The 72,089-nt window shown below is 45.6% G+C and overlaps 1 protein-coding gene, 1 long non-coding RNA gene and 1 other non-coding gene across 3 annotated transcripts; 2 read left to right on the top strand and 1 right to left on the bottom strand.

Moving 5' to 3' along the window:
* The first annotated feature begins 20,298 nt into the window (after positions 1–20,298).
* On the top strand, positions 20,299–48,471 carry LOC129383079 (uncharacterized). The gene is made up of 3 exons (XM_055067331.2): positions 20,299–21,619; positions 27,098–27,232; positions 46,537–48,471. The coding sequence occupies exons 1-3, from the start codon at positions 21,419–21,421 to the stop codon at positions 46,642–46,644; spliced, it is 444 nt and encodes a 147-aa protein (XP_054923306.1). The 5' UTR covers positions 20,299–21,418; the 3' UTR covers positions 46,645–48,471.
* On the bottom strand, positions 42,290–44,177 carry LOC126524483 (uncharacterized). The gene is made up of 2 exons (XR_007597975.2): positions 43,597–44,177; positions 42,290–42,426 (listed from the first exon to the last, which is right to left on the bottom strand). It is a non-coding gene; the product is annotated as an uncharacterized lncRNA (long non-coding RNA).
* An 18,775-nt stretch (positions 48,472–67,246) lies between the features above and the next one.
* TRNAR-UCG (transfer RNA arginine (anticodon UCG)) lies at positions 67,247–67,318 on the top strand. Its single transcript has one exon. It is a non-coding gene; the product is annotated as a tRNA-Arg (tRNA).
* The last annotated feature ends 4,771 nt before the right edge of the window (positions 67,319–72,089 follow it).

Here is a 72,089-nt window from a genome sequence, read left to right as displayed (position 1 = left end):
AGATTTAAGTTGGAGGAGAAGCGAAAGATATCCGTCGTGTCCTTTGAAGCCGGCGTCAAGGAACCGCAAACGAACGACAAGGTGCCCTTCGTGAAACGAGAGGTGAGCCTTCGTAGCGCATTGTTGAGCATCTTAATATGCAACCGCCTACACGTCTTCGTAATAACCAGTGTCAATTTTAGCCTTTCCGCAGAATAATATTGCAGTTCGCAGAATGCCGACGTCTTCGTACAGCAGCCAGTGATAGCCAGCCTACGTCAGAGCTTCAGAAACGAAAACCTGCGGAGAGGTTCATGGAAGCAGCAGCCTTGGTAGCGCCTTGGTTGTGAAAGCTTCTTTAACTGCAGTGCATTAGAAATGTTCTTGCCCCGCTTCACTGAACTCGCAGATGTGGGAGGGGGGGAGGGGGGGGGGAAGACGGCAGACTTGTACGATCTTGCAAACTCACAGCCCAATCCACAGCTAAGTGCTTCACTTTCGAGCAGCTACATTAAGAACATTACTTACCTGTAAATATACGCGGCATTTTAAACCGTTGCCCGCATATATCGCATACCCATTTGAAACATTACCCGCATAACGCGCTTTCGCGCTCAGTGAATATTCAGCGAAGGCTCCACTTCACGCACGTATATTTAACTTGGCATGCACGCAACCATAATGTTAGCTCTATATTCATTAAATTTCATCTTGGTGGTTGTTATAGGTAATTATTAGGCGAGTAATTGTACACCTTTCTTAAAATTCACTTATAACGCTCTGGAGCACTTGCATAAGCAATTTAGGGCGAAAGCCTTAGTTAAGCAATACACATTTCACTTTGTCTACACACCACACATAAACTGCTCCTCATTTGCATGAAATCATTACAACAAAATGAGTCGTTTAGTTCACTGAGGATACCGCTGACGCCTCGCATAAACCATGAATGTAGAAAAGTAGTGGCGGGCTCAATAATTATGCGCAACAGTCGTAAGTTTAAACGCTAAAGTTTCTCCGAACATCACCCTTGGCATTGCTCCTTCTACCAAATATCAAGTCGGTGTCGTACAGTAGTTCTCTTTGGACATCATGAACTTGAATACAGCAGAGTGGGCTGAATTTAGCGCCGTTCGCGAAACACACTTACGATCTTCTGGAGCGCTAACATACGTATTTCACTGCAAAGATTGTAATTGCCCCTCACTGTATGAACTTTGCCTACGCATTACACATAACATGCCCGGTACTATCACCAAGCACAAACCAAGTTCTTGTTTAGTGCAACCAGGAGACTGCGGAAACTACGTGCTTCGTTTAAAGAATGAAGATATCTAGAAAATGAAAGCTGATTAATTTTTTGCGAGGCCTATAATTAAGCCACGAAGTATCGCCACACATTACACTTCATATTCCCCCCACTTTCACGACATATGAGCTCGATGGGACATATAGAATTATCTGAGGGTACTGAGAAGCATAGTTGATAATGGCAGTTGATAACAATCCTTGTTATGGAGTTTTCGCGTTAACTGATGCTCCTGAAATTTCGCCCACGCATTACTCATATGATGTCCCCTATCGCATCAATACGTCAATAAGTCATTTTGTAGCCTCTTGAGTTCTTTCACGACATGGAGCTGTGCGGCTCTTAAATTACACTTGTAAAGCTTCGTGACGCTTTTCCAAGCACGAGGTTGAATCATATGTAAATGAGACTCTTATTTTTTGTTCAGCTCGTTTTATAGGTTGGTTCGCGCAGTCTACTGAGGGTGTGCTAGGTACGTGAGTCAGCAGTGCCGTCAGCAGCCGCTTGATCGCGTCGCATTGCTTCAGTAATACGTCATCCGATGTCCATGAAAAGGAGGCACCCATCGTTTGCGCTACGGAATATTATGAAGTCTCTGGCTCGTCCGGCCGTAAAACCGATTGAAATAGTGCACAAATTGACGGCACTGCTCGGGGATCAAACCTTCTAAAGGCCGCGTGTGTTTCCCTGCCATCAGAAACTTGTGAAAGGTCGTGAAGAGGTTAAAAACGATAACCACGATCGTCCACCACGGGCGAGTAAGGCTCGGCTGCAAGCTGAAAAGCTGCGTCCAACTTTTTTTTTTTTTTTTACGACAGCATTTTGCAGATAGATTTCTTGCTCGATCGTAAGTTCTTGCATGATCTTGAAGCCAGCCTCGTCAGTGAGGTTGACTTGCATATCACCGTAAACGGCACGACCAACCAATGCGTAAAGTGATTCTTCTCCATGACCCCGCCCGACCGCACACTGTAACACGTGCAGAATTATGGGAAATAGCTCGGACATCGCGACAACACACTTTTATTGCCCTGAATTACTGTCCAACGACTTTCACCCAGCTCTGGGAGACCAACGACTCGACGATGATGATGACGCAGGGGATTTATATGTGCGCAACTGGCTGATGACACAACCCAATTGTTCTTGTGAGGACGGGATAAAAAAAAAAGACAATTCGCAGAGAGAAACGCGTTCATAAATTACTAGATTATGTAGAAAAATAATATACACGTACTTGGCTTGTTGCTTACTACAAATAAGAAAAGTATGAAATGATCATCTCCTTTATATTTGATCCACCCTGGTAATTTTCTGCAAAACTGCAATTACATGTCACCCATGCCATGACATTAATTTCTGGCAAATTTAAAGTTTTGACCATTTTTTTGTTTATTTCTTCAGCGATGCGGCGAATCCTTGTAACACTGCGTATAGGGCCTCAAATCATGCAATAAATAAATAAATAAATAAATAAATAAATAATAACGATGGATTAGCGATAAATCTTTAGCACGTCATCCCCAGAATACTCCTCCCTGCCCCCCTCCCACCTACTGCCTCAAATATTAACTTTGAGAATTATTTAGTTCTCTCAGGATACATTTAATATATATGCATATAATCGCTTTCGTTCGATTATAGTCCAAGTATAATAGCATCGCTGTAAAAAAAAAAAATCTACCATGCACTTTCGTGCTTTAAATGTTTAACTCTTCGCGTACGATCAACCCTTGATATTGACCATATGAACTTAAGGGCAGTGGGTGGATTCTAAGGATTAGTCATTGATTAGCGTTTTTTTTTTTTTACAGAACTATGCGCCAATTATTGTTGCTGCAGACGCATTTGCACGGAAAGGTTGAGCATAGTCATTGCAAATATAATCGAACGAATGACAGTGTTCAGTAAACAGTACCGAATACACAAATAGCCGGTATACTGTGTTCTTTTTTTCTTTTTTTTTTTTTTCTAATGCGATCAGGATTTATGCCGTGGCTGTGTACCTTGTCCCGATGGCGAGGTCGTTCGAGCTGTCCGCGATGTTTAACGCGTTCGATTGCGTCGCAGTCCACGGCCTTGGCGCACTTGGAAGAACTGGGCCCGAGACTCGCGCACGGGAGGAGGAGTTTGTCGACGATTCTCAAGACATCGGCCACACCGACACGCTTCGCCCGGCGGGCCTCCTCGGTCGACTTCGGTCCCGGAAAATACACTCTCATCAGGTGCGAACGCCTCACCAGGCGTCTTGCATCCTCGTGCTAAATCCTTGTTCATTTTGACCTGCACACAATTGCCCCGAATACTTTTCAAGATTGCCTCAGAAGCGACTACCTAAAATATTAATCCCGAATATAAGTTCGGTGGCTGGCGGGAATAGCGTGGGTGGTTTAAGCGTATTCCTGAGAAAAACTTAATGCGACGAGTTCAGCGCGAATTTGTTTATCGTTGCGGCCAACGAGGCATAGGTGCAGGGTTTCCTGTAAATGACTGTCACGTATAGCGACGTTAGTTTGTTTAGAAATCGACCGTTCGCGGCCCATTACGCACTTCGTCCTATATATTGAAATGTACCCCCATGCCTGCCAAACGTGTATACAACGTAGGATGTCCCAGCTATCGCACGCGGAGCTTTTCAATAACGCGTAATATTGCACCCGAACAACACCAAGCAAATGTTCCTTAGAGTCGTGTAGAGAAATCGCCAGCAATTTTTAATCCGCTACCTTCAATTAATTCATTTTATATAATTATCTTACTTTTTAATTTTTGTTTTAGTTGTCAAGATGCCAATTAGGCGGTTGTGGCGCATCGTAAGAATTGTCAAAATGAGGTGCTCCCGGAGCCCCGCGACCGGGCGTTTGTGCAGTATAGGGTGCCGTCGGTTACAATAAATGGTTTCCGTCAATCCAGGGCAATACTAAAGAGCTTCAGTTTAGGGAACGCAAGCCCCTTGCGTACCCTAAACTAATACTCTCTACTGTGTTCTTGCGTGCGTCGCTCGGTAGCCCCTTGTGGCCTGAGCTAGCAAGCAGCGGCGCTAGAGGCTGACGGCTGACGCAGCCCTGTGGCTCGCTAAGCTCGAAACCGCGGTGGTTGGTACTCCTGCGAGACCTCTAGGACCTACAAACACCATGAAAATACAGTGCAACAATGTAGACACAAGAAAAGGAACTAAATGTATGCGGCAAGCAATCAAGTATACAAAGTAGCAAAATTGTTACACTTTATACATAATATATCACCAGTAATGCGCGAGAACAATGAAATATTTAAACAAGCAAATTATAATGATCAGGGCTACAAAACGTTATATAGCAAATAGGAGAAACAAAAAAAAATGTCGCATTCGCATTAAACGCAGGTGGTATAATGCGTGATTGCGCTCGCAGCCCCTTGTACACGACGACTGGCAGCCGGGGGCCCAGCGGGCCGTCCAAGCTCTCCGTGGGAAGCATGTCGTCGTGCGGCGAGAGCAGCGGCTGGCACCGGGGCCGCCGACCCACCGCGCCGCGCCGAGCGATGGGCTCCCGGAGCCACTGGTTCGACGACACGCTGTACACGCGAAGCGGCGTCAGTGCCCGACAGTCCATGACCGGTCAGGCCGCCGTTCCTCCTCCGTTCAATATTCTTCATTCATTTTAAAGCAGCACTGACATTACGTTTAGGATTTCTCACTTTTTCCATTGCGTCAAGTTGAAACTATGTGCGCTAACAAGTCCCCACGTCATCGGGGGGACATCCGTAACGTCGTTGTTCTGGGCCAATCAGAGAGGCCGTCCCAGCCGTGTGACCCAATCGGAGCGGAAGCGATGAGGAATTTTGGCAATGAGGCGGTTTTTGACGTGTATCCTGATTTGTGCCCCAACTTTATAGCACGGACACGAAGATATCTCAGCATGCCTTCCCTCTCCCTTGCAGCAAGCCACATAGGGAGCCAGTTTATAACTGCAACCCAGAAGACCAGAAGGCGAGTACAGTGCATGCCCTGTGCAGGCGGCGCTGTTTTTTTTCCTTCTAACTTATAATGTGACTGAGACGTCGAACAGGTTGATTAGCAAACCTGCAGGCTAGAAAGTCAACTGCTAAATAAAGAGACATTAATGAGAAAATTAGGTTGAGATGATTCACAATACAGCTAATATTACGCTACTGCAATATATAAAAAAATTCCACTCCTGCCCTGAGAGGTGGAGGCGACAGGCAAGCCAGAAAAGACGCATACACGAAGGACAGGTGACGGCGCTGCCTTGAAGTTCCTGCACCGTGTTACCTAGATGTCGTGAAATTTAGCGTCATCTTCGTGGGCCTTGTTATGTTTTTAATCGTTAAAGACGGACTACATCACATCACAAGTTAGCCAAGTATTGGATTCTTAAGAGTGCTCCTGACAGCTTTCACAGCGCAGCAGCAGCCGAAATACGAGACATTGCTTTGAAATCCACGACGCCGAACAGGCGGAGTGGCTCATTTGAGGTTTAATTCCTCCTGGGGTTCAAGAAAATAAAAGTTTGAGATTCTTTTTTCTGGCAATCGAGCTCTATCTCCGCATCGCGTGCATCCGAGGACGTCCAACGCTGCTGTTCCCGTTGGTTACGCCGGCGCAGCGGACTGCATGTAGAGGCTCTGATCATCGCCCACGCAACGTTGTCGCGGCGACTGCGCACACTTGAGCGCGTTACCGTTGCGTCAGAGTATAACGCAGAATTAGACGTACAGTGCGCACCATTGTTAATAAGGACGGTTCAATGAGCGGTTGTCAGTTTGCTTGCGCTCGAGCTGCAAGTGCTGGCATGACGGCGGGCCAGTGCACGGAAAATGTGTGTAGAAAGTTGACAGGGCCACCCGCCACAAGTAATCTGCCCCGAAGCCAGGCTATTCCACGCTTGCCAAAGGGGAAATGCCACCACGTGATCCAAATGCTCAAGCGTTCAAATTAACAGTGGACATCGCTGTGGGCCGTACGGGGCGCCAAAGAAAATCTACTCGCGAATTTTGTCTCCTTGTTCGTAGTAGTGCTGAACCAAGGAACGTTTCATTCTGGGTCCGTCGCTGATGAGTGTGCTGGGAAACATCTGCAGCTTCCATGCGGGTGGCAACATGCAGGCGCTCAGAGGCGTCTCTCTCGCGTAAGTGCAAATGTCCCACTATGGCTGCATTCCCCATGGCCGTGCTAGAATGCTGTTCGGGTAGTGCTCAGCTAGGGGACGTATCCGTGTCGCCTACTTAACTCTTTGCCCACCCATCATTTCATGTTGTAGGCTGTTGTCCTCACTGGATCTTTGTTTGGAAGGAAATTCTTCGTAACACCAAGTGCTGATGACTCGAGGGTTCCTTTCTGCGAGTAATAGTTCAGGTGTCCACGTTTGGCGAGAGACTTGCGGTATTCGCCGCAGAAGGTACTGCTCGAGTTAACGAAATTGACCAAAGCAGTAATTTGGGGATAATTGGTCTGTCATACTGAGAAACAGCACCGATAAAAAAGGACATATTTTAGAACCACAATGTAAGAAGATAAGTTTCAACTTATTTATTTAAGTGCACATCCTTATATGGACTTCACTGCGCATGGCAACTACAGCATGACATCATGTTAAGATGGAGCGATGGTAATATGACAGAGCGCGTCTTTTGTCGAAGAAGCCTTTCCTACATGTCTGACATTTCAGACTTTAATGAACATTTTTATGGAAAAATTACATTGTTGCGTATGGTTATCGATTTCCAAGAGCCTATTAGCCTAGCCAGCAAGTACTTACAGTGAAAACCAATAGCCGATTCGTTTGTTGACAATCAACGGTCCAGTCAAATAAGAGATTGTGATTTTCAATTGGAGACCACTCGGCTTCCTCAAGACAATTTAGCACAACTGGCAGCTATTAGCCCAACGAATGTTTGAGAATCAATTCGAGAAGCTTGCGTATACGTACGCACGTAAACACGGTCAGTTCAAGTGCTCACCCACCATTTCACTGCCTGCAATCTCTCACATGTTACGTATAGACCGTTTTTTCGTAGGCGCCGCCATATTGTGAGCGCAGTGGCGCCGCCTATGAGCAGCGCCATACTGGCTTGGGTGAAAGCGGTCTTTTGCATGGCAGGTGTACGCTCGGCGGTAGGTTTTGGCGTTTATTTTCGCGGTCGTGCGGTCTGTTGAGTATGACGTGTGTCTTCTACGTGGTAAACGGTTCTGTGAGACGTGCTGGAGTGGTTTAAGGCGTCTTGGCCGGAATTTCTGCTGGCGTTGAGGTGGACGGAACACGCAGCGCTATGTGTGCCCGCATATTTGAGCTTACGATCAGCTTCGGAGATCAATTGAGTATTTCTGAATATTCCAATAACTAATGTTACCTTATTGCAGTATTATCCTGTATTTCTAAAATGCGGTTTAGGAGCCATGAAACATAGGCGACGATCGTTCTGTTACGATAGGAGCTGTGCTGTTATACTTTGACAAGCGTTGAAACTGTTCGCTGCAGGTCACATTGCGTGACTACTTGGTTAGATGGATGAGGTTTCCACCCATGAATAAAATAGTTTTGGCTAGTAATAGCAGCATACCTTACAGTCTAAATTAAGCTTGTCCAGCAAAGCAACCGTTTACGAACTGCGCGAGCGTCCTAAGCAGTAGTAGGTGCTGGATTACAGATATCTCTTCTATATAGCGCACGGTCCAAGCATACGGCATCAGCGGGTATATATTTATAAACCTTGTGCGGCGTTAGCCCGTTTTCTCTTGCTTTTTAGAGAAAGAGGATGATAACCGAATTCTTTTTTCGGTTGTGTTCGTTCATTTCTCTACCACGCACTGACACTTATTACGGAAATTTTGCGCTCCAAAATAGCCATCGCGTTCTTTTTATGCGAGCCCTCTCATATATTATGGCTGTATACAGGCCAAAAAGGCAATGCCGAAGCACACAGCTTATATATGTATCGTGCTGGCTAACCAACCGCAGTGATCGCTATGTTGAGCAGCGCCATGGGCCTCATGCAGCAAAGCTAGCGTAGACATAATTTCAAGCATACTAGACTTGAAATGCGTGAGAACGATGCCAGTGTATCACAAATATTTGATAGCGCCTGCCGCTCGGATGTTTCGTGGTTGCCTTAGGTGGGCCGTGCACGAGCATGCGCTCTTATGTTTTATGTTTTACACCCTACGCCAATCGATCAGACAGTGAGTGAGCTGATTTACCATTTAATGCTGGTAATACAGAGACGCCGGTTTTCTTTGATGAATTAAAATCAATATAAGCATAATAGTAAACAACCCATACACGCACCGCGACTGATAATGCGCGTACACCGCGGCTGATTATGCGCGTCACATTTTTACGCCCCCAAGACATATTTCGGCCCACAGTAGTTACCGATGCACCGAAAGGCTTCCCTGACGACCTTATATGAATGAACATGGCGTAAATTTCACAAAGTACGATCTAAAACATCTCGAAATCGTTCCGCAGCACGCGACAGCAATACTTTCAAGCAGCGCCGCGCCGGATCGCCCAAGCCAGAGAGGAGGAAAGGCTCTCCACGCGCCCTATCCTCCTCGCCCGATGAAACGGTCTATATTCAAGCACAATTTGGGTCACGAAGTGGTGCTGGGGGTTCTCGATAAATTGTTCAGTATTATGAGGAATATCCCACAGAAAACATTTAATGCTCCTTTCCACTGATCGTGCCAAAACACAAAGATGTATTTAGTACGTGAATTATTATTATTATTATTATTATTATTATTATTATTATTATTTACAACACACGAGTACTACTACTACCGCTACACTAATACTACTTTGCTAATGCACGGCATTACTCATGCAGTGGCTTCTTACTGTAATTAAGTGACATATCAAGCCCGATCAAAATAAGTCGGCCTTAGTTAAAATCGCGATACAAATTCCGACATAAATATGCACAATCTTCGTCTGCTACTATGGTTTACAAGATTAAAATTAAATCATTGTAATAATCCTAACTGGCGGTGCACATTATACGTATTTTATTTGGCAATTTTCAAGCACTATTGCATTCTATATGCACAAATAGAAATTACGTACAGAATTTTATTCACCCGGTGCGAAGGTCTAGTGGGCCGACAAGAAATCACTTAGTGACTGTACTAATGTAATGCGGTCTATAATACTCCTAGGAATATATATATATATATATATATATATATATATATATATATATATATATATATCGTATAGATAGTATGGAAAACTATTAAATATAATACGAATAATATGGAAACTTTCGCTAAGCCTGCGACCAATGAGTTGGGACTTCTGTGAAACAGCACGTGACCGACCAAGCGTTGCAGTGACGAAGCAACTCGCGTCGCAGGTCGCGCGTGGCACAGCGCTCCGTCTCCGGCGTCACGTGGGCGATCGTGACGCTGCCCGGGGTGCTGCTGGCGCTGGTCACCTGCAGCGCGGTCATCTGGTTGGTCTACGTCAGGCCACAGTGAGGCAGCCATTGCACGCGGCATTTCGTAAACGGGCCTCTCGCAGATTTCTGCAAGTGTATCGGCGAAGCTGTGAAAAGATCGAAGGGAAACAGATTTAACTTGGCTGAAACGCTGATGACTCAGCAGTAAACACTATTGCACCAATCTTGCCAATGTTGCAGGGCTGGTAATTGCCTAGCTTTTCTTCTTGTTACTACTATTATTATTAGCAGGCCTTTAGGAGTTCCCAAGCCGACTACGCGTGCCCCTAGTGGTTAGCGGCTATAGTGCAAGTCTCATGCCGCCTCTGAGATTCTTACGCGCCCCGCGGATGGCCGGAGGCGGTGGCTAATCTCGGAGGTCACGCCGAGGAGTCGCGCAGTCGGCGTTGCACGTAACTTCTGGCGAGCTTATGATGGCGGACATTTTTTTTTTTCCGGTTCCGCTGTCATGAACGCCGAGTTTTCCGAGCCTTTCGCGGCACATTCACTCGTTCTTCATTTGTGTAATTTTTCACCTAGACTGTTCTGAATCTACATTATCTGAACCTAGGCTTTCTTACACGACCCAAAATTTCGTCGCTGCTGGCTTCTTAAGCGGAGTCCCGCAACGATCCTCGAACTGCGGCGGCGCGTGGTGACGCGGTCGCCATCGAATGTCGACGTAGAACAGCCAGCAGCGCAGACTACGAGAACATACGTCGGATGTAGCTTACAGTAAAGTACTAAGCTCTGATATTGCGAAGCGCCCGCCTAAAGCATTAGGTTATAACGAAGGAAATTCTGCCGAATGATGTGAGACGTTTGCAATGTTTTGGGCAAGGCCAAGCTAGAATAGGAAAACTTCCAAAGGGTACGAGAGCTTCTTTATTCAGCTTCGCTCGCATTGATATGTCAATGGCTTGCACTTGCATATATCTGCGATTTCTTTCTTTTTGCATTGACCAACATTGCTGTGCATCGTACTGACACAGCTGCATCAGTTATGGATGTTAGTAACAGGAATTGTCCTGTGATTGCTCTTACAATTGGCAGTCATAACCCGATTCAATCTCAACTTATGAGCCACTATGGCTAAATTCTCCATGAATAAAGTAATTTTCATAGAAACGTAGCGTGAACTCAGTACAGCAGCATATGCAGTAATAAATTGCACAACCGCACAGGTAACTTAAAAGCGATTCGCAAAAAAATTCCGGCTAGGACTAGCGGTTGAAAATTTCTCACTCTCGAATTAGGATCGTTGTTAACCATACATCAATACGTAATTTTCATGGGATTATAGTGAGAACGTTGACGTAAAAAAATTAAGTTCATAAGCATAAATCATTTGACCGTGCGTAGAAGCTTAGTAGGATGAGTTTCCAAGATTTCTAGTTTTATTCAAAGAAATCACTCACTCACTGATCTGAACGTTTGCCAAACCATGAAACATGTGCATTACACATGTGCTTGAATAAAAAGAAACAAAGAAATCGGCGAAGCCTAACAGTTACACGAGAGTATCGGGAAACGGAAGCCACATAAGTACCTCGGAAAAGTTGACAGCGAAGTTCTGCGGGTTTTCTAGAGAGGTTTTTATAAAAGGTTAGAGGTAGTTAACGTGAATTTTATGGAATGTCCACAATTCTCGTAAGAGTCGGGCGCCAGCAATGTGTCGTCGTCTGCCGTGGCCCAGTGATCCGGAGCCGTACTCGTCGGAGAACCTGGCCGTCAAGAGAGCTGCTCGCGAGAAGCGCGCATACCGGCAGCGGCAGCAGAGGTGAGACCCAGATTACGTGGATTGATAACGCGACTGATATAACATGCCGCGACGTGATAAAACATGGTTCTCATAGATAACTTCCAGAATCTACCGCCGGTGCACAGCAGGCATATAGTACGCGGAAACTCCGTAGCAAAAGTTCGCAAAAAAGATGGAAAAAGAAAGTTCGCAATTATCTGTTTGCAGGTTTGTTTCTAGCCGCGGCAATTACTTCAACTGACCATTTCTCTTTACTGGCTATTTACAAAACAGGATATCGTCAGGTGCATGGAGGTAAAGTTATTACTCTACCACCTCATTTTGGCCGTGGTGCATTGTGCTGGTAAAAAGCAAATTATGGGGTTTTACGTGCCAAACCAATTTCTGGTTATGAGACACGGTGTGCACCTTCCAGTGCTGCAGTGTTGGATCCTTGCTTATTGTGCGACGGGAATACATCTTTTGTATTTATTTGTATAGAGTGAGCAAAGCAATATACACATATGGTATGCAGGGTGTGCCAGCTATCATGCTCCTAGATTTAAAGATATGCATATACCACGTATCTAGACACAACCAAGGTAATGTTGTTTGCCGTCGCTTGGAGATACTCAGATTATTTCTTGCATTCCGCCTAATTACGTAATTAGTCTTAAGCGGCCCGTCGCGTGGCTGGCCGCTCGAGGCAATTTGCGTGTAGTCGCGGGCTTCTTTCACGCTCGAGAAACATGCTTTTATGTAGCACGCATTGAGAAACAGAAAGCTGTATCGGGAGTTTTCCGCGTAGGTTTACGATTTTCTCATTGACACTTTTTATCTAGTGATAATATTTGAGAACAAATAATTCGGACTAATTATGTAATTAGGTTGAATGCAAAAACTAATCTCAGTATCTCCAATCGACGGTAGACAACGTTGCCTTGGTTCTGTCCAGCTACCCGGCATTTGCAAATATTTAAATCGTGGGGCATGATAGTTGAGACACCATGTATATTAATAAATATATAAGCAATAAACGGTCCCTGCCCGTTCGCTACGTTTAACTAAACTTGATAAATTTGCTTTCCAATGCCTGTTAGTAAGAAAGCGTTTACGTATATTAGGACCTTCAGATCATACGGGGGGTGGGGTTCGACTGATTTCAGTATTTACAGCCGTTAACCAGGGCAGTGGCGTTTTTCGCCCTCCAAGCGCGGCAGCCTTCATTATTATAACATAGCCCGCGCCATTATACAAAGTGCGGCATCAATAGCGCTACTCACCCTTGAGTTAGCGTGCCCAAAGGTGCACATTGCCAAACAATAGAATTTTAAACAGCGTGACACCGGACAGATAAAAGAAGCATGTAGGACCAAAGGCTTACAACCAAATAATAGAGGCATAGACTAACAAATAAATGCTTTATTTAGTGAAGTGGCGTATAAATGCTCGAGGAAGGTGACACGTCACCGAGGGACAGAAACCAGCAGGACATATCTTCTATTTCTTTTGTCACTATACGAAAACGGACAGAGAGTTGATCCACACCTCCCGCATGTCCGAAATGCTAAAGGTCTCCAAAATCTCGCATGCCCGTTATTCGCGCTATACTTTATAACTACCTCGCGCTTTTTAAAGATCCGGATGCAATCTCAGTTCTGACAGCGGGTAACAAGATGACTGTGCGGAGAGCCATTAGGCGAAGCCGCATGGTCACGTGGTTGGCCGCTGATACACCTTCGCGTTTGCCCTATATAACAGTGGATGCACGTAAGGGGAGATATCATATATAACCCGCGTACCGCACCCTTAACGACGATCATGCCTCTTAGAGCAGGGCTGTGCTTTGCTTTGTTCTTGAATAACTCTACGGCATAACCCACTAAATAATTTATTAGGAGTAGCAAGAACTACCCGAACTCGAGGTTTAACAGCGATTTTCATTGCGCCGTGGCACCTTATCATTTATTGAATTTATGGTTTATCAAACAAGCGGTTACGCACATTAGAAGCAGCACGCCACAGTCGTGAAATTTGTAAACGCCGGGTTAAGGGTACAGGAATTTCCATCCTTGTCAAACGTTGCCACATTAACGCTGGCGGAACTTTGCTAACGCCAGTGTTATTCTTCATTGCCTACAATTAAAGGAGTGAAGGCTCACATAATGACTGCACGTTACACTTTTTTCATGTTCGCAGAGGCGTGCAATTTGCCTGCGCTGCTTACGTGGCAGTATTTGTGGTGACGTACCTGCCTTCATATCTCCTCAACATCGACCACCGGTGAGCCACAAGGCGCGGGTTTATTCCAACGTAGCGTGAGCGCGTGCGCGCACTCACGCTACGTCACGGTGCGTACAACAGCGTCTATATTTCGACGCACTGGCACATCCAAAATATCCTGACGCGCCAACACGCTCCGACGTGCGCGACGTCGAGATGGCTCTAGTTTGATCCGCGAGCAGGGTTGCCAGATGGCCCCCCAGAATAAAAGCCAAGCGATCTCAAAATGTAGCCCAAAAATAGCCAAACACAAACTTTTCAAGAGTGAAGAGCAGCCAAAAACAGCCTAGACGTTTGATGATGTTCTACAGGTGTCTTATAGATGCTGTAAACGGCGTCGAAAACTCGCGGCGCCAAAATTATTTCTGCCGCATGCAACCAGCACAACACTGGCCTCAATGTCTACGTAAAGAATTCTCTTGTGCGCTGCCACTCAGACCTGCATTTGCACACCACTCATTGCTACAATGAACCCAATGATTTCTTTTCCGATTTGCTCATGACGTTATTTGTATTTACCACGATCTTAGTTAACTTTGGTTAACGCCTTGCTGCACCCGAGGTATTTTTCTAACGAGTCAAGCAAACTATTGCCAGTTCCAACATCGAGGATCAGTCGGGATGTTCCCGATCGCGTGCCCAAAAGGCAGCCCGAGGTCAAGGAATTAAAATACGGATCCGTTAACCAGCTTCTCAATTAAAATTCGTTAACCAGCTTGTCAATATAGTGGGTACTATAGCAAGCGACCGATTTCGCCTCGCTTAACCCGAGATATCACTAAGGCTTCGCATATGTTAATTTTGACGCGAAACTTTCGAAAACTGTCAATCAATAATCAAATTTCCTAATAGATGGGCGAGTTTGTGCATGTTCATGTCTAAGAAACCGAGCACGAATTGAAAACGAAGGCACGTGAGAAAAAACTAGAAAAAATGCTCTCCAGTATTATATTGACCCCGTTTTATGCCTCAGCATTCTTTGGCAAACACCCCAGGGCCCGTCACGCAAAAAGTTTAATGGCTTGCGTCTGCACAAAATGCTCAATTTGCGAAGTTAAGCCGTTCCATAGTTATAATAGTGTAAACGTAGATTATTGGTAGCTTTATAAGCGATCACAGACAATTGAAAGCAAAAAAAAAACAAGTTGATCTGAAAGAAGACCCATAGGTTTACATAGAGCTCCACAGAAAATACATAGGGATGCTTATGGTAGGGGTGAGCAAACTGTAGTTTCCGGGCCGGAAAACTTGAAATTTGGAGGCGGGCCAACTTGAAATTTGGAGGAGGGCCTTCTTAAATTTCAGATGGGTCAGCTTGAAATTTGGAGTGGGTTTACTGAAATTTTGGATGGGCCAACTTAAACTTGGAGGTGGGTCAACCTGAAATGTGGGGGTGGGTCAAAATAATATCTGGGGTGGACCAACTTCAAATGTGCGGGTGGACCAAAGTAAATTTGGGAGTGAGCCAACTTAAATTTCACGGGGAGCCAACTTAAATTTCAGGGTGAGCCAACTTACATTTCAGGGTGGGCCAACTTGAAATTTGAGGATGGGCATACTTAAAATTTGAGGGTGGGCCAAGTTAAATTTGGAGGTGGGCCAACTTAAGATTTTGGGATGTGCCAACTGAAATTTCGGGTTGGGCTAATTCAAATTTTAGTTTCGGCCACGGTGGTTTCGGCCAACTCTAAATTAAATGGTCGCCCAAATGGAATTTCGAGGTGGGTCAACCGATATTTGGGGGTTAGCTAGCTTGAAATTTGGTGGCGGCCAACCTAAAATTTGGAGGCCGGCCAACTGAAATTTGGAGGTAAGCTGACGCATACTTAGACAACTCGAGAGCAGTTTCCGGAATTTTTTTTTTCAATTTTATTTTGTATTAGCGATAGACAGTGCATGTGTTTTCAAGCACTCATTAGCTAAGAAGTTCACGTTAGGTGCAAAACTTCATTGCGCTGCTGAAGTATTTTTTTAAATATCATTATTTTAAAAGATAGCGGGAAATAATCTACCTAGATAGCTTGAGAACCTATGTAGGCTAAGCAAAGTGGTATCTCGGGGCCCTGCCGTCATGGTTGGCTCCAAGCGCAAGGGACGTCGGCATTCCTCGGGATCTAAACAGTTCAGTGTGGAAAGAAGCATATGGACACTCTAAGAGAATTTTACAGCGCAGCCGTAGAGAAAGGATTTAACAAGAGCGGACACTTCCATAGAGCCTAGCGGCCGAATTGACTACAGCGCACCAAGCCGCCGGCATTAATGCCTGAACCAACCTTCGATTTCGGTTCTGGGTGCACGCGTTTTGAACGCTAGCTGGAACGCGTTGAACCGGCTGCGCAGATAAGCGCTGCTTTGCTTTTTTTTTTGTTTGCTTCCAATGCTCACCCGCGCGCGGTCTTAGAGCGGAATAGCTGCACTGTTAAGTAAAAATGGTTGCGAACGATCTCTACAAACCTGCTTTGAATATGTGCCTCGTGCAATTTTATGAAGAAGACGCATAACGCCTCGTGAAATGAGGAAATGATTATTTTACCCTATATAAATGCTCGTTTCGGGCTTTCTTTTTTTTTTTCATTCATCCAACGTGGTAGAACCACGTAAGCAGCCGTAGTTCGCGTACGAAGCTTCACCGGACGACGTCAGCTGAAAAAAAAAATTAAATTACAAGCATATGCCATTTTGGTTTTACCACATTTTAGGAATAATGCGTATGGAGGCCAAACGTGCGAAAGTGCTGAATGGGCGGCATTCCAAACAAGAAAAAGTTGCCTTCACACAGATGGCGTAGAAAATATCTGACTCATTGCAAACAGTGCCGTGCATACCACGAAAACATCCAATTTGCAAGCATTCCCCCATTCTCGGGCCTTATTTTCTGCACTTTAAGAAAATTATCAAATGGGCGACTGCGCGTTTCAGAAAGAACATGGCTTCAACGGACGCGATAGCACGCTACGTATACCCAGAGATAGCCACAACACAGGCTTTCAAACAGACAATGCTGGACGCTCGCAGAATTCCTTCTACTCGCACTCAGGAGAAATTCTTGGGCAGAAAGCTTGTTTTCAGTCGCTCGGAAGACAGAATTTTTTAGTTATAAATTCCAGGTGTTTAAACTCTGTGGGGTTATCCTTTGCGCGTTCTGCCAGCGCAAGCCACACACTCCCGTGTTATCACTCTTGGCAATCGCTCATCGCGTTTTCGACAAGCGTGAGTACCGAAAGAAGGCATATTTTGTGGCGGGGCCATAAAAAAGCGTCACAAACTTGTCTCATTGAGACTCGGTACACGCCAAACTAATTTCATAACCACGGCCGAGCCTCTTATCGCTGCGTCACGACAGGCGCGGCGAGTGTGCCTCAAAATTATCCCGAAAGATAAAGAAATTAATTGCAATTATGTTGTGGGCCAGAGAAAGCGTCACGAACTTGTCCCAGTAAGATTCAGTACACGCGAAAAAACTGCGGCACGTGGTCGAGCTGCTTTTCTCTGAATCACCACACCAGGCGCAGTGACCGCACCCAAAAACTACCGAAATCAGTAACAACAATGTGGGATTCACAGAAAGCGTCGCAAACATCTCCCAGTACCGAGAAATTAACTCAAATCAACTGCGCCAGGACGGTTGAGCTGTTTTTCGCTAACTGCGTCACAAGTGCAGAAGGAACGCACGAATATGCCAGGAGCCCACGAAACCAGGCTAAATCCAGAAAAAAGAAAAACAGGCAGACGGGTCGCGAACGCACGCATGCGCAGCGGGCCTCGCTCGCTTCGACGGCGTGTCTGACGCATGACGCATGCATCTGGCGCGTCATTGGCCTGTCTCTATGTAACGCAAGAAAAGTAAGTCGTAAAGTATAACTTAATTTATACGCACATATATTTAGTTTTGCCGGGAAAGAATAGAAAACATGAAAGAATATCTGTTAAATTCACTTCAAATTATTTTTTCCCGACTCTCGCTGCAACAAACGGTTGTCATTAATACTAGCGTGACGTACTTCCTGTTGCCAGTTTTCGCCCCTCTTGTTGAAATCCATGCTCTATGCTGCAGCTTTTAGGCGCCCGTTCCTGCGTTCAGCGTCGGCGCAACCGAGTGAACGAGCATAGCGAAGGATGAAAAAGCAAACGCTGAGCGCAGCGGGGAATCAAAGACGGTGATAGCGAAAAGAGCGCGAGGAGGAAAGCGCAGGAGGAGGGTGCAGCGGAACCATGAGGTGGAATGCGTAGTGCCGCGCAAAGCGGGCTCTGCGACGACTACCGCTAGGAGATGGTGCCAGAGTAGCGTGCCGACGTCTGTTCACCAATGTCATGCGGCGAGCGCGTCCACCGATACCATATGTGGAAACAAAGCACTGCATGAGCGAAGGTCTGTCTGCGGCGGCTGCTGTGAATCGCGCCCACGCGTCACCCACGCGCTTCCTCTCGCGATTTCCTGCGATTAGCGAGGCAGTCGCGCTACACCTCGCCCCATTTGCATTGTGCCCCACGACAGGAATTCACGCATAGGGCTCCGCTCAAATTTCGCATTAAGGAGTATCGTAATCATCGGTGAGATTTTTATTACGGGATCGGCTTCTTTATTGGTATAATCAAATTGTCTATCGACCGAGGGAAACGCATTCTCTGCAACTGGTTCGTAACTGATTGCAATGTATTGGCGACAAGGATTTATAATGCAGGAAAGCCGAGAGCAGTTTCCTTGAGTAGGTGAACCCGTTACGCTCAGAAACGCTCGCGTGCAGTTCGCGTTTTCCCCATCACATACGACGCCACAGCGATGGAGCCATGCGACGGGGAGAGATATAGCACGCAAGTGTTCGCACGCGGAATTTCACGTCATCGGCAAAGCACATCCGCGCCACCTCGAGTCCATTTCACGCAATAATGTCCAGGAGGCAGCCGTTATGCAGCGCCGGGGCGTCCGCTTAATAGGCGGATGTTCGCGGGAACAGATGAAGCAGGGGAGAGTTGATGATGCTCAGAAAGGTGAAGCGTGAGCACGTGAGGGCGCCTCGTCGACGATTGCCCGAGTGTTGCGTCGAGTGAGTCAACTTGGAATCGATGTGGCGGGGGGTAAGACACTATACGAGACATTTGAAGGGCCGCGACCGCTTGGTATGAGACAGTGCATAGTTCATAGATGAACATGGGCAGCTCACGGTGTATGTTTAAAATGAAGCATCGAAAAGTCAGTTGCTTGGCGTAGCGCTTGACTCGCGGTTGCCATAAGCCTCTCGCGCTTCCACGTCTCCATAGTATTTGTGCTGTAATGCACTGACATTTTTCCCGCTCAGTAACCCCTACGTTAACACTAACTGTAAACACACACACACACACACACACACACACACACACACACACACACACACACACACACACACACACACACACACACACACACACACACACACACACACACACACACACACACACACACACACAAACACACACACGCGCGCGCGCGCGCGCACGCACACAGATGCACGCACACAGATGCACGCACACAGATGCACGCACATGCACGCACAGACAGACAGACAGACAGACGGAGATGCCACGCATTCGCCTTAAGAGGAAGCTTTAGCTCGGGCCCAACTCCGGCGCGGCCTATTCAAATACATGTAAAAACGCAAAAACGTTTTTCTGAGATAACCCCTGGACCGATTTTAATGAAATTTGTTGCATTTGAGAGAGAAAGTTAAATTCTAGTGACTGTTGGAAGCGGAATTTCGATTTAGGGCTTGAATTTTGTTAAAAGAATTTTCAAAAATTCAGACGATTAAAAAAAATAGAAGCACGAAGTTTACAAGCTAATAGCTCTGCATCAAGAACAGATATGGCGATTCTGTAAACGGCATCCATTAGACCATTCAAAGCGGACAAATTTGGTATGTCAGTTTACATATTACGTGAATTTGTTACGTTGTTTACAAAGGTTCTGCAAAAGTTGTAATTACACATTACTCCATTTTTTGAGGTTCATCTGTAACATATCAATTTTGTCCGCTTTAGATGTGCTATCAGGTACAATTCACAGAATTGCGATATCATTTTTTCTTGCTGAGTTACGGAGTTGTAAACTAGATAGTTTCGTTTTCTGAAAATTGCGATTTTTGCCAAATTTTTATAAAAACTTGACGACCTAAATCGAAAATTCGAAACCAAAAGTCACTAGATTTTAAGCTTTCTTTTAAATGCAGCAAACCCCGTCAAATTTGGTGCAGTGTCTGCCGAGAAAAACGAATTCTCCTTTTACATGTATTTAGATAGGAACACCCGATCTAAAGCTTCCTCTTAAGTATTTCTTGTTCATTAATGTGGTTTGTTGAACGCAACGTTTCCTGCGTGTATAGCTGGGTGCTGATCTCTTGAAACTGTATTGCTTATCGTTAACCGCTGGCATAGCGCTAGCAACACCCAGGGAGAAGTACTGCAAGCAATGCAGGATGCCAGAATCTCGGCCGTGCCCACCACTTGCACTCTTCATCCCGTAATTGCGCCACCGAGACGCAAGCCGCGGCGGCCACTACGCCGGTGTCGGCGACCTATGACGACGCATTCTTCGCTATCTGGTAGAAGCGCTGCCGTGTCGTCGCTTTGTGGTGCTTTCTGGTTATTCTGACGATTTTTCTCGCGATTTATAGCTCAAGCAGTCTCCCGGGGACAACTTCGACGCCCCGAAGATGTGAATTAAAGAGTATTCCTTGCAAGTAGATAAACGTGCTAATTGTTAAGGGACACTTGATTGCTGCATAGCGTTAGCACAATCAAGGACGTAAAGAACCGACGAAGTTTACGCAAGAATTTGTAAGTTCATACCAGTTAAGCTGCCGAGCCTCTCAACCGATCGCCTGTGCTTAGCTTTTAAAGGCCAAGATTTTTCTTTGCGAGCTTTTCCGGGTTTTTGTGACCGAGAGTACTGCGCCGTAGCTGTCCTCTAGCCGAATAGGCCAACCAATCACAGAGCAGGAAGCGCGCCGCTGCGTTCCACGACCAGATGGCGCTCGCCTCCGTGCAACCGCGCAAGCCAACGTCTATAACGTTGTCTAGTAATGTTGGCGCAGGCGGCGGCGCAGGCCGTGCGGAGCACCAAAAAAAAAAAAAAAAACAACCAGAAGGCTTGCCTTCGTACGTCCGCGGCAGCCTGAATAAAGCCTTCTGTGTCAATTGGTACGGACATTCGATAAACACAAACTCATGTTTCGGCTCTTTATGCACGCGCACTAAGCTGCGCTGTATATAGATGCCAACTCGTTGCATCTGCTGCATTTTTTAACAGCTTTCGAGTTGTAATGCCAACATTGTAAGCTGCGCGCTAACCTCGCCGTGGCACCGCGGTTGTATGGCGCTGCACCATTCTACACCTTGTCTAGGTGGGGAAGTTAACCTGCAGAACATCTCTTAAGTTTACTGTCGGCTTTAGTCCATCACTCACAGGCTCGTCCGCACTCATCAGTAATAACTGTAATACAATGTAATAATACATTGCACTTGTAGCAGGTAGTCCACTTCCGGCATGCTGCGCGAGGCCTGGAAGATACAAATAAGATGGCCTTTTATTTCCTTTTAGGGAGCATGCGAAAAAGAAGAAAGCCTTTGAACTAATGGTCAAGCTAATGGAGGCTCATTCTCATCTCTGATTGGCGGATGTGTAAGGAATATCAATGGCGACAGAACTATTGATGAAACCTCCTCAGGTCTACAATATCCCACACGAGGTCTTCAAGCTGCTGTCCACTTCCTTCTGGGAGGAGTGCACAGCGCTCGAGACGCAAGTCCTGCTGGCCATCGCCAGCTCGGTGATGGCCGAAACCGCGGGCCAGCAGGTGCTCGTCCAAGTCATGGCGCCAGTCGTGGTGAACATCGTGAGTGGAATGCAGCGATCACGAGACCGTCATCTACACGTCTGGGCACACCCGGCGACGAGCACGGGTTAAGGGGAATCTGTCTCAGGGGTCATGCGGCAGTGCACTATTTGTGAAATCAGGGCTGCATTATAGCTGCATGCATCTTTAAACTTGATATAGATTCATCTCGCCACAAGTTTCCCTACGCCACCGCTGCCGCAAGGGATGCCGGTATAGTAGCAGTCCAAGCGGACTGAAGGGCAACTATACGAGTATATGCTTCGACTGTAGAGTTTCTTATAAAAATTACTAGAGGTAACATTGGCGCTAGTGAGACCTTCAAGTATGGTTCAAGGTTCAGGCAGCACAAGAATGGAGGCTAGTTGATCGAGTCGTCTAGACTTGTTCTATCTGGCGTCAAAAGGCTTTCTGACTTTGCAAGATGATTATCTAAATTAAAGTTTGTCTAAAAAATGACATGATTTGCAGTGATCATGTCTGCGGTCTCAGATACTTTTTGCATTATTTGTGCGTTGAAAAAAATAGCATTGCTTCAAAATTTAGGCCAACCCAGAAAAATGAAGTGTAAAGTGAACAAAGCCACAAAAAAGTCTGAAGGCATAAGCACGAAAATCAAACAAATTTTCGTGTAGTAACTATCATTTCCACACAAGCTGAATGATCTCAGCGCTAAAGTTACCTCTAGTAATTTTAGTAATACACGCTATGAGTTAGACCACGTGGGTTAGTTATACCATGGTCTCCGAGATTTGCGGCACGCTTTGAGGAAAGCGTGCTCCTCGCAAAAAAAAAAAAAAACAAGAGGGAGGGGGCGAGAGAGAGAGAGAGACAGTGATAGCCCACCATGCCTCCCACTGCTCTTCGTGAAATAATTCAATTACGAAGAGACCATCGGTATGTGATAGCACTGCCCCAGGTGTATAGCATGATCGCGAGCCGTGCAGTCACCCACCACGCGCACCAATAAAGCCGCGATGTCGAGCAGTGCGGACGAAGGAGGCACCTCACGACATAGCTAGACGGACCGTTTGTCCTCGTCCTGTAGTCTCCTTTCGCATCCTTTGTATCCATGTCCTTGCCTTCGTCTTGCTCAGGCACAACCATATCTCGGAAATTCGCCAGCCATGTCGGTGGAGCTTTTGTTCCTCGAGTGGATGTGATACCAACCGTAAAAGGATCGAGCGAGTTGACGGAGGACGTGCGAACATGCCGTTCTCGACGGAATTAGCTCAGGTCGGCCACACATCTTTCTTGATCACACGCATTTTTTATATGTTTATGGAAAATAAAATAAGCAAACGATAAACATATTGACGGAATCATACTAGAGGCTCCGAAAGGCGACGCGACAGGCACGTACCCAGGATTTTTTTTCGGGGGGGGGCCCACCACCTCCATCATCATCATCATCATCATCATCATCATCATCATCATCAGCCTGTTTTATGTGCACTGCAGGACGAAGGCCTCTCCCTGCGATCTCCAATTACCCCTGTCCTGCGCCAACTGATTCCAACTAGCGCCCGCGAATTTCCTAATTTCATCGCTCCACCTAGTGTTTTGTCATCCTCGATTGCGTTTCCCTTCTCTTGGAACCCATTCTGTAACCCTAATTGTCCAACGGTTATCTAACCGGCGCATTACATGACCTGCCCAGCTGCATTTTTTCCTCTTGATGTCAATTAGAATTGTCTATACTATTAGATTCGTCGGACGGTCCTACCGCTGTCGACCAGAAGTAAGATTTGTCGGACGGTCCTACCGCTGTCGACCAGATGTAGGAGTCGTCGGACTATCTCGCCGCTGCCACCATTTGAAGGAGATGAAGGTCGTAGACAGGAACTCGGTGAACAGGATTTATTTACATATTAACAGTTTAAGCAGGATACATTGGCAGACTAGCGCGACTCCCATATGGAGCACGCAAGACTAACATACAGCAAACAGATTACGAGCACACAGCTCACTAGTTCATTTCTAGCATGACAGAGCACTCAGCTCCCGACAACGAGCACGACACGACCACTACACGAGCACACCCTAGCAGCCGGCAAACGCTGCTTATAAGCCCTTGCTCGACGTCATAGTTCGACGTCATTCAAGATGCCCCGCCTTTTTGGAGGATGGGGTGTGCCGACTTGGAGGATGAGGTGTGCCGAATTGGAGGATGAGGTGTGCCGACTTGGAGGATGAGGGCTCACCCACACAAAGGCACACACGTTCGAGCCCATACACACAAAGGCTCCGGAGTCGACGACCGAGGGCTTCGTAGAACTGTGCTCCGTCTCGGGTGGTGCGGCCAAGTACCAATTTCCTGAGTTGATCGCGCGCCACGTGGCTGCCTGCCGACCGCAGCTCTCGGAAGGACGCCCCGACTGGTGGGCTTGGAACACGTGCAGCGGGCTGAAAGCTGGCACGTTGCCGCCCCGTATGGCCATTCTTAACAATACCCGTTCGCTCTCTGATCCAAACCGCTCTCTTTCTCTCTTAACGTTATGCCTAGCAATCTTCGTTCGATCGCTCTTTGCGAGGTCCTTAACTTGCTCTCAAGTCTCTGCCCCATATGTCAGCACTGGCAAAATGCACTGATTGCACACCTTACTTTTCAATAATAATGGTAAGCTTCCAGTCAGGAGCTGGCAATGTCTGCCGTATGCGATCCAACCTATTTTTATTCTTCTGTGAATTTCTTTCTCATGATCAGGGTTCCCTGTGATTAATTGACCTAGGTAAACGTACTCCTTCACAGTCTCTAGTGGCCGAGTGGCGATCCTGATCTCTTGTTCCTTTGCCCGGCTATTTATCATTATCTTCATCTTCTGCATATTAATATTCAACCCCACTCTTAGACTCTCTCTGTTAAGGTCTCCAATCATTTGTTTTAACTCGTCTGCATTGTTGTTGAATAGAACAATGTCATCGGCAAACTGAAGGTTGCCGAGATATTTGCCGTCGATATTTACTCCTAAGCCTTCCCAGTTTAATAGCTTGAATTCTTCTAAGCACGCAGTGAATAGCTTTGGAGAAATTGTGTCTCCCTGTCTGACCCCCTTCTCTATAGGTATCTCCCTGCTTTTCTTGTGTAGAATTAAGGTAGCTGTAGAACCTCTGTAGATATTCTTACGCGAAGGACGAGTCAGTAAGACGAGAAACTATTTACAGATTATATTTACAACAACGGTTGCAGCGCTGACCGGTTAGATTCACAGCGCGAGCCCAGTTCGTTCTTCCTCCTCTTTTCTGGAGTGATGGCGCCTACGCGCCTCGTTCAAACAAACAAATACCACACGCATGTAGCAATATTTTCCAAGCTTTTTAGGTAAGCGTTCTATACTCCTTGATTACGTAGTGCCTCTACGATTGCTGGCATCTCTACTGAATCAAATGCCTTTTCGTAATCTATATAAGCTACATAGAGAGGCTTATTGTACTCTGCAGATTTCGCGATAACCTGATTGATGACATGGATGTGATCCACAGTAAGGTATCTCTTCATTAAGCCAGCCTGTTCCCTTGGTTGACAAAATCCAGTGTTGCCCTTATTCTATTGGATATTATTTTGGTAAATATTTTATATAATACTGGGAGCAAGCTAATGGTCCCATAATTTTTCAATTCTTTAACGTCTCCTTTTTTGTGGATTAGTATAATGTCTGCATTCTTCCAGTTTTCTGGGACCCTTGCAGTCGATAGACACTTCGTATAAAGAGCCGCCAGTTTTCCAAGCATTGTCTCCTCCATCGTTGATTAAATTGACTGTTATTCCACCTTCTCCTCCCGCTCTTCATCGTTTCATGTCTTGCAGGGCCCTTCTGACCTCATCGCTAGTTATAGGAGGGTTTCTGTATCCTGTTCATTACTGTTTCTAAGTGAGGTATCGTGACTCCTATGGGTACTGTATACAGGTCAGCTTAGAATTTTTCCGCTGCTTTTACTATATCTTCGAGAATGCTGATGATATTATCCTTCTTATCTTTTAGTGCATACATCATGGTTTATCCTATGCCAGGTTTCTTCTTTACTGATTTTAGGCTGCGTTCATTTTTTACGGCTTCTTCAGTTTTTCTCATGTTATAGTTTCGAATATCAGTTATTTTCGCCTTGTTGATCAGTTTTGACAGTTCCGCGAATTGCGTAACGCTGTGCGGCCGCCAGTCCCATACAACCGCGTAGAGCGCAGGACTCTGCGATTCTAGACGTACTGTGCTCACCGCGATAGGTTAGAAAAACACCCACATAAGCACAGCAGAGAAGTGGCTACGTGAGGCGGTTCGACCGATAACTGTGGAAGCGTCATTCAAAACAAGTAATTGTTTTCCACTTCTGGCGGCCTTTTCTCTACTTCCTTTTTAAATAAAAAGATGTTGATGCATAAATATTCTCATAAACAACGGTTAACTTTTTTTATTATTCGCTTTTGCTTGCAGTTTAGTTGTTGCCCTGGCTCTCTCCCTTAGTAGATCGCTTAATTTCTCAACTCCTTGCGATATTTTGTTTGCAGTTGCCAATTTTGCACGAAAAGTGCTATACAATTAGGGAAAAACAGACGACGTAACGGGCGACAGTCATCTTGCTTATGGGTTTAAGGGTTATTGCAGGGTTTCATGATGGATGCTCTTGCACATTATTTCATTTCCCACCTTATCTAACCCATATCACGTGTATATGTTTCCGGGCATCTGCCAGCGTAGCGGCGAGCCGTAACTCGAGGAAATAATGAAGTAAAGGGAAAAGTTAAACGCAATTGGCGTTTTCTCCGGCCGCAACTCGTTCCATGAGAGTACAGACCAGCTGAGTAACAGCCGCATCCCTCTCCTGGTCCCAAGATCAGCCTAAACAACGAAGGTTGAACTAACAAAAGCAACAGCTATGCGCGTGACGGTTGAATAGATGGTGACAACTGAACGCATCTCGAGTTAATCGCACGGGTGCGGAATCTATGAGAAAACTGTCCTTCACATTACAAGAGATGCCGATAACTACCACCATCTAAAAGGAGTGAAAAAGGCAGCATAATGCTGACCGATGAACAGCTGCCAAGTATCAACATTGATCTGGCGGCGCTTTAGGAATGTGTGAGGTGGGGTGGCGTAGGTGGGGAAGGGGGGGGGGGGGGTATGCCACTTGATTTCGGGGGGGGGCCCGGGCCCCCCCGGGCCCCCCCCTGGGTACGTGCCTGCGACGCGACAATGCATCAGTGCGAAAAAGAAAGAGACAGAAACAATAAAAGATGGTCAGAAACTCGGAGTAATAGCAAACGACGACGCATGACAGCGACAGTGGTTTGCCTGATGGCGTCCACTTTTTTTGTGCCGTTGGTTCATCGGCTGTTCACATGAACAAAAGCAAAAACAAAAACATGTATAGAGAGATAAAAAGAAAGGAAGTGGACGCATAATGCTTTCCGATCAAGAATGTGTGTACCTCTGTGTGATCCTGCCATTCACGCAGACTCTTTGCTCGGCCTCTCCGCAGGCAGAGGTACAGCACGTGCACCCCACGTATTACGCGATTCCGGTGATCGTGGGCGCCTCGTCTAACGTCATCATGCCGGCGTCGGCCCCGCTCGCCCTGCTGCACGAATTGGCGCGGGTGTCCTTCTGGAAGCTGGTACGTGTCCCACTTCCCACGCGGTTCACCGCAATTCACCTAAACGGGTACTGGGTGTTACCACAAAAAAAATGTGTTTTGTTTTGGTAGCTTCGTGGCATGGATAGCCGTGTATACCCGGTAAATTACACTATTGAGAGCGCAAGGAATAATTACGTTATCTTTCAAAGACCGATCTAACTGCGTGGAATATGCGCCGCGATCTCCCCAGTAAATGTGCGTGCTGGGGAGATCCTCATAGTAGGCGTGGTATTCTTTTGCAGTTGCTTATCTCTTAAATTACGCCTGTGTTGGTTTCAAAGGTACAGTATAATCTTCATTGGTAATGGTCACAGAGATCATCATCTCTACAACACTGTGCACTATATGACAATTCCCCAGTGGGCAATTCCTGCCCAAATTTCATTTTATTTACGAAACACAAGAATGGCAGTAAACATAAGTTTGCTGGGTAGATCGTCATTGTGTGCGTCGTATTCTTTGCAGTTGCATATCCCTTAAATTGCAGCAGCCTTAGTTTCAGGGACACAGTAAAGGCTTCATAATTCATTATTACAAAGAATGTTACGCACTGTCAGAATCCCGCATTGTAGAGTTCCCCCCCCCCCCCCCCCAATTTTCTTACAGGGAAGCTGTTAATGGCTACTTTCCCCACTGCTGGGTCCGCGTGTAGAAAAAAATAAAAACCAAGAGAGTGCAATACGGGGCTGACCCACAGCGGAGGTGCAGTTCGCCATTCAGGGGTCCACATACACTGTAAAAAAAATTTGCCTTACTTTACAGAAAATTTGCTGGTAATTTGTGACCGAACACTCTTCCGTAAATTAAGAACGGTCATTTCCGTAGAACGGACAACTGTAAAAGAGAGACCGTAATACAAGATACGAGTGCTTCTGTATCTAGAAAACGGAAGACTCTGTATTCTGAATCTGTACTATAACCGTTAAAGTACGGTGCTTCTCGTATTCAGAAAACGGAACACACTGTATGCTGAATTTGTACTATAACCGTTAAAATACAGGTGCTTGCCGTATTCAGAAAACGAAAGACTCCGTATGCTAAATCTGTACTATATCCGTTAAAGTACAGGTGCGTCCCGTATTTTATCTTGCAGAGCATATCCATTGTTCGAAGAATGTACCGTCGGGGACAAAATTGGCCAGGACGTGCGAGAGTCGACCGAATTTTATGGTGCACTATTTGCTGGGATCAGCCGTGCTACCATCTGCGTTCAGAATGTGCATACGTGACCCACTGTTTTCAGCGGTCTTGAACAGAAATGCAATTTGGTCAACGCTCGCACTTCCAGGGTACTTTTGTCCAAGATAGTACATCGCCTTTAATGCAAATGTCATGAAGGCAGCTCATAGACAAAGCAGCAGGTCACCATTGAGAAAATTGTCTTGCCAACACACTGACATGGCTGCAGAGATAAAACACTTTGCACTTTGTGATATGAATGCACTGCATAGCATATATACACAAAGGTGCAACATTTCAGTCCTCAAGTTCTTAGATCACAGAAGCAACTTTATTTTCTTCAATTACTCGTCTTGCACTTCTTCCTGGTGAAAGTTGTTCTTGACCCGAAATGCTTGCAAGGATAAACTTGCTGCTGTTAGGAGAAACAAATAGTATTCGTGAATATCCATCCTAAAGAAAGCGGCAAAAAAGTATAATCACAGAACACGACAAAGCAGTAACTTCTGTGTTAGAAAAACATGTAAGTAGACCAACATTGTTGGAACAAGGGATGTTGCTATAGCCAACATTTCGACATAGGTGCTTGTCATTAGGGTAGCAAATGTTTTCCTTGGCTGTGTTGTTTTGGATTGTGCATAGCTCACTGGCCTCTAGCCTCATTGGGGGAGAAGAAACTGGTGCATATAATAGGTCAAGAGAAGCGAAAGTGTTAAAATAAAGGAAGGAAGGGTGTGCTTAGCAGTGGTGATTGTGATGGAGCGGGTATGAGCACTACTGTCAGTTCTTGCAAAGAGTAGGGGTGACCAAAACAGAAAATGATGTACACATGTAAGCAGTCATTAATCGAGTAGACCTAATCTTCCGAGAAGACAAAATAGGTATCAAGATAAACAGTTTGCACTTTTGGAAAAGGAAAACGAAGAATTAAGAAAATAAATTTTGTATCAAGATGCATCTGGTTAAGATCACTGTAAATGGTAAATGAAGGCACATTACGAATATATATTTTGTTAAAAGCCGATGAAGAAAATATATATTAACGAAATATTAAAAAATAGGGACATTAAAATTAAACTGGGTATGACCATAAAACAGTAAAGAACAGCCTGTGGGAAAAAAATGGGATGGACAATATGATAACCAGGTGCAAGACAGCAAAACGTCGAGCGCTGTTTATATTCATGGTGCTGTTGACGGCTTCAAGTTTCTGTCTTTCTGTGGAACCTTTGTCTTACTTGAACAAGGAAATGGGTCATTTTTAAACAAGTCAGTTCATATGCAGTTCAAAGCTTCAGCATTATTATATGGAAAGAAAATATTATGGTCAGTTCTCCTGGGTGTGCTTTCATTCACCAGTTATTTCCACCGGTGTAAGCTCAAAATTTAATGGTCTAAATGGACCTTAGCTCCTCGCAAACCATTAGCTGGTCTTTTTTTCAACACAGATGCCTGCACATTATATGTGTTGGCAGGAGTGCTAGCGAACTACATTAAACTTGTTGCCACAACCAAAGTGAAACTTGGTAACAGTGATTGAAAAAAAAAAAAAACAGCATTCCACAATATTGATTCAAGTCGTCTGGAAAAGTTGCTTAAGTTAATGTAAACCCCCCCCCACCCCACCAGACACAATTATACACCACACTGACTCTCATGGTGTCAACCATGCTATTATAGCACTAGGCATCAAGTAGGAGAATTAGAAGATAAGAGGGCACAATGCTTTTTGTTAGAACATCAAATGTGCTTTACATAAATGCTACATTCCAACTAACAAAGGAGCAGCCGATAGTGACCAATGCATACGAAAGCTAATGACATTCTGTGCAACAGATTGTTGACGATGAGGTGTTATGCGCACAAGTGCACTCATTCACACAAAATGACATCCTGCAGACAAACCTTGTGCCAACATTACAGTTTGAAAAACACCACAGTGGAAAGCAAAGAGTGCCAAATTTGTTGAAAATTACTAAAAATTATTCGGTTATTCATTATCCTTACTGTTCGTTAAAGATTCACAGATTGTTCCCTACGGGTGCTGTAAACTGCTTTTATAATGGTAGCAACAATGATCTGTGGCACAGACAAGAATAAATGCTCATGAAGTTTATGCAAGAGTACACTCTACAAATTACACCCATTTCACATTCCAATGTGGTAGAAGAGGAAGACGAAAAAAACTACTTTCTCGTGGAGGATGCATACCCTAGAACAGAAGAAACAAGTGTACCCTAACCATTGCTGCTGCCGATGCCTGTGCACTAGCAGTTACATATAATATGGCAGTTACAATTGTTTTTCAACAAGCACTGCAAGCTGCTGCCAGTTTACCAGTACAGAGCTGTAATAAATTTAGGGCATGTTAAAGCTCTCTAATGGATTCATCTCATATGACACAATTGGATTGCAATATTCTGCAAATAAGTGAAGAGCGATGTGCCATCCCATACAATGAAACACCTTTGAAGAATCTGAATCACCACCTGCACTCCTAGGCAGTTACACCCTTTGGAGTGCCCCTTCTGCCACACAACAATAATCATTATCTGCCTTGATGTGTTTCCTTTCTTTAAAACGCCACGCCCGCTACTTTCCTTTCGGGAATGCTATCATGCTGATAACGCGCATGCCGTTCGTTACTGGAAAGTACAGTGCTCGCAGCGTTAAAGAAAGGAAACGCAACAAGGCAGATGACGATTATCGTTGTGTGGCAGAAGGGGCACTCCAAAGGGTGTAACTTTGCCTAAGAGTGTGGGCAGTGATGAGGTAAAAGAGTGTGTTCTGTGTAAAGTAGTGCACCTGTATAACCTAAAGCTGTGGAGAATGCATTTAGTATCAGCTGTGAAGGTTTCTAATTTTAATTGCACACAGTAAAAACCTCCATGCAGTTTTGCAAAACGCAAACCCCCTACCTTTTTGTTGTTCAAAGGCAATGACACGTAGGGCCATAACATGTACATTATGAGTTTTGCTTCCAAACAATCGAAGTGAATAGCACCACCTTAAGTAATATGTGCCTTCTGTCTCACATTTTCTGTCAAAAATTGTTAGTGTCAAATGCTGCGATCGGCAGAAAAACGGATTTCTGGAGCAATATAAGGTATTAAGTACCGTGATCTCAGTTCTTTCACTGCTGTTTAAGCATTATCGGGTCTTAAAGTAAAAAAACGAAGAATAAATACACGCATACTTTACGTCACAGCCCTCATGAGGCATTTAGTAGTCTGGATTATAAAGGATTCCAGATTTACAACGCGGGACAGATTTTATTCCACTGAAAGAATGGCATCATGCCAATGATTCTGCATTTGGTGCTATATTTATTTGTATTTAGTTCCGTTGGAATGTGTGTGTACTGTCAGTGATATTGCTTGACATGCTTGAGATTGACTGTTTTCTAAATTTAGGCAAATTCATATTCGCAAATAACCTTGTATGACACCAAGAACTTGCTTAGCAGGAGTATTTCTAACATTTGCAAGATATTGGGCTCTTGAATGCATATCTAAGCCTGGGGCGCACGCCGCCCCCTAATCTCATCAGCAAGTTTCTGGAACTCATATACAAGGTATGCTATGATGAATGTAAAGTTGCTTGAACGGGAGAAATAGGGAATTTAAACAGGTGAATTATGCAGCATAAGAATGATGTCAGCTAGAAGCAAGCATCAAGAAGCGCTGTCACTCAATGCGCATAGACTATCAAACGCAAGAATTATTTGGGATGATTTAAAATTCTGGCATTGGAACGACATGTCTTTTAATCTATATATAAACTGATTATTCACTCTACTACCACTACCTTTACCAGAAACATTCATAATCATTATCCTATCTATGCCACATCATCCTAGCTAATATTCAAGCCTTCATAAGCTGCTTTTTTTACTGCTAATTCTCTGTGGGAAAGAGGTGTCCGTATGAAGACCATATCATATACTTATTACCCGTTTTTTGATAAATAATAAGGGGAAAACTTCACACCAAAAATGCGTTGACCTTGACAAGTTCTACGTTTGAAGCTGTTGATTCTTTTTTCCCTTTGCCATCATTGACCCACCTGGTTAGCTAAGTAGACAGAAAAGCTGCAGGAGAAAGGTAGGGGTGCCAAATTAGACTTCTGCCCCAGGGGACCTTTTCACGGTCACTGGAGGAACTGCCTGTGGCCTCGGCATCTTCCTTGAGGGCCATGGCCATGTCAAAGAAACCTTGTCTCCACAGGTTGCAAAAGAAGGATAATTTTCTGAGCCAAGTCTTTTTCTTAAAAGAACCCATTTAAGGTGTATTCGTGGCTTTGCACCACAAAACTGACACATGACTGGCCACTCAAGACACTTTGTGTATTCGCAGGCTTATTCCTTGGAAAAACACTTTTATGTAGCACAAAATGAGTAACAGTAACAAAAAAGTGTATAAGGAGGCTTTCATATTGCTCTCCAACTTTTCATTGACACATTTTATTTAATTATTTGAGATATTTATTAACTAATTAAGAATTATGTAATTAGGCAGAATGCAAAATATAATCAGAGTATCTCCAAGCGACGGCAAACAACATTACCTTCATTTTGTCTAGTTACATCGCATTTACATATTTCTAAATCTTGGTGCACGATAGTTAAGACACCCTGTAGATCAAAAAGCAATATTACAATTTTCATAATCATCTCTTGCGTGTCATTGGTGGCTATGGCTGCTTGAGGTTATTCTTTCAGCACGGTACAAGCAGTTTTGAAGTGAAATTGTTTTGCATCGAGGGCGTGTAATCTAGAAAATCAAGCAAAAGGTCAAGTTGTGTTCACTACTCAGATGTTTAACTAAGAAGCTGCAGGAAAAGGAAACAGGACACAACACCTAATAAACAATGCGAAATTTGAAAATTTAAACTGAACAAGAAACCAGTTTTTGAAAACACAGAAAAAAGCCAGCAGCTTACGTCGAATACACCCTTGCTATGTACTCCAAGTGAAGTTGTTACCGCAATGCTTGGGCACCATAAGAACGTAACAATCAACAACTTTGAGCAGAATATTAACACCACTAAATGAACTGGCCTTTGAAGATTCTTGATCTGAAATCCTCAACAACTTGTTCTGGCGTTTAATCTGTCGAGCTCAATCTGTATTCTCAAAAGCTGGCTCTCGGCCATAATTTCTCTAAACGCAACATCAGCTTAAATCTCAAGATAGGGTTGACCTGTAAATAAAGTGGATAATGCATGACAAACATCATGAACACTCTTACATGTTAACCAGAGGGTTCACTCATGCAGCCATGAAATTATGATGCAGACACGATATATTGAAGCTGGTTTTGTGAAGTGTTTCATGCTTCCAAGGCTTCTTCTCCAGTTGTGAAAGCTGTCTCCACTAGCTAAATAGGCGATGAGAATAAAAAAGAACTTCAACATGCTCACAATACGTTGGCCATTTGCAAGTAAAAAGCAGCCTTTTTGGGCGCCCAGGTTGCCTGGTGCAAATCTACAATGCCACAGTACTTGCGTTACCCAGTACCAGCCACTTTAAAATGCAATGTGTTCAGAGCCCTTTCCCTCTGTTTTTTTGCTTTGGAAAGAGTTTACCAAGTGTTCAGTAGGTGTCGAGAAAGGGGACAGAAAACACTGTGCACCAGTGATTTCTAATGTTTTGCTGGATGCAGCACACCGCACCGGATGCAGGTGAAGCCAGTGGAAATGCGGTGTCATGCAGGCGCTTGTCCTGGAAGCAGGGCATATGGTGGACTAACTAGTGCGTGCGATCAGATAATATTGCTGCCAAAACACTTTGTGGTTTTTCACATTTTAGGAGGTCTCTACAAGTCTGGTAAGCGCTTTTATGACAATCTGAACCCGTATACGATAGTGTTCTCTTACATCAAGTTTTTTTTCTGATTTAGCAGTGTTTCCATTGCACGCCACTTATGTTAGCTACACTATAGACACTGCAATGGAAGAATTCTGGACACCTCGAAACACTGCTTGGGTAGTTTATGGCACATCAGGCAGGCATGTTAGGGGAAGAAATGCCACACGCCCGTGCAAACGAAGTGCTGCCGCGAAGTTGTGAAGCACCAACTTCCGGGACAAGGTTGGCTTCAGTCGAGGGTGCTCGATGTGCTGTCCATCCCCTGTAGTAGAGATAAGTGGTGTGGACCCTTTTATACTGGCTGTCTCTTCTGGTCGGAACCTTGGCAACAGCTTCCACTATACTTTTTTGAACCTGCAACATGTGCAGAGAAAGTCACATCACTGTGCGTTGATTGTATGGCTTTATTGTTCTACACATTCTATCAAATCATTAAAAAATACAGTTCGCACATTTTTACTACTGTATATAGACAGTCTAGTTGCTAGACACGCGAAACATTACCATCCCTCTGACAGAATGCAACAATAGAAGCGTACACTGTAAAGCTACACTAAAATTTAAATTGATGTGACACCGTATGAGCATACAGTATGATTACTGTATGCTCTAGCCCTGTGTCAAGTAAAAGTTAATCGTCAATCATTTATGGTGTATTTCTACTTATTCTGGGTCTTCAAACTGTACAATCAATGTTCCAAGTTTCAACATTATTGGCTTTTGATTGCTTATGTGATCCGTTTCCTACTTACACATGCAGTAATCTTACTGTAGTAAGGAAAAAGAGTTAAAAAAAGAAATGCCATGATAATCTTCCACATTGGCTGAGGGCAGGAACAATGGCCAATAGCATGTGGTTGAAGCTACATAAATACTCAGTTTTCACACAGCTTAATTGTTCAGCAAGTAATAAAGAGGTACGCTGTGCGCCTCTGCGTAACCAATAAAATCTGACTACTTGACACTGTACTAAGGCTGCTGCTTGATAGTGTTCGGTAGTTCGGCTTCGGTTTTCTGATATACAGAACTGTTTAGGTACCAGTAGTTTACTTTGTGATAAAATGGAACTTGGAGCACTGGTCATTTGCACATAAATAATGCGACAGCCAATATAACAAAAGGATAGGAATATGGGTCTCTTAGAAAACGTACATACACATTATGAATATAATGTGATGTGATGCCACAATGAAACAGAAAGCAACGCATAGAAGTGGACGGCACTTCCATGCCACCAAGGTTATTGGACAGACAGTACTTCAGAAGTGCCCGCAACACAGTCAAAGAAGGCAAAGCAGCATTTCTTTGCGTTCAACACAATGCATTGGCGGGCTAGTTGGTGCGAATCCATAAATACTTTGTTTAGCGCAAAACAATGGACACAAAAAAGACGACCAGCACAAGGCGCTACTCTCAACTGACATCACTTTATTGCGTCACTCCTTTATAGATAGTAGAATCTAGAAGAACATGTGCAGTGAGCACCATGTGCAGGGACCACCAACAACCGATCACAAGAGCGCACTCATGCGACGGGATCCAAGAAACCATATTGAGCACTGCACAAGGTTAAAGAAGGCACACTAATGCACTGTGACCCCAATGACTGTATGAAGAAAGCTTCCGATAACTCTCGGGCGGTGGTATCACAGCACTTTTTCAAAATCATAGCATCATGAAACATGGCTTTGCACTTCCATATTTTACAATGTTGAGCCAAATGGGAACCTGTGCCTGTTGGTATGGATCGCTTATGTTCGCAATGTTTCGTGATACTACGATTTTGAAAAAGAGCCGTGATACCACCACCAGAGAGTTATCGGAAGCTTTCTTCATACAGTCATTGGGGTCACAGTGCATTAGTGTGCTTTCTTTAACCTTGTACAGTGCTCAATATGGTTTTTTTGGATTCTGTCGTATGAGTGTGCTCTTGTGATCAGATGTTGGTGGTTCCTGCACATGGTGTTCACAGCGCATGTTCTTCTAGATTCTGCTGTCTACAAAGGAGGGACGCAATAAAGTTATGTCAGTTCAGAGTAGCGCCTTGTTCTGTCGTCTTTCTTGTGTCCATTGTTTTGCGCTAAAAAAGCAATTATGTATTCCTTGTGTGTGTTTGAAGACAGCTCCACACGCAGTAGCGATTCCAGTATTGCTGCCCAGTGGTTTAGCTCGCCGCAGCTTGAAGTGCCACAAAATATAAGGAGAGAAACCTGCATTATAGTTTTGTTGCAAACAAGAATATAACGTGAAGTGCATTCTGAGGCCAGAAACTATAGAAAAAAATTTCATGATGCACCACTGTGCAGGGTTTTATAGCAAAGTCAAATACATTTAGTGTAAATATCACACTATGATGGTACACAATGGTGGTAATCTGTAATAATATAAAAGGTGCCTTAATGTTACAACAAAAGTTGACATTACTTAATAATAGCCCTGTAAAATTTAGCATGCAGGGGCACCACTTGGTTAAACAATAGTGATGTAATGTCTATGTACACAAGTATTGCCCATGCATTTCTGCCATTGTCCAAATGGCATAAATGAATGGGTAATACTTGCATATTACATCTCTATTGTTTAACGGAGTGGGTAAACTATGTCTGCCGCATACAAGATTAGAATTAAACCATAAATTATATATAGTCACTCTAACAGTTAACACCTCATTTGAACTTCACGGTAAGTAGACGTCACCTATTCAAAGTTTGTATGTTGAATGTAACGAACCCTCATTACAGCAGCGCAGAGCATTCCTCACATTTGCTTACGTACTCAGAATTCAGTCATCACCGCAACACATATGCTACAACATCGTCACACAGTGCAACTCACGCTTACACTACACAAATAAACCAAACATGATTAGGCCACTTGTACTGCGGTGTGAGCAATAGTGTCGGGATTATGAAATTCCCCACGAAGTCCTCCAGGTTGCCAAGAAACCAGAACGGTTGGCCCGTGGTACGATTCACGCAGTTGTGCGACTGGACATTAACACATTTAAGGAAAAGAGACACTCCTCACGACCACATTATACAGGAAGTCCGTGCTCTTCAGGACCAATATCAAAATCACATGCAATTCTACACTGATGGGTCCAAAACAAAACAACACGTGGGTGTAGGGGCCGTAACAGAAAATTGGGAAAGAAGTATTCGTCTACCAAAACATGCCTCTGTTTTCACTGCTGAAGTTTACGCTGTATGGGTTGTAGTGAAAAAGATTATCACTGGCAAGCACAAAAACAGTCATTTACACTGATTCCTTAAGTACACTGAAGGCTCTAAACCTAAAATCTGAGTGTGAACCCCTGTTAGGGGACATACTAAACACGGTCGCACTTAACAAATATGGGAGATCAATCCACTTCTGCTGGGTATAAGTCATGTTGGGATACCGGGTAACGAAGCAGCCGATAGATATGCATCGATGGCAGCGAACAAAGAGATAACAAACACAACACTTCCATACAAAGATAGCATCCGCGCGATTAGAAAAGCCTTAACGGTGAAATGGCAACGCGAATGGGACCATTGTGCTGACAACAAACTACATCTCACGAAACCCATAGTTGGCGAGTGGAAGTCATGCTATTATCAGAAGCGGTTCATCGAAGTAGTTTTATGCCGGCTACGCATTGGGCACACACACCTCACACACAATTACTTACTTACGAAAGAAGACACAACAACATGCGAGAAATGTCAACAGCCACAAACAGTTATGCACATATTACTCACATGTACGCAGACTGAAACACACAGACGAACACTTTTGCACAAATTATATCAACTACGCATACCTTTACACCCTGCTCTAATTTTAGGTGATGATCCGCTAGTCCCATTATGTGACGTTCGTAAATTTCTAGACGACACTGGATTTTTACATAAAATATAGATTATTAACAAAGCCTTTTCCTTCATTAACTGGATTTTAAAACACCTCATGTTTGGCGCTGCATAGCCTTAGCCGCTTTTGCGCCATTAAACCCCATTTAACTAAGTAAGTAGACGCCTGTTGATGCCAGCCTCCCCCAATGCTAAACTGTGCTGCATGCTTTACAGAGAAATTATAGTGGTATCACTAAACTCTGAAGCTATTCAGGACTGCAGCATTGTAGAAGACATCTACAAATGTCCCATTTCATGTGTAACAGCCTGAATTGCTTGCACATCTTACCAAGTGCAAATTAAAATTACTTCTCCTTGTTTAGCATTTTTGCCTGCTAGACCACAATCCAATGTCATCAATATATTAACATATTACCTCAAAGAACCTAATTTGGCTTATAGATTAACACCTTCGCATACTGCCACAGCTACACTCTGTCATATGCGTTGCAATCATAAAGGAGTGCTTGTCCACCAGCACTCCAATGTCACTAACAGTGACCACCTACACAGCTTGATTCAGGTGGCAGGTGGCAGTCATGATTCAGGTGGCAAATAGCTAAGAGAAAAAAAAATCCACTCACTTTGAGAGCTACAATACTGCGATAACTTGAGAGAGATGGACCCATTGCAGGCAGCAGACCTCTTATCAGCTCCAGCACAACAGCAACTTGCCTTTCAGTAAAAGAAAAGGATTGATTAGTAATGATAAGTTACCTTGTTTTTGCTGAGTATCAATACAATCTGACTTTCATGCATATCCACTCTCCGCTTTAGTAATACAACTGAATTATTCGTAAAATAAAAGAGTCAATGATGATACCATTCGCTTCTCTTGTATGTCCAATTTTTTTCGCACTGATACCCCGTTTACTGCTTGCTTACTGACACGAATGCCTTGACTGCCCAGACATCATTCGAAGCAACACGTCTTGCTGCACTGCAAAAAGTTGCACCGAGGAAACACAGCAAAGCAGCCAGAGCAAAGAACTTTTTTTTTCTGGTCACAATTAAATCGTGCACCCAAGCAAGAAAGTAACGATCACAGGTAGTGAGCGACAGCTATTGCCTCCAACGTTTATTTCCGTATTTTAACAGAAGTTCTTGTATCGGATACAGTATGCTCTCAAGCCAATACAAGCTTCAATACAAGTGCGCAACTGAACGCAGTTTTATTCTACGCTTTTAACGCGAGTGAGCGAAAGGTTAGAAGTACCTCACGGAAATTGCGATCGAGCCACGACTGGAATCGATCTGAAAAGATAGGGTGATCCCTTTCCCCATTCATGCGTCAGTTTTGCCCTAAGACGTTGCATAGTGGTCTTTTAAAACAATATTTCTGTTCGCGACACCTGCTTACCACACATCACCTTAACACCTACGTTATGCAAACCAAATAAGATTAAAATGGGCTTACATCATGAGCAAGTTACGAGTACGCGTAGACTGTTGAACACCCGTTGAGAGCAAGCAGGATATATCCGTGTCCAAGCGCATACGTGCACCCAAACACAGGACAACTTCTTCGATGCCGCAGCGTGCGGAGTTTTGTACACGAAGTGAAAGACATCCAGCGCAAATATCTCCGCGCGATGACGGCAAATGACGAGCGCACAAGCGTACAAAACACAGCGACAAATTCGGAACTTTGCCAAATCGAACGTGCCGAGACCCAAGCAGCGTAACCATCTATCGTTTCTGTTCTTCGCTCCCGATGCGTCAATCTCTCTTCCTTGGAGTCTTGCTTCACTCTTGAGTACAAATCAAGATATATTTACGGCAAATTAACAACTTTTACAACACGACACGAAAAATTCCGGCTGACTACACATGTGCAGCTCCGTCTGCCACTCCTAACGGACGCGCAGCGCGCGCTGCCCCCTGGTGCCGCACTCGGTGAGCATAGAGAAAGGAATACAACAAGAGCGGACACTCCCATAGAGCCCAGCGGCCGAATAAAGCCCCTCAATTTTTCAAAAGTAGCGCCATTCTTAGATCTTTCCGACACCCCGCTCACCCTGGCGCGACCTCCTCCACGCTTCCTGTCGCCCCAGCCTCCCCCGCTCCCCCATTGGCCAATCTGTGTCACGTGGAAGCGGGCGCCGCGCTTTTGTATATTTTTTTTCTTTCCAGCGCGGAGCAGGCGCCGAGCTTTTGTATATTTTTTCTTTCCAGCGCGCGCCGACCTCCATTGTTGGGCCTGCGCGACGAAAGTACGGCAGGTGGACTGACAGAGTGCGTTAGCTTAATAGGATGTGCAGGGCCGAGAACTTAATTGCGATGCCATGCTGCTGCGCCTTCGGTTGCCGCAACAGACACAGCGAGGGCAAAAAGCTTTTTGCTTTGCCGTCCGGCGGGCGCAACGCAAAAAGAAGTGTGGATTCGCAGGATCGGGCGGGCTGACTTCGAGGAAATGGCAAAGAACGCACGGCTTAGTGAAGTAAGGGCCACGGCTACTCACAACCTCTTATTTTGAGCCTAGTTCACGCCTTCCGCTTCGAAAAAGTGGGTGTTCATGCTCTGCGTGGTTTTTAGCGCGTTGTTTGACTTTCTTTTTTCGAATGTGCTCTCTTTGTTTCATATAGTATCGTCTTGCGGTGAAATGCACGCATCTGCAGCTGGCCTGTGACATAAAAGCGACTTTATTCAGGGTGTGTTTTGAGCTCCACCAGAAGTTAGCACATTCTCGACGCTATTGCAAGGCTCACTATGACTTTCGATGCAGTCTTTTGGCTTCGAATGTACGCCCGCATGTATTGATTTGGTTTGTGGTGATTAATGTTTTTTAGCGTTCCGAAGCGACTAAAGCTAGGATGGAGGTCGTAGTGGATGGCTCCGGTTAACTTTATCTAGCTCGCCTGGGGATGTTTAACGTGCACTTTGATCGTAGAGTTGTACGTGGGCCGGTAAATTCCTCGTCGGCGTTTCATAATACTCGCGCGCTAGCGCTGCTTTAGAAGTTGGTGCCTCGGCGCGATTGTATTTCTTCAATAAATTTTATTTACTAGCGTAACAACTTGTCATTATTTCGTATTATTGACGGCGCTTCCAGGGCACCAAAGCGGCAACGGGAACACCAAAGCTAGAACCAGCGCTGGATGGGGCTCGCCGAAGCCTGTGCATGCCAAGGGGGTATAAGATCGCGGACAGCCAATTTTGTATGCGAACACTCCCTGCGACGCCTGCATTAGTGTAATGTTACGTGCTCTTCAGAGGCCTCCGTTAGCCATTGCATGTGCCCTCCTGGAGCAGTACTTGTAAAAAAAATATATATATCGTCACGATTACCAAAGCACCCCGCAATGAAAAAACGGCCCTGTTGCCAGGCATTGCTGACCGCACACAGCCGGAATCTCTCACGCGCCGACCGAACAAAAGTGTCCTGCAGCTACGTGAATGAACCTACGAAACCACGTACACATACTTTCACGCTGTCAACACCTGAAACTTTGGTAATTACGCGCGTGTTTGAGTACACCGCGTGCTTGCGTCGCGTTTCAGCAACACGAACTCTCAACGTCGCGCGCTTTACGCCTTAAATACGCCTTGAATAATGGTCATTTTCTGTATTTCCTCCGCAATTCTAACACTAAATTCTAAAGGCCAGTTACCGACTGACGAAGAAAGATCTCGATTGAAAAAACTGCTCCGCAGGGCTCGAACGAACTTTTCTGTGGATTTCCTCCCGTAGCGTTAGCCGTCGTCTGCTACGGCAGGCCCACCACCGGCGGCGCCACAGTCGAGGCCGCGCCGAGCGGAGGAGGAGGGAAGCGAATGGCGCTACTTTGGGAGATTGAGGGACTTTACGGCCGAATTGACTGCAGCGCACCAAGCCGTGGGTGTTAAAACCTGAAGCACACTTCCGGTTTCGGTTTTGTGCGCGCGCGTTTTGAATACTAGCTGGTGCGCGTCACGCCGGCTCCCTCTTTCTTTTTTTTTGCTTTAGCAGCAAATTCTTATTTATATATTTATTTTTTATTTATTAAACATTTATTTTCAAATCATTTTATTAAGTAAAATTGATTGCGAACGATCTTCACAAGCCTCCATTGAATATATGCCACGTGCAATTTCATAAAGACGCAAGACACCTTGTGAAATGAGGAAAAATTTACGTTTATTTTATTCTTTGTAAATGCTCGTCGCGGGCTTTTTGTGCATTCATCCAACGTTGTGGCACCAGGTAAGCAGCAGTAGTTTCCGCAGGAAGATCCACCAGACGACGTGAGCTGAAAAAAGTTACAAGTGTTATTTTGGTGTTAACATGCAAGAATAATGCCAGTAAAGGCGAAGCGTGCGAAAGTGGTGAGTGGGCGGCATTACAAACAAATTCAGTTCGTATTTTCACACTCGGCGTAGAAAATACCCGACTCATGCAAGCAATACCGTACATACCAAAACACATTCTAATTCCAAGTATTCCCCTCTTCCCAATTCTTATTTCCTGCACTTTAATAGCACCAATGCGCGGGCAACGGCGCGTTTCGCGAACTTGGCTACAACCGACGCGATAGTACGCTACGAATACACAGAGGTGGCCACAACACAGGCTCTCAACTAGAGCATGCTGGACGCTCGCAGAATTCCTTCTACTCGCACTCAAGACAAAATGCGTGGGTGCCGTCCAGAAGACAGAATTTTCGAGTCACTAGTTTGTGGCGTTTGAGCTCCTTGGCTTATCTCTTGTGCGTTCTGCAGGCGCAAGCAACGCACTCCCGTGTTATCACTCTTGACGATTGCTCGTCGCGTTTTCGACAAGCGTGGGTACCGAAAGAAGGCTTAAATTGTTGTGGGGACAACAATTGCCACAATCTTGTCGCAGTAAGATTCAGTACGCGCCAAACTAACTGTCACCACGGCCGAGCTGCTTTTCGCTGCGTCACAACAGGCGCGGCGAGCGGGCCTCATAACAAAAAAGTATCGAAAATAATTTTCAACAATGTTGGGCGTCAGAGAAAGAAAAGCGCCATGAACTAGTCAGTGCATTAAAGCGCGAAACCGCGCACTACGGCTGAGCTGATTTTCACTAACCGAGTCGCAGCGCCAGGCGCGCCCACTGCGCTCGAAAGGTAGCCGAAAAAGTAATGAAATTAGTTTCAATAATGTTGGCAGTCAGAGAAAGCGCCAAAACTTGTCGCAGTATTTTCAGTACACGCGAAACTGCGTCACAGCACCCTGTGCGACTAGCGTGCCCAAAAACTACCGAAATTTGTTAAAGTAATATTGGGGCTTATAGGAAGCGTCGCAAACATCTCCCAGTACGATTCATTAATTCAAATTAACTGCTCCACGACGGCCACGCTGTTTTTCGTTAACTGCGTCACAAGTCTAGCCTAGGTGCCGGGCAGTAAGCCTAATTGCTTGAAGTGCGTCGCAGACTGTCGAACAAAGTTTCTCACCTTGCCGTAGTCCAATAGTGCAGTGCTGCCATGTCGAAGTTCCGAATGAACGCAATAATTCGCCGGGAGGCCACCAAACCAGGCTAAATCCCAAAATAGAAAAACAGGCAGACGGGTGCCCGAACAGTCCAACGCTCAGATGCGCGGCCGGTCTCTCTCGCTTCGGAGGTGTCTCTGACGAATGATGCAAACATCTGGCTCGTCATTCGCCGGTTCGCCTGTCGCTAGGCAACGGAAGTAAGCCGCAAGGATTAATTTAATTTATACGCAGATATTCTTAATAAAAAATAATAAAAAAATAAAACAATTTCTGTTAATCTCATTTCACATTCTTCTTTTTTTCGATGCTCGCGCCCCCAATTCGTCGGTGTTAATACTATAGCGTGACGTGTTTCCTGTTTCCAATTTTCACCGAGTGTCCGCTCTTGTTCAATCCCTTTCTCTATGCGGTGAGCGCGGAGAACAGAATCGGTTTCGTTTTCGCATTTGTGCTCTAGTTACTGTATCGTATCAGTTCAACGAGCACAAGCTATCTTGGCACGCTGGAACGACACGTGCCTTTCCTTGCCCTCTATTTCCACTACCCCCTTTTCCTCACTCTGGTATAAAATGCCCAGCGCAATAAACATAACAGTTCACTGTTGTCTTGAAACGCCTGCTTTTGGTTTCTTCGACCGGGACCCGGTCGATACAGTTACTGGAACTGCAATATAATTGCTTGACAATTAATCGAATTCTAAAAGAGGAGAACGCTTTCTCTCCCACAAGTTAGTGCGTTTTATACAAAGGGAGAGAGAATGCAAGAAGCAGAAAGGCAGGGAGGTCAACCAAAGCGTTCGCTACTGGGGATCGATAGCTAACCCCTGTGCTGCAATGAAGTGCAAAGCAATGCACTGCGATGCGTCCATGATCTCTAGTATAGTTATGATTTGGGCTGGTTGGTGCATGTAATGAACGGGTAAATAATGAGTTGTGTCATAACATTACCCATATATGAAGCACATGGAAATAATGGTGTTGCATTCTAGGTCAAAAAGAAATAAAGCTTGAATCGTTACATCTCGGCACTGGGCATTCTTTCTTTCCGTATTATTTTTTTCTTCTTTTTGACATTACACACAGTACTAGCACGGTAATAGGTCCTTCATCTTCAGTCACCTTCCAGTAGTTTACACACATGTCGGTGCATGTTCGCGTTCTTTATTCTACCCTACAAGAACGAGCGCGCTTACCGGTCTTGGTTGAAGATGAAGCGCCAAATGTTTGCGATTACATCTTATCGCAAGAATTAACACATGAACAGTGAAGATTATGCGTAATCGATTTGTCTCAATGAATGGGCAGTTATTGTCAGAGACGAGATATATTGTAAATATTATGGGAATGAGTTAAACCAACTACATTGCAGTTCAGCAATGCCCTTTGACACTTGGGTTAATTGCTTGCCGCATTCGAAAATTTTATCCGACCGTTGTACTTGGATCTATAGGCCGCCAGCCCACTTCGAGACCATTTGTTGCAAAATGTAAATGCCGTTACGGTCATTATACCACTCCCTGCGTTTCGTTACTGATTTAGAGTGCACACAATTTTTGGCGTATACAGAGCACCAATGTCATTCCCAGTGCACCAGCACCTGAATGCTGCAAGCTTGTTTACGTATGCACGTATGTCCACGGCTCTTCGTTCACTTAAACTACAACTATTACCTACAAAGCGCTTAATTTGAGAACATTGCGAGAACACGCATATATTTGCGCATATGATCAGCGAGGCCCATATGCGCGGCAAACTGCGACCGCAATAGAAGATGCGTATATATATTTATACGATCTGTTATTGCAGCTTTTGGTAGAAGGCTAGCTCTCACATATTGTACGCATCTTCATAATGCGTACAGTTTGCGTGTTCAATAAAATATTGTTGGCTGAAACTTTACGAGTACGAGCGCTCATTCAGACAGCTTAAGTTTTCTCACAATAATACGCATGTTCGCATAACAAAAATACGGAATTCTGTCTGTTTCCTCCAAAACAGTGTATAGCCGTACATATGATTACAGTGAAAATGTCCGTAAAGCTGAAAACGGAGAGCACTTTCCGTATATTAACGGCAGATTTTGCCGTATTTTTGAAATATGACAGTTTCCGTATTTTTACCCTGCAGTTCTCCGTATAATGACGGAAATCCTCCGTATAATGACGGAAATTTTTTACAGTGTATACACATCTTCGCTGGTCATCCTCCTTCACAGAGTGGAAGGGCACTGAGTATATTTAAGTTAACGATATTGGGCAGTTAGAGGGAAAAAAAGGCAGCATATCCAACGAGTTAGAATCTCTATACAGCGAAGTTTTGTTTGAGTGCGTAAAGGTTCGAAACAGTTTGTTGTCCCCACAAAGTGACAAGGAAAGGTTTACTCAGGCGCTGTGTAGAGGCTAATGCAATGATGCCGCCACCGGTGCCGCGGACGCGCACAGACAAGCTTTGTGGTTCTTTTTTTTTATCGGCATGGCCGGCGCCGCCACTGTCACGGATGTGCGGAGGCGAGCGCCATCTGGTGGTGGTGAAAGGGACCCAGCGGCGGTGATGTCGTGCGCGTCCACCGCTGTGTTCGGTCTTGCCTAGTCGGGCAGGGAACAGCCACGCCGCAGCCCCCCTGGTCGCGAAAACCGGGCGAGTTTTGCAAATAAAAGCTTCGCTTTTAAAACTATATGACGCCGTAAATCGAAATTATGCTTCCTAGAGTGCGTAAAACCCAGCTTTCTGTATTGCAGCAAATTTCATTCAAGTTCAAATCAGTGCATCTGTCGACTGTGGAGAGCACTTCTGCCTGTCACATGTATTTGAATAGGAACTTCGGAACTTGGCGTCGCGTTATACTTCCTCCTAACTGATCATATACTCATCAGTCCTCTTCCTCCTCCTCTTCTTTTTCAGCTTCTTTTTGGCTTGCTCGCGAAGGCCATCGTCGTGAGCATGGTCATCGTGATGGTCAACGTGGCGGACAAGTACGGCATTCTCAGCGCCCAAACGACTCCGGAATGAGCCGCTACCTTTTACGGAGTCATATATTTCGTTTTAGCCCCCAACTGCCATTTGCTACGGCGTATTGAGGAACGCAGCCTTTAGCGCATGAACTCTACACAACTTTAACTTTGTTTTCTCTGTTACCGTGGCAACTGCGGAACTAGCGTTTTTGGGACACTCGCTGCTAATTCATCAGCACCCCAACCCCTCCTCAATCTCCTCGTTTATATGCGTTTTATATTAGTATTTCCCCCAGTGCTGTTAACCAGTTTGTTTCTGTCTCCTTGGCGTTCTCTCCTTTTCTTCTTTCTTTCTTTCTTTATTTTGGTTCAGTTGGACATTCGGTATCGTTTGAATGTGAATCGACGAAATTTGCTGGGCCTCGTTTATTATTTACTCTTTGTTACTGCACATAGTGAATATAGCCATCCGCTCATCATGAGCGCTGCGTACATTACCACACCCTGCGCACCAGGACTGTCGACCCGGACCATCTTTCCGCGAGTCTGCTGAGCGAGGGAGTCGGATGTTGCAAGCCAACCTGCTCTATCGCGTTAAGGAAGCGAATCATGCGACTTCCTGCGATGCAGCAGCTGTGAAGACAACGTTACCACGTGCAAGAAGTCTCATCACCGCAGCATGGTAACTATATATTGCTACGCAAGCCACCTATGTCGCTAGCATGGACTACCGATGTGTTGCATTGCAGTTGGTGGACACTGTTTATCACGGCGCAGTCCACGTTGAAGTATAGTGCGAGGTGAGAACTGGATCTTTAGCGTGCGCATATATATTTCATGATGACAATACGTGCGCTTCATTTTTTTTTTTTGTTGGTGAAGGGACTTGGAAAACTTGTCCTATGTGATCGTGAGGCATGGAAGTACATCACCGGGACTTGTACTCGAAGCTGGAATGTCATGCGCATGCGTTATGCCCCAGATGCTATCCCTGCAGAGAATAATTTTATGCCTTTAGCGCCTCAAGGAACCGTTAACGAAATAAAGAAATACGCATTCCAGGCCGCAAAAAGTGGTGGCAGGGTCATTTCACCCAATAAAATATTCGTTTGCGTTGTCCCTAGAGGAAGCGGGGTGCTAGTGTCTTGTCTGAAGGGCTTCTTGCGTGTGCGGGCCGAACACTCGCTGCCAGCGACCGCATGTTTTAACGTTACAAGGGAATGCACAGCCAAGGTCTCTACACAAGTGACAATGGCACACACAAATAGTCTGCGGCAAGTTCTCGAAACGCCGCCAGACATTCGCACAACTTTGGCACGCAGTAGTATTGAGTACAAATGAATTATGGCGGTTGTAAAACTAGGTTGTTTACTACTTGGTCTTCGCAATAATGCCGTCACAAGCTTTAAATTGAAGTGAACTCTACCTTTACGGGATGGCGGCCCTTAAGGGATAACCCTCTATTTGTTTTATTTAATAATAAAAAAGGCATGAGACAAGCGAAAAATTCCGCAAGTGCCCACTTCCACACATCTCGTTCGACCCAATCAAAATGCCGGACCTCGCACTAAGGAGGCGACAAGATGCAGACTGGTGCCACTACCCCTGCCGCTCTCCGTTAGTCGAACGATCCAAACTTTCGGTGCACGTATCTCGATTTCGATAGAATTAAAGGCCGCAGGTCGGCCATCTTGGTTGAGGATAAGTGACGCGCGGGAACGCAACGACTGTACTCATACGGATCATTCAAGGGTGATGAGTCTTCGTCATGATAGTTCTGCGCATGCGCAGTATTCTTCCGTTCCTTCTTTCCACTTCTCTTCCCACTTGAGGCGATAAAAGCTATCGCACGCCCCTAAATAAACGTATTCTATGTGCCTCGTAACTGTTCGGGCCGCGTGCCGTGGAAATGCTACAAAGGGTCATCGGCGTAGAGAGTAATAATCGAAAGTATCCGGTATATAGGCGAAGGCACGTAAAGGCAGTGGAGAAGGAGAATGTGTCACGAAGTAGGAAGAGCGTAGAGCTGGACGCACTCAAGGCTAGCGCTCGCTGTCGGGTTATCGGTACATGACTAGACTGGGTTTGAGGCGGAAAATAAGACACTAAGCGTAGTTGTCATCGTAACTGATTTTATTAACCGACGCTTGAATACATATAAGCTGCAGATATGCGCATATCATAGGAAACCAACAGACACCAAGGACAACACGGGAAATTATTTGGACTTACTAACTGAATTAAAGAAATTGTAAATTAATTGAATTCAGAGTGGATGAAAAAACTTGCCGCAGGTGGGGATTGATCCGACGTCTTTGCATTACGCGTGCGATGCACCACCAATTGATCTACCGCCGGCGCCGTCTTCCCATCCACTTTCTGGGGTATTTATGTGTTACTACTAGAGCTAACTCTCGGAGTGTTAGCCAGCGCCACCACTCACCAACCATAACGGCGGATGGGGAACATACTTTTCTGCCGCAGGTGTCACGAATACGTGATCGTTTTGAGTGAAGGCAGCTGGTGAACAAACCTATACGTACTACCTGAAGGCATCAGTGTTGCCGGATTCAAGGCCCTCGTTATGTAATGAACGAGAAGAAAGGGCGTTAACCAAGGGGCCCGACTTTATTAATCATATCATAAGAAGCCGACAAACAAAGACACCAAGGACAACGCAGGGGGAATTACTTGTACTTACTAATTGAAATAAGGAAATTATACATTAATGGAATTCAAACTTTATGCAAAAAACAACTTGCCGCAGGTGGGGAACAATCTCACGTTTTCGCATTAGGCGTGCGATGCTGTGCAAATTGAGCTACAGCGAACTCTCACTTGAGTGAACTTCAAGGGACCGAAGTAAATAGTTCACTTAACTGAAAGTTCACTAAACTGAATATTCACTAGACCAACATAAGACATGGCATACAGAGTCAAAAGTTTGAAGTGCAATTCATGGAGCAAAAGACATGGCATCCACAGTGTTAGAAATGTGTGAAATGGAATTTGTACATATCAACAAGTACAACGTTCATAACAGTTATAATGCTGCCTTTCTCACTTGGAAAAAAAAAGTCTGTAATCTTCTTCTGCACTTGTACTTTTAAAGCACAGGAAGTAACAAAACTGTCCAAAGAGTCAATGTTTTTGTATACTTCTGGCACAGCTTGCTGTTGAGGCACAAAGTCTCTCAACTTTCCAATGTACCCTACAACCTCAGTTAGAATTATAGGGCTTCAAACTGGCTTGGCATTTGCCTCTTCTTCGTCTTCTTCGCCTCTTTTTCGAAAGAAAGAGACAACGATCATGCCGCAACTAGCCGGTCGAAAAAAACACACACCGCGTGGTTTGTGGTGTGACAGATCGCCGCTTTGCTGTGGCGGCGTTGTAAGCACCAGCGATGTTATTTTGTTCATGGCCTCCGAGATTACATGCTTGCTCGTTTGTGCAAGCAATCTCGGAGGGCATGCCTCGTTGTCGTTCGTTTTCCGCGCCACCGCATTGCCCCAGGGGCACTGTAGCGACAGCGACGTTACATTGCCGCTGGAGCGGCGGTTTGACGAGGGCGGGCACCGGTTCTGATCGCAAAAATAAGCCTTGATCCTCTACGCGAGTTCGTTAAACTGAAATATTGACTGTTCCGAAATTCGTTTAAGTGAAACAATTTTGCATAGAATCTAAGAAAACTGCCGGGGATTTTTAAAAAGTTCGTTATTCTGAAATATTCGATAAACCGACGTTCGTACAACTGAGAGTTTACTGTACTGGGGCGCCGTCTTCCACTCAACATCTCATCACGCAGCACTATGTGTGACCTCGTGCCAATGCCGATATTCGTGCGTGGTCATGTTCCTGTATTGAGTGTCAAACAACCAAGGTGACCCGTCACACTATTTCGCCACACCACGTTCCTGCCTTCCGACCAGCGCTTGGACCATATAGACATAGTTGGTCCGTTTCCTCATCCTCGCGGCTACTCATAGATTTTGGCTACAGCGGACTGTTTCACACGGTGGCCCGAGGTGGTCCCCATCGTCGTCATCATCGCAGATACAGTGACACGCGATTTCTTTCTGCATGGATTTCCCCTTTCGGATGCCCAGCCATTGTAACGACAGACCGGGGAGGGCAGTTTTATTCTTCACTATTTGCTGCACTTGACCGCATTCCGCATGTGAAGCATTGCCACAGTACTGCTTAGAATCCGTCCGCCAACGGCATGGTCGACGGTCTTCATCGGCAGCTCAAGATGGCCCTTGCAGCATGCCGGGATCGTGAGCACTGGACCGACCACTTTCCGTTCATAATGCTTGGACTTCGGGCTGTCCTCCGCCGCGACATTTGGTGCTCTACGACAGAACTGGTTTATAACGCCCCTCTACGTCATCGCGGCGACCTCTTCACCACTACCTACAACGTAGAGAGTATAGCACGCCACACCGCACGCTCACTCGAGCTCAAGCGGTTACACTCAGAATGCTACAAACAGACATACCCCACGCAAAACAGACTACACCATTACATGCCTGAGCTCCACAAGTCTTATTGCACAAATTGCAATACATACCTTAACATCTATCATTTACTCTGGCCGTGCTCGCAAGGTCACATAAATTCCGAAACGGACAAGCGCAAATGTGAAAAAGCAATCCGGAGTGAAGAACTCGCTCCCCAACTCTAAGCCGTCCAGCAGGTCCACGACGCCGCCAGGAAACTCATCCTCCCGGTTCCGTCGTGGGAGACGCCCACTCCATGAGAGCCCAAAGCTCTCATGGCCTGCAGGACCTTGAATAAAGTTGATTTCCTTCCTTCCTTCATCACAGAAAAGACAACTCCTCAACACGAACCTTATTTTCAACGCATACGCGACTACTTTCGCGACCTCCAGCCCGTACAGCCTAGATAAGCCAGGCAACACATATTAGAGCACCCGGACCTCGCGACCGCCACAGATGTTTTTCTTAGGCGAAATGGTATCCAGGCACCTATAACGCCGGCCTACGACGGGCCCTTTCCGGTTCTGCGCCGTTCCACCAACACTTTTGTCATTGCCCTACAGGGACATGAGGAGACACTCTCTGCAGACTGCCTCAAGCCGGCCTGCGAGGATATACTAATCACCTATCTACATCTCCAGAACACGCATTCCTCAGAGCCTTACCTTCCCTTACAACCTCAAGAGCGCGAGCGGCGCGTCCGTTTCACGCTTGCGGTCTAGCCGGGGGGGCCCTGCAGCTCCCGCATCTGCTACGATGCCAGGAGACGCTCACAGCAAGAACGACAAAGGAAATGATGCTGGTAGTGGGGCGTAGGCTCCAGTGTCACCTCTGCAGCTTACGTGTCGCTAGTTATTCCTTTCGCGCTCTACAAGCTCATTCAAGAAGGCAACAAAAAGCTTTGAAGTTGAAGTTGAAGTTTATTTACATCGTCAAAGAAATCAACGATGCGGGTAAGCCCGGGCAAAAAGTGAACACAATCACTTGAGGGACGCCCGAGCCCCCCTGTACAAGGCATACAGCGAAAACGTAAAGTGTAAAAGTCATAGTAACACTCTGGCTATTTAACAAGGGCAAAAATATCTCGTATATGCATGAGTTTGTGAACAAAGCATAAACAGAAAAAACACAGCATAATAGTAAGAAAAAAAAAACCACAGAAATGCACAGCAGCAAGATAAAATTACACAGGATACATCGCAGCAAGATACGAAAAAAAAAATACATGAACGCGGCTTTCAAAAAGCAGATATTAGTGAATTAGTGCACTTCTCATCTCAACAAGTGAACATGTTTCAGGAATTATACCCCTTGACAATAATTTATTCAAAACAGTGGGCAGGCTATGTCGGAGCATCTGTTGCCCGTACATTGTACGGGAGAAGGGAATGTGCCAAATTTCTTTTCTGCGAAAGGAGTATTCTGAAAGATTTTGACTGATACAGGGTAATTCAAGAAAACTAAGCTGGTTATTTTGGATACAACGCTTATATTTTAATGCTAAGTAATATTCGTACACGGTATTAATCGGCAAAATTTGGTAACGAGCAAACAGTTCCTGAGTGTGAGCAAGGTAGTCTACGTTTGCAATGTAGCGTACAGCTTTCTTTTGAAGCATGTATATTTTATTAATATTTGTTTTAGTGGTAGTACCCCAAACCAAGAAACAATAATTTAGGTGGGATACAAACAGCGCATTGTAAATAATTAATTTTATGCGTTCGGGCAGAAAATGCCGAAATTTTGCGAGAATTCCGGTGCACGTTGCCAGTTTACTCATAATGAACTGAACTTCAGTGTCCCAGCTCATGGTCTTGCTAAAAATTACCCCCAAAATCTTGACAGTGTCTACAAACTGGACACGTGAATCGCCTATGACATTTGGACGAGTTAAGTTGCAGCTTCGCCTTTCGAAATACATCAAGTATAGTTGTGAGACGTTCAAGGTGAGTGTCGAACGTTGGCGAGAAGACGATGACGTCGTCGAGGTAGCAGAGGCATGTGGACCATTTGAAACCTTGGAGCAAGGAGTCCATCATACGCTCGAAGGTGGCAGGGCCGTTGCATAATCCAAACGGCATTACTTTAAATTGGTATAGGCCGTCAGGTGTGATGAACGCGGTTTTTTCGCGGTCCATATCGTCAACAGCAATCTGCCAGTACCCCGAACGAAGATCAATAGACGATAAATAGCTGGAACCGTGCAGGCAGTCAAGGGCGTCGTCTATACGTGGGAGCGGGTAGACGTCCTTCTTTGTAATGCTGTTCAGATGACGGTAGTCTAAACAGAAGCGCCACGTGCCGTCCTTCTTCTTAACCAACACCACAGGTGACGCCCAGGGACTCGAAGAAGGCTCAATGATGTTTTTATCGAGCATTTTGTTGCCTTCGTTTTGAATTACTCGGCGTTCTGACGCAGAAACTCGATACGGTCGTCGGTGAATAGGCGTACCATCGCCAGTAAGAATACGATGCTTGACCGCGAGCGTCTGGCCTAAAGGGCGATCGTCGATGTTGAAAATATCTCGGTAGGACAATAATACTTGGCAAAGCTCTTCAGCCTGCGCCGAGGACAGGTCCGTTGCAACCATTTTCTTTATATTGGGATCGGCACCCGAGGCTGGCGCGAGGGGCCTGCTAAGCTCGCGAGAATGATCGGTCGCTAACGCTGCCACGTATTGGTCGCCGAGACAATCAACGGTGGCAAGGCAAATACCTTGCAGTAGAATTTGATTTGCCAATCCAAAGTTGCAGACAGGCATTCGAGTGCGGTTCCCAGTAATATTAAGTACACTGTGAGGCACTGTAACGTCATACCTTATTGGAATGTCGGGCAGATGAGTGACGAGGTACTCGCCATCAGGAACTGGTGGGAAAGAAAACAGTTCAATGTAGACTATTGACTTTGGCTGCAGGCGAAGAAAACCGGTGGGACGTAAGCGGCAGTGGGGTGCATCAGAAGGTTCTGCGAGCATCGGCAACTCAAGGTGAAGGGTACCGGAAGAGCAGTCAATAAGAGCAGAATGGGCGGAGAGAAAATCGAGGCCGAGAATGAGGTCGTGGGGGCAATGAGCAATTACGGTGAAGAGGACAGGAGTGTGGCGGCCGGCGATGCTGACGCGTGCTGTACACATGCCGATGATAGGCACAGTACCGCCATCCGCAACGCGTACGACGCGGGCCGACGCTGGGGTGAGGAGCTTTTTGAGGCGTCGTCGGAAGGCAGCACTCATAATTGAAAGATGTGCTCCTGTATCGATGAGTGCCGTGACAGGATAGCCGTCAACGTCAAGAAGGTTTCGGTTCGTGGGTAACGTGAGCAGAGGATTTGAGGGCAAGGTCGATAAAGCAGCTTCACCTCCAGAAGCTGCAGTGCCTAGTTTTCCGGCTGGATCCGGGAGGCGATAGGCGGCGAAGAGAAGCGACGGGGTTGGGGCGAACGAGACTGATGGCGTCGAGGTGAGGGCGAGCGGCTGTACCGAAGGTTCGGAGCAGGAGCATCAGCGGCAGTGGATTCATGGCGGCTGGTGTAGGGAACGGAAGGTCCAAAGGTGCGGGAATAAGCGGCGGTGTATGTCCGAGGAGTTGGTGGCCATCGGTTGCGGCAGTGACGAGCGACGTGGCCGATGCGACAGCAGTGGAAGCAGATCGGCCGGTCATCAGGGGTACGCCAATCGGACGGGTTGCGGCGAGATGTGGCGGAAAAGGACTGCCGAGGGCGAGGAGGGCCGCTAGAGAACCGGGAAACGTTGGGTTGAGACGTGGAACACACAGAGTTCAGACCCATGTTCTGAAATTCCTGTCGGACGACGGCCTGGATCATCGCAATGGTGGTTGCTGGCGGATCGGGAGGCGTCGTGGAGAAAGCTGGCGAACAGGTGGCCTCGAGTTCGCGGCGAACAATACTGGTGACGTCGTCAGAGGTGGTGGCCTGACGTGGTCGACCCTCACATGTCGACGTAGCAGCAGTGTTGGGTAGCCGTGTGATGTGGTGTGTAATACGGCGGCTCTTGGCTTGCTCAAGGCGACGGCATTCTTTGATGATGGCGTCGATAGTAGAGACGTTGCCGAAAACAAGCAAATTGAAAGCGTCGTCGGCGATGCCTTTTAGAATATGTGACACTTTATCGGCTTCGGACATACCATCGTCAGCTTTGCGGCATAGAGCTAAGACGTCGAGGATGTAGGAAACGTACGGCTCCGTAGATGACTGTACACGAGACGCAAGAGCCTTTCTCGCGGCAGCCTTGCGCCCAATGGGGTCGCCGAACAGTTCTCGTAGCTTCTCTTTGAAATTGTCCCAACTGGTTATCTCGTCGTCATGCGTTTGGCGCCACACGCGTGGGGTGCCGCCGAGATAAAAGATGACATTGGCGAGCATAATCGTTGGGTCCCACCTGTTATTAGCACTGGCATGTTCATAGAGTGATCCAGTCGTCAACATCCTGGCCCTCCAGGCCAGAGAACACACCTGGGTCGCGATGTGGGGCGACCGTGACGATGGGAGCATTGGGACATGCCGAAGCCGTTGCAGAGGTGGGCGCGTCACCGGGAGGCATGGTGACAAGCTCGGTGTGCCGACCACTTCTGAGTTCCGTGGTGAGGACGGGGATCGCTGACCTCCACCAGAATGTTGCGTGTGTAAAGACACAGGCAGAAGAGGCTATTTACAGGCTATTTACACTGGAGCCAGGCAGCCAGGCTGACACTCGCTCGCGCCAAGCGCACCGACCAACTTCGTCGTCGTTCTCGCGACGGCTCATTTCTTGAGCATCGCTTGAGCATATCGTAATAATATGTATATCGGGTTGAGTGGGAAACTGTCTTGTACTAAATAGAACCGCTTTAGTTTTTTTCGTGTTTATGAGTAAAGAGTTTGCTTCAGACCATTCCTTAAGTTTATCAAGAGCATTGTTAGTAACAGAAACCAGAGATTGTGTGGAACTACCTGTGAAAAATAAACTTGCATCGTCAGCATAAATTACAAATTTCGGCTGGCTAACAGTCAAAACAAGGTCATTTATATTTAGAATGAAAAGTAGAGGTCCTAAAATACTACCCTGTGGGACACCAGCAGTAATAGTTTGAAATGAAGATATATGTGGCCCTATTTTAACGCATTGTACACGATGACGCAAGTACGATTTCAGTAGTTCAAGTGGAGTGCCACGTATGCCATAAAGGTCTAATTTTTTAAGTAAGGTATTATGATTAAGGCGATCGAAAGCCTTTGAGAAATCTATGAAGATGCCGATGCACAATTCTTTATTTTCAAAAGCGTTAAGAATAATTTCTTTTTGAGACAATAAAGCTGATTCGGTAGATTTGCCTCGCAAAAAGCCATGTTGTGCTGTTGATAACAATTTAAACCCATTGCAAAATTTTATTAACCGTTTTTCAATAATTTTCTCCAACCCTTTCGAAAAAAGCGGCAAAATGGAAATCGGTCGGTAACTTGACATGCTATTTTTATCACCGCTTTTATATAACACTATTACCTTAGATTTCTGCATCTGCTTTGGAAAGGACCCGCTTGATAAGGCAAGGTTATAAATATAAGTTAATACTGGTGCTATTAGAGTGAGGACAAATTTTACAGGCGAGATTTGAATGCCATCTATATCACAAGACCTGTTGTTCTTAAAGGAAGTAAAAGTACTGCACACTTCCGTGTCATCCGTAGGCTCCAAAAATATGCTATTACTATTCCGTCGTATAGTGTTGCAAGCGAAATCTGAACTCAGACCGGTATTTACAATATCTTTCAGAAACGTATTAAATTTATCTGCAAGTGCAACACCCTCAATACGTTCGCCTTCAAACCAAAGCTCTGTAACTCCTGACGTAGACAGTGCTCGGTTTAATAATTTATTAACTTTTTTTCCAAACTTGTGCGCTACCATCACAGAACTCGCTGTCAAACTCATTGTACAGAAAGTTTCTTTTTTCGTTTCTGAGAAAAGACGTTACTTTATTGCGGTATTGTTTAAACTTGCCTAGATCAGCAAGGGACTTGGTCCTCATAAATTTCCTGTATAACTGGTCTTTCTTTTTAATCATTCTAAGGCAATCTCGATTTATCCATGGCTTACGACTTCTAGTGGACTTTTTTACAGTTTTCTCAGGGAAATGATCATGGTACAGGCGTTTAAAACAGGTGATGAATGCCTCATACGCCGCATCCACAGTCTCAGAAGAAAAGACGTCATCCCAGTTTTGATTTGAAAGAATAGAAAAAAAGGACGCGAGGCTGTCCGGAGTAATATTTTGCACAGTATCCTGCGCTGATAGGTTGTGTTGTTTATTTGCGGCACATTTCAGGAGCACATAACTGGGATAATGGTCGCTGATAGAACTCTGTAATACACCTGAAAGTAAACTACTAGTATTTAGGTTAGAGATAAATACATCAATAAGTGTGGCTGTCTGCATCGTAACGCGTGTAGCCGTCTGAGTCAGTATGCAATTACCACTCGATTCTACAGCTAGTAAAAGCGCTTCCTGCGCAGGAGATCGTTTCAGGAGATCAATGTTAAAATCGCCCCCAAGAATTAAATTGAACTTGTTGTCGCTTACGTAGCTGAAGAGGCGGTCTAGAAATTCAATAAAGGTACTTATGTCAGCATTAGGGGGTCGGTACGCCACGGAATAAATATAATTTTGTGATAACAAAGTTAGACATTCAACTTCGTTGCATATAAATGAAAATTCCGAAAGAACTTCACAGTCGAACTTATTCTTAACTAAGATAGCAAGCCCACCCCCCATCCTACGGGATCGATTTACAAAGAAGCTCCGATATCCGTCCGGCTTGTAAATTTCTTCGCCACATGTATACCATGTTTCAGTCAACATGATAGCGTCGAACTGGAAACTAAATTCGTCTAGAAATACTGATAACTCATCTTCCTTGTGTCTAGCTGAACGAATGTTAAGGTGTAGGCAAGAAAAGCATACATCGGAGTTGATTTGAATTATGTTGCTGACATGTCGCGGTGACTCGTTCATCATTCAAGATAGACTGCTCACGCTCGCGAAAACCGGAGCAGTTTACACAATCTTTTCTACGTCATGCGCACTACGGATGTGCAAGACAGGAGATTTTTCCTCTTTTCGCGCATAGACCTTGCCACCACGTGTCCAAGCAAAGCGCCAGTTTTTCGCCTTTTTTTGCGCGATTGCCATTCCGAGCAACTGTTTCATAGCAGGGCAAAGGTGCTCGTTTATGAACACAGGTTCGCTAGACTTATGGCCAAAGTCACGCGTCGAAAGTTTCAGCTTTCTTGCCTTCTCGAGCACAGTGTCACGCTTTGATCGACATTTAAACTGGACAACAATGTTAGGAGCAACATTCCAGTTTTTCGCTTGAACACGGTGGCAGACGTCAATATCTGACTCCGAAATGGGCACACCAACAAGTCTACCAATCTGACTCAGGGTGTCAGGAATGCTTTCACCCTGAGTGAAAGGCAAACCCTTCACCTCGAGGTTACATTTTCTGGAGTACTGCTCGGAGGCAGTCATGCGTTGCTCAAGCTGAAACGCCCGCCCTTCAAGGGCCTCGCAGTCCAAAACAAGCTTTTCATTTGTTTTTTTGAGAGATCTGTTTTCTTGCACAAGCTCGTCACGCTCCTTCTTTACTTTCTCAAATTCCAAGTTGAAGAATTCGAAACCTGATTTAAGTTCGCGGATTTCTTTGCGTAATTCACGCTCCAACCTTGCCTTAAAGTCATTCATTTCCTTTCTTAGCTCCTCCTGGAACCGAGCAGCATCAGCCATGGTACAACACAGGTAAATGGTCAAGAGAAAAGAAAAAAAAATGCTAGGAACTTGGCAGCAGTCAAGGCAGCGTAACAGAAATATTTTGCGTTGAAAGAAATACTGTACAAAAATGCCAACCTGCAAAGATAGCAGGTGCAGCGATTACGTCGATTGTCCGTGCTGCCTCCGCTGTGCCAAGTGACCGTAGTCCTGGAGCACCACCGGCTTTTAAGCTTGCTTCCCCTGGCGGATGTGATGCCGGTAACTTGCTTGCGCTGTCACCGACGTTCCTTTCCTGCTGCAACAGCAGCAGCCGCCGCTTGACGATACAGTCGCTTTGCCAGGGAAGATTCCAAGGTAGCTGCAAAGATAGCAGGTGCAGCGATTACGTCGATTGTCCGTGCTGCCTCCGCTGTGCCAAGTATCTCCACCTGAATCTCCACCGGCTGTTAAGTCATTCGTTGTGCACTTTTGCACATGTTTTGGGCTGAGATGTAGTGACGCTTCGGAGAAAATAAAACTTTCAGTGTCTCTTAAGATCTCTCTTAAGAGGTGAACTTCGAAAGCCTACTCTTCCTCATCTTATCATTCGCCTCTTTCTCTTTGCCTCTTCACTTTCTCTTCTTTCTTGTAGTCATTACTGCTCACTACTAAGCATTTTAGTCATTTGTAACCAATTGGGGTCATTACAAGCCGTCGTTAGACATGTTGGTCATATCATAGTCATAAGTAGTCATTGCGAGTCATTTCAGTCATCGTTAGTCATTACTGGTCATTACTAAGCATATTTAGTCATTTCTAATTAATTGTAGTCGTTACAAGTTGTCGTTAGACATATTGGTAATTTCGTAGGCATTACTGGTCATTACAAGTCATTTCAGTCATTATTAGTCATTACTGCTCACTACTAAGCATTTTTCGTCATTTATAATCAATTGTGGTCATTACAAGCTGTCGATAGACATGTTATTCATACTTTAGTCATTACAAGTCATTTCAGTCATTATTAGTTATTACAGGTCATTACCACGCATGTTTAGTCATTTCTAATCAATTGTAGCCGTTACAATTGGCTGTTAGACATATTAGTGACTTGGTAGTCATTAGTAATTACAAGCCATTTCAGTCATTATTAGTCATTACTAGTAATTACAAGTCATTTCAGTCATTACTAGTCATTACTGCTCACAAGTAATCACTTCTGGTCATTGGTAATCGATTGTGGTCATTACAAGACGTCGTTAGACATATTAGTCAATTCGTAGTCATTAGTAGTCATTGCAAGTCATTAGTAGTCATTTTAGTAATTACTACTCATTGCTAGACACTCCTGATCAATTGTGGTCATTACAAGCCGTCGTTAGACATATTGGTCATTTCGAAGTCGTTAGTAGTCATTACACGTCATTAGTAGTTATTTATCATTACTACAATTATTAATCTCAACCAATCTCTATTATAACGTTATCATTCACTAACTGCGACAATCAGACATTTTTCATTCTTTAATCTGTCTTCATATGGCGTGATGACGCTTCGGCGGACACTCCGGCGGTCAGGTCTGCTGACACAACTTCACCATGACCCTAGAAATGCTTTCGTCCTGAAAATCAGTTGCGATTGTGCGCTTCTTAGTATCTATTCTTAGTAGTGTCTTATGCTGTGCTTAAAGCACTTCTATCTAACGGCTACGCTCAGAATACATCGCCACCGTCTTGTTTCACCTTAATAATAGGTACAAATTGAAGGTCGTACAGGTCTACACGCCTACATCCAGCCATGATGACCATCAAGTCGAAAGCTTCTATGAAAGCGTGGAATCGGCGACGGGTAAGGCCAAAACAAAATACACTATACTGATGGACGACCTCAATGCCAGGGAAGGCAAGAAGCAGGCTGGAGACAAGTCAGTGGGGGAATATGCCATAGGTTATAGGAATAGCAGGGGAGATATATTAGTAGAGTTTGCAGAACGGAATAACTTGCGGATAATGAATACCTTCTTCCGCAAGCGGCATAACCGAAAGTGGTCGTGGAGAAGCCCGGATGGCGAGACTAGAAATTAAATAGACCTCATACTGTGCGCTAACCCTGGCATCATACACGATATGGACGTCCTCGGCAAGGGGCGCTGCAGTGACCATAGGATGGTAAGATCTCGAATTAGCCTAGATTTGGGGAGGGACCGGAAGAAACTGGCACTTAAGAAGCCGATCAATGAGCTAGCGGTAAGAGGGCAAGTAGAGTAATTCCGGATCAAGCTACAGAACAGGTATACGGCTTTAACTCAGGAAGAAGACTTTATTGTTGAAGCAATGAACGACACTTCAGGTCATCATTAAGGAGTGTGCAATAGAAGTTGGTGGTAATTTCGTTACACAGGATACCGGTAAGCTATCGCAGGAGACGAAAGATCTGATCAAGAAACGGGAATGTATGAAAGCCTCTAACCCAACAACCAGAATAGAACTGGCAGAACCTTCCAAGTTAATCAACAAGCGTAAGATAGCTGACATAAGGAAGTATAATATGGATAGAATTGAGCATGCTCTCAGGAACGGAGAAAGATTAAAAGCAGTGCAGAATAAACTAGGAATAGACAAGAATCCGATGTATGCGCTAAGAGACAAAGCCGGCAATATCATTACTAATATTGATAATGTAGTCCAAGTAGCTGAGGAGTTCTATATATATTTGTAGAGTAGCAGTGGCACCCACGAGGATAATGGAAGAGTGAACAGTCTAGACGAATTTAACATCCCACAAGTAACGCCGGGAGGAGTAAAGAAAGCCTTGGGAGCTATGCAAAGGGTGAGGGCAGCTGGGGAGGATCAGGTAACAGCAGATTTGTTGAAGGATGGTGGGCAGAATGTTCTAGAACAACTGACCACTCTGTATACTGTCAGGATTGGGGGCTCAATCCCGTCGCTCGTGATCCGTTGTCATGATTGGAGTCCGGCATGAATTAGAAGGTAGCTGGCCCATGCCGTCGTCCAACTTATCCACGCTGAGGACGTTGATGAAGGGAAGAACTGCTTCTCATCGAGAACGAGGAATATGGGTTTATTTACAATATTTATATCAGTCTAACATGACTGTTTGAGAAAGTACATCAGTCTAACATGACTGCTTGAGAGAGAGTGTCAGTCCAACATGACTGCTTAAGAGAAGTGTGTCGAGCATCCGCACAACAGCAGTTTTTAAACACTCGGTCCTCCCGCGATACAAGGCGGCGAACGTTCGTTTAGTCATCACAAACCAGCCGCCTCCCGCAGGACGGTCTACGCACACAAAAGCACACACGTTCGAAGGTGTGGAACCGACGTCAGAGGGCTCCGTAGAACTCGGAGCCGTTCAGGGTAGCGCGTTGGGGAGTTTGGGAACAATAGTTGGCCCGCCGAACTCGTCCCGTCACAAAGTCGATTTAGTCACGCTGTGGTATGTCTTGCACTGCAGCTCGCCGTTCTTAGCAGCCCCGGGATGTTGCCGCCTATAGTCATAAGTGGGCGGCAATCTTGCACTGCAGCTCGCCGTCCTTAGCAGCGCCGGGATGTTGCCCCCTATAGTCGTAAGTGGGTGGCAATCTTGCATCGCAGATAGCCATTCTTAACAATAGGCAATGTCTTATAACCTCGAGCTTGCCAGAATCTTGGAAAAACGCTAACATAACCTTAATCCATAAGAAAGGGGTTACCAATGGCTTGAAAAATTATATACCGATCAGCTTACTTTCCATTGCCTACAAAGTATTTACTAAGGTAGTCGCAAATATAATCAGGAACACCTTAGACTTCTGTCAACCAAAGAACTAGACAGGATTCCGTAAAGGCTACCCAACAATAGACCATATTCACACTATCAATTAGGTGATAGAGAAATGTGCGGAATATAACAAACCCTTATATATAACTTTCATTGAATACGAGAAAGCGTTTGATTCAGTCGAAACCTCAGCAGTCATGCAGGCATTGCTGAATCAGGGTGTAGACGAGCCGTATGCAAAAATACTGAAAGATATAAATAGCGGCTCCAAAGTCACCACAGTCCTCCATAAAGAAAGCAACAAAATCCCAATAAATGAGGGCGTCAGGCAGGTAGATACGATCTCTCCAATGCTATTCACAGCGTGTTTACAGGAGGTATTGAGACACCTGGATTTGGGAGAATTGAGGATAAGAGTTAATGGAGAATACCTTAATAACTTGCGATTCGCTGATGATATTGCCTTCCTTAGTTGCTCAGGCCACCAATTCCAATGCATGCTCACTGACCTCGACAGGCAAAGTAGAACGGTTGGTCTAAAAATTAATCTGCGGAAAACGAAAGTGATGTTTAACAGTCTCAGAAGAGAACAGCTGTTTACGATAGGTAGCGAGGCACTGGAAGTGGTAAGGGAATACATCTACTTATGGCAGATAGTGACCGCGGATCGGGATCATGAGACTGAAATAATCAGAAGAATAAAAATGGGCTGGGGTGTGTTTGCCAGGCATTCTCAGATCATGAACAGCAGGTTGCCATTATCCCTCAAGATAAAAGTATTTAACAACTTTGTCTTTGCAGTACTCACCTACGGGGCAGAAACCTGGATAGTTACGAAAAGGGTTCTACTTAAGTTGAGGACGACGCAACGAGCTATGGAATTGAGAATGATGGGTGTAACATTAAGGGATAAGAAGAGAGCAGATTGGGTGAGGGAACAAACGCGAGCTAATGACATCTTAGTTGAAATCACGAAAAAGAAATGGACATGAGCATGTAATGAGGAGGGAAGATAACCGATGGTCATTAAGGTTTACGGACTGAATTCCAAGAGAAGGGAAGCGTAACAGGGGGCGGCAGAAAGTTAGGTGGGTGGATGAGATTAAGAAATTTGCAGAGACAACGTGGCCACAATTAGCACATGATCGGGGTAGTCTGAGAAGTATGGGAGAGGCCTTTGCCCTGCAGTGGGCGTAGCCAGGCTGATGATGATGACGACGATATATAGGTTTATTAATTACTTTATTGAGCATGGTGTCGCTCGCGCACAGGCAAGCACGAACTCGCAACCAGCACGCTGTCAAGATGTCGAGCGCACGCACTGCAGAGACGCACTTCACTTTGTTAACCAGGTGTGTCTCTGTCGCTTCCTTACGGCCGCAGTCCCGGTGGCGTGTTTCTCTTTACGCCCCAGCCCAGTGCTCGACCGCTGCGCCGCCATGCGCTGCCCGCACGTACCACATTTCTAGGTAATTTTTCGCCAAAGTGCCACGGCACGCGTCCTAGATCCTGCTAGGTATTTATTTTCGCGTCCCTGACTGTGCCTGGGCGCGCAGTCTGCTGGGGCCAGCCCGCATAAGCAGAGTTTAGGCGGTGTAGGTAAGTTTTAATTTTAAATGCGCTAGCATTCGTACGCTTACCCAACGGGAAAGCCGCCCCTTCGTCCGTCCCGTAATAAGACGACTGCTTTCGAGATAACGCCCGCAGCAGCGAGCGAATTTGCCTTTGTGCTGCCTCCCGCTTAGACGCCAACGAAGTGACGAAAACACAGTGCTGAAGGTGCTCTCGGCAAATGCCCCGCTCTGTCACTTTCGCAGATCGCTTTCAAGTTACGGGCACGCGCGCCTCTTTAACATGTGAGCGGCGAGAACACAGCGCGAACCTATGAGCAGTCGGCACTTTTTGTGGGCACCGCAGATGACTTTCAAGCTGCGGCCCGCGCGCAGCGCCATAAGAAGCCGCCGCACACTACGTTCACGGTTCAATAATTGTTCGACGCGGATGATTAGGCGCTAAAGAGCGATAACGGCTCATAATGATGGCAACTTCATCAGCGCACGTGGCGCGTCTACTTGGAGTACTCTGCATGAGTCGTCTCAATGCTCCTGGCGCCGCCGTCGGCACCAGTGCGTGTCGCCACTGAGCTATCGTTAGTACGTGCCTATATAATCAAGTTTCATAACATTAGTAATGACACCGGACTGCGTGGAGATGAGCAAGTGGCATAATGTTTACGCATGCTTAGTCTAACTCCCAGAGGAGATTCTTCGTGGCAATTTATTCATTTCTTTGTTCCTGGACGTCGCGCGATAGTTTGTTTAATATGCGTCGGGTGTGGCGGCAGCTTCTTGCTATTTCGGCTCTAAGAGAGATAGTGATGTCAACAAGGAGAGGACGCATGAGCGCAGTGATGATGTGGCTCGTGTTGCGAGAAACATTCCATCTCCCACGATTATCCCAGCTTTTATAGATCGCAGCGCCTCGCACACCACGACCAACTCCTTATCTCATCCCTTTATCCCTTTATCAAGTCTGAAAAAAATTTCTTCCAGTGTTACTTCATCTGCCGCACGCAACTCTTATTTCGAAATAACCTACGCGGCGTGTTTGTGAAGAACCTATTTTCTCTTAGCGACAGCTGGGTGAGCAGATTGTGCGTCCAGGCATGACATCTCTCTAGTCCCACCAAGTACCTGCAAGGATCTAGAGCGCTCGCCGTGGCGCTTCGGGGAAAAAGTATACCTGAAAACTGGGCACACGCGAGCGGCGCATGGTGGCTCAGCGGTCGTGCACTGGGCTTGGGCGTAAATAGGAATACGTGTCCCGGTGCGCCTTCCTTCCTTTGTCTCGGCGTCGGAGTCCAGGCGGCAGTGCCGACACCACAGCAGAGTGTCAGACGCTGGCATAAGAACCCAACGACGATCCTCACACCCATTTTACAGAGTAACGACGTAGTGAGCCCTGGAACGGGGTCTGACTGGGCTTCGCACGTGCTGGGTCGTGCCCCCTGTGAAACTGTTAGCTATGGTCGCAGCTACCTCATCGGGAAACACATAGGGCTACTTACCGATATTGGGCAATCTCGCGCTCGGCCGCAAAATGGCTCGAATGGCCACTTTTATTGTTTACTATGCTACTCTATGCTTACACAGAAACGTCATTGTATTACATGGTGTTGAGACTCAGGGGTAGCGTTTAGGCAAAAAATCCTTCGTGTCATACAGATGAGTACGTCCGGGAATAGGAGCGAAAAAAAAAAAAAGTTTCTTTTATGTATTGAAACAAGTAGTCATATTCTAGTCAGATCTCACACATGTCTGCAGACGTTGGGACACCTCAGCACACCCTCTCTGCACCAACGGTCCGCTTCTAAAACGTTCCTCTTCCCTATAGTTCCCAACACAAGGGAACTCGATGACCTCGTTGCGGCCAATTACAGTTGTCGTATAATTCACAGAACTCCGCCTCTGATGTCCAACCTTCGAACCAAGCACGAGGCAATCTGGAAACAGATATCGTTCGCGATCCTTCCGCGAAACAGTTCGCGCTCGTTACCGCCTCCACGCCGGTAGGTGGAGGTGGTCGCTTCTAGGACAGCCGCTGGTTTGCCCGTCGCGATCGGTGTCGGACACTGCTGTCGCCGTCTGGGCCACACGGCTGCCTCGGGGGAAACACCCAAGGAATGCGCACGGCCGATTTGGGGCGCAACAATAGCAAGACCAATATATAAAGATTGTTAACATCAACAAAGCTATGGCTGCAGCAACAATAAAAATACAACATCATTGTGCATCAAAACTGACAGCAATACTTGAACAGAAGAAGGCGTTTAGTTCTTCCTATCAAAAATTGTATTTAGAAACAACTAAGGCGAACATGACTAAACATTCACATGCAATGTTGTCAGTGTTAACAACTTAAAAATGCAATTAATAATAGGAAATCTCATAACTCAGCAAAATACAGCCAAAGTTGCTTTTTCTTTTCTTTCGTAACGTGACGCAAACATGACAATTTGCCTGAGAAACTTGAATGGAGGAACTGAACCTAACCTTGTTGATTAAAGATTTATTTATCGGGTTTTACGGCCAAGAACAACGATCTCATTACGAGGCACGCCGTAGTGGGGGACTCCGGAAATTTGGACCACCTGGGGTCCTTTACCGTGCACCTAAATCTAAGTACACGGGCATTTCGGCATTTCGCCCCCTTCAAAATGTGGCTGCCGTTGCCGCGATTCGATCCCGCGACCTCGTGCTTAGTGGCCCAACAATTTAGAAAAATGTTTGGCGGTGTGAGGAATTACACAAAAGGGTCTACAGCTAAATTTAGAAGGATATCGGGGTCACCAATTTAAGCCCCAAACGACTTTTATGTTTTTTTTGTGTGTGTGTGTGAGCAATGGCATTTAATTACTGCAAGACTTCCAGTTCGTGTACCGCTCTTCCACATGCGACGTGCTTGTACTAATCCTACGCACGTTGAAGAGGGCCACTAATCAAGACAAGTGAGCTGGCAGCTTACGAATTTTAAATACGGCGGAAGTGTAGATACGTACGCAAATATTTTAAAAATCCAGAATGCCGAGGAGCAAGGCACTCAACAGCTTGCTGACACTTGTTACGCTCGGGCGACGTAGTCCGCGTGGCTTATGGATAAGGCGTCTGACTTCGGATCAGAAGATTGCAGGTTCGAGTCCTGTCGCGGACGTCGCACGTTTTCTTTCATTGCTAATTGTTCGAAGTAGATTTTTCTTGTATGCTCTTGTCTGCTTTTCTACAGCTGTGTCAGAGTTGCCCAATTAAGAAACTATTTAATGTCAGTATGCACTTCAAGGGTTCTAAATCTGAGCCGAGCGATGCAAAAGCAACAATAAGGAATGAAGCTAGTCACACAATGCAACAGGACGAGATTTGTTATAACAGGTCGCCAGCTCAATCAGCGGCCATAATGTATTGCTTCTTTTTCTGTTTCCTTTTTGTTGTGCATATAATAACCTATATTGACACCGGACTCTCGAAGTTCCGCCCCGAAAAAAGAAAAGAAGAAGCGATGAAGATTGTTAACAGGCATTTGTGCCGCAGTTATCTCTCACATAGTTTTGTACGGCATACTTCTTTCGAATATCGTTTTGTCCCGCATAATTTCGTCCGGCATAGCTTTGTCCTGCATACCACGCCTGTTTAGTTTTCGTTCGGCACATATTTGTTGCGTGACACTTTATTCCGCATATTATTATGGCTCGTACACTCGTCCCGCGCAGTTTTGTCCCGCATAAATTTGTCCTGCATAACCTGCCTACTTATTTTCGTCCCGCATGTTTCTGTTGTGCGAGAATCTTGTACCGCACAGTTGTGTATTGAACGCGAGCGCTCTCTCTACCTCTTGAGCTATACCGCCGAATTGCGGTTGAGTGTGAATATTAAACACTTCATGTAGTATTGTAATGGAATCGTCGTATGAAAAATTGAGCAGCTTTGATCCAGTCACATGCATTATTGCTTTAACCGCTAAGGCCTACACTTATTACGATGTTGCGGCACAGCAAGTCACTGCACGGAGGGCGACTCCTTCACTGCCAATTGCGCGCTATCATTCGCGCAGTGCGAAATGATTTGCTTCTTTATCGTTTTTACCATTGAATAAAAAAGTAATTTAGACCAAGTGGACGCACCGGGGCTTCTCGGATGCTCTCTGTCTGTTGCCGATGTGAGCTCACCCCGTCGCTCGGGACGTGGAAAACTAGTCGTCGCAGTCCAAGAGGCAAGTGCTGCGACACCGTCGAAATGTGAAAGTCCTCAACGCAGTTCCTCGAACGTAATCGACGTGCTTGTTGATGGTGTTCACGCTTCTGCAGTTGGTAGCACAGGAGCCGCCGTATGTGTTATGAACGCTAAGCTTTGCCATATACTTCATAAAGTCCCGACACCCCTTTCTGAGCTGTCCCTCCGCACAGCCAGTGCTCAGAATATTCACCCCTTAGCGGCTTGCACTGCTCGTGTTGTCATTGCCGACGTTCTATACGTCATAGAAGTCATAACCCTTTCCTCGCGCTCTCATGACGTTATCCTCGGCTGGGATTTTCTCTCCCGCCACAATGCCGTTATCCATTGCATTCGGGACAAAATAGAAGTCTTGTCGCTGTTAGGTTTGCCGCCCACCGAAACTGCCGCCCTCCCAGCAGCTACAGCGCGCGATGTTGCCTCCTTCCTGCTTCGTCGGATCATCCTGCGTCATGGGCCATCTCAGGAATGGCTCAGTGACCGCGAACGTGTCTTCCTGGCCGAAGTAGTTGAAGCCATTCTTAATGAGTGCCACGTTGTTCATCGTACAACTACGGCGTACCATCCTCAAAGCAATGGCCTTGTGGAACGCTTCAACCGTACGCTCGGCGATACGCTTGCCATGTGCGTCGCCTCCGGCCACACGATTTGGGACGTCATTCTGCCGCTCGGGACCTACGCGTACAACACCGCTACTCAGAGCTCCACCGGCTTTTGAACCTTTCTCTTACTGTACAGTCGGCCCTCGTTGCACACAATCGACGCAATCTACCATACCGGTTGGACACATCTGAATGTACTCCGATTTCTTTCACGGCAAGACATGCTGAAGAGTGCCGCGATCTCACTCGGGCCTTTACCTACAATGACCATGAGCGCCAGAAGAGCACTCGCGGTGACACCACATCTGCGCCCACCTTCCTGGAGCATTTGTGTGGCTCTCGGTTCCCTCTACTGCACCTGGTCTCTCTTCGAATCTACTACCTAAGTATGAAAGGGCCTACCGTATCATCGAACGGGCATCCCCTGTCAACTACGTGATCGAACCCGTTGAACCGTCTTCGGGCATACGCCGTCGAGAACGAGACATTGTCAACGTCGACTGCCTCAAGACCTGCTATGACGCACTCATAGTGACAAGCTGTTAGGTCGCCGGGTGGCTTCCTTTCGTTCACGGAGTGAATTGCAGAGGAGGAATGAAACGGTATAGTGGGTTGTTCTCTCCAGTGCTTTCCAGTGGGTCGTTCTTTTCAGCGCTCTTGCTCAGGAAACGCTGCTTGTGCTGGCAGTCCGTGCCCTGCTCTAACGGTCGGTTCCAAACGCCGGTGGCTAATAAGCACATCTACACTTCAATCGAATTAGAGGTGAATCAACAGTGAAAAAAGTATGTCGTTTCCGATGTATCTGCGGAGCGCGTAGTAGTAGGATTATGTGATTGACGAATTACCACCATACGAATTAATATACGATTATACGAATTGCCACCATCACGCGGCCACACTGAGTAAACCAGCACCCCACAAAAAAAAAAAAATACTGCGTGCCCCGAACGCTAATGCGACGCACAGACAGGCTAGAAAAACTCGCGGCAATACAGTCACGCGGTATGCAGAATTGCCATTTGAAGAAATTTATTTTCGCCCTGAAGTCGTTTAGCTAGTTAAATTGCCGAGCTACAAATCCTTCGTGTCACGAGCACTCAGATAAATCTAACAGAGCAAAACAGCTAACATGTCAGGGAGTAAGCTTCAATTCGCTCAGTGTACCACGACGCAGCTGCCGTACCAAACGCGCGAAGTGCGCGTCGTCAGATGAGAAACACCTCTCTCACCAATGTCACGTCGCCAGTAGGAAGTACGAATGTGGGACACACCCAACAATGCATAATGGCATGACCACGCACTATTGCGCCTTACCAAACTTCATCCTAAACTACGACAACCCGTTAATATGGCACAGTTTCCTAATGGCAGACCGCTTACATGCGCGAGCAGGCACTGGTTTAGATCAGCGTAGCGAAGCTCAGTGAGTCTTTAGCTCGTTAAGCAGCACGAATGGCAGGAGATGTGAAGACAGTCTTCGCATTAGGCGGTGGCGACCGCCACCTGGCAGTCGAACCACTACTCTTCTTCGCTCTGGCCTCAGGGAGTGCGCGGCCCGCCTTATCCTGGAGCAGCTTTGGAGCAGCTTCATTTGTAGCACGACTGTAGCTGCTTTAACTGAATGAAGCAGATCGAAGCAATTGTAGCAGTATTCCCACCACTGCGTGCCTTTTCTCATTCTACAGGGTGTTCTTAAGCTGCACCAATTGAATTTCCAAAAAATTGCCTCTGGGCAGATACCACAGTTTTGAGCTTTGTTCTAAATTAATCTATGAGGCCGCCCATTACTTCAACGAAAAGTCCAATGCTTGATTCGATAATTAGCATGATTAGAATAATTAACGTTATAACTAGGCACTTTACGGCACATATTCTAATTTACGATTTGTAGGTAGGGAGTATGCGAGGCATATCGACTTAACTTATTTGACTTGACTTAATTCTGAGGTTGGCACCGGTTTCGAGACGTGCTATCAAACTTGAGGAAAAAATTCACTATTGTTTCACTTCATTTTTAAGGCAGCGCTGCCTCATGCATCGAAGCACAAACTAATTGGAACGGCAGTGAATTTCGTTGGGCACTGGAAATTATTATCTTAAAACTGTCGCAGTCCAAAAAATTTGTTGTAAGTCGATATGGTTGGCATATGTAATTGAAAAGTTCCTTAGCGTAATTATGCCAATTGTTCAGTTAAGCATATCGATTTCTCGTATAAGTAATCATTTTTATGAAGCTTTAGAATTGTGTTATCTGCCCCAGGCAATTTTTCAAATTGTGGTTCAGCTAAAACAGATTTTGAATATCACAACACCTACTCCACTGTGGAACCAAAATGTGACCTCGTGTCAACGTAAATATGTTGCTTCATGAAATGCAGATACTTGTAAACTACCTTTCCGCGTGCGTATGGTACAAGAGGAATAATAAATAACCTTTATTGCTTTGCAAATAATTATCTTGGCGAAAACAATGCCCTATCGTTATGTGGATCACAGGGAACAGCGTTCCCAGGCATCGTTCTGCTAGCCAGCGCGTCATCTTGCTGATGGAACGGTACACGAGTATGATTTTTCGCAGTGCTTGGGCCACTAGGTGCGAGTGGGCAGACATACCTGAATTCAATTATTCAGATACCTCTTAGGTGCCCACTGGAACGCTGGTTGAACAAGCATTTGCCTTTTAAAGCTCTACCGCTGTCGCTGCCGTCGCCACCATCTACTGCTGGTATGCGTGCATTACCTAAACCGTGCCACGCGTGCAATTGGCGCAGCTAAGCGAGCATGCACCAACCAAATTGTGCCGGAGACCGTCCCGGCAACGGTACAAAGCGATATATAGCGCTATGCTAAACGTTTGTGACAACATTAACATCGCAATTTCCGTTCGGATCCAGGAAATCGCGCTGGAGGAAATCGCAACGGGAGAGTAGGGCTTCACCGGCGATCCATTGAAGCGCCGACAAAATAAACGGTAGACAAGAAACAAAGTAGCACTTAACAACAGCGCAGAAACGCATAGCTGGGCTGACGATAATTCTTTGACCAGCGAAACCAACCCGAACACAGGGAAGGGTCGTGCAAAGAGGAATGCTGTAC

The sequence above is a fragment of the Dermacentor andersoni genome, chromosome 3 (genome assembly GCF_023375885.2).
Source record: "Dermacentor andersoni chromosome 3, qqDerAnde1_hic_scaffold, whole genome shotgun sequence".
Taxonomy (NCBI): Eukaryota; Metazoa; Arthropoda; class Arachnida; order Ixodida; family Ixodidae; genus Dermacentor; species Dermacentor andersoni.
This window is presented reverse-complemented; position numbering and strand designations above follow the sequence as displayed.

Excerpts from the sequence above, each read along its gene's own strand:
- LOC129383079 (XM_055067331.2), top strand. The coding sequence starts at position 21,419 with ATGGCGACAGAACTATTGATGAAACCTCCTCAGGTCTACAATATCCCA. Across the intron at positions 21,620-27,097 it reads CGCCAGTCGTGGTGAACATC|GCAGAGGTACAGCACGTGCA; the intron begins GTGAGTGGAATG and ends GCCTCTCCGCAG. Across the intron at positions 27,233-46,536 it reads GGGTGTCCTTCTGGAAGCTG|CTTCTTTTTGGCTTGCTCGC; the intron begins GTACGTGTCCCA and ends CTTCTTTTTCAG.